The sequence below is a fragment of the Pelobates fuscus genome, chromosome 8 (genome assembly GCF_036172605.1).
Source record: "Pelobates fuscus isolate aPelFus1 chromosome 8, aPelFus1.pri, whole genome shotgun sequence".
Taxonomy (NCBI): Eukaryota; Metazoa; Chordata; class Amphibia; order Anura; family Pelobatidae; genus Pelobates; species Pelobates fuscus.
The window spans coordinates 167,595,631-167,667,719 of record NC_086324.1 but is presented as its reverse complement, the minus strand read 5'-3'; the positions used below and the strand labels follow the sequence as shown (position 1 = coordinate 167,667,719).

Here is a 72,089-nt window from a genome sequence, read left to right as displayed (position 1 = left end):
CCATTTTTTCCATTGAAACTGTGCAAGTCACATGCAGGGATGTGTGGCTAAGGCTGTATAAAAAATTATTTAACGCCTAATTGGAAGAGAATAAAGCAGTGAGCATTCAGGGGCATGACCTATACACAAAAAGCACATTAAAGTTGTTTTGGAACTTAAGTGTCCCTTTAAGTTATTGATTCTCAGGGTTATTCACTAAAAACCAAGTATTTTCGCAAATCAATTCAAACACTGCCATTGTTACAGATTTTGCCATTCAGAAATAAATTCAGAGTATACTGGATAATCCAGCAAGGAAACTGTTCTGGCAGTTGTTACATTCTATTCCAGTGTTCTTCACCCTGTTCCCCAGAATGTTAACCTAATGCTACCGTAGGGTTAGTATATTAATGAAATAGCAAGACTCAGTGGCCTATTGATAGCGAGAGGTTTGCAGAATTGTAGGTATCAAGCTTTCTAGCCCCTCCATGGTATTTTCAAGTCAGAAGAGGCCAGTATGCCAGGCTCCAGGACCTGCACAATACAGCGATAATAGGATCCAAGATAAACAAAATATACCAGTCTACATGCAAACTCCAAATATGTGGAATACTACCATGAGTAGAGACATTAGGATAATACCTATAAAACAGTGTAAACCGTTTAAAACCAGAAATAATACTGTTAGGACTACCACTCACATTTCCCAGAGCCGTACCATGCTCTGTATAGCAGGCTCAGGGGTGCCAATTCAGGCTAGCGGTCCCAGTTTCTGCAGTATATGAAGATAGAAAAGGACTTGGAATAGGTTAAATATAATTTATTGAATATAAATAAAGTAACTCTCAAAGTGCCATGGGGTGGAACCCAGCATTAGAAAACAAATATAAAAATATATTTTTATATTTGTTTTCTAATGCTGGGTTCCACCCCCATGGCACTTTGAGAGTTACTTTATTTTTTATTTATATTCAATAAATTATATTTAATCCTTTTACAAGCCCTTTTCTATCTTCATATACTGCAGAAACTGGGACCGCTAGCCTGAATTGGCACCCCTGAGCCTGCTATACAGAGCATGGTACGGCTCTGGGAAATGTGAGTGGTAGTCCTAACAGTATTATTTCTGTTTTTAAACGGTTCACACCATGTTGTGTTTTATAGGTATTATCCCACTATGTCTCTACTCATGGTAGTATTTTTTGTATTCCACATATTTGGAATTTGCATGTAGACTGGTATATTTTGTTTATATTTGATTTCTTATGTTTGGTGCCCCTGGGAAGCACTTTTATATCAGTCACATCATCCACCTACACTATTTTTGAAATTTTGATTGTGAAGCGCCACACACTATTTGATTGTATTTGATAATAGGATCAAAGTCATTGCAATGCATGACTGAAAGGGGAAGTGGGAGATGGTAGGCATTGGGCTTTATTAACAGAATTAAGGAGACACTAGTCGCTAAAACCTTTGGTTAAACAAACAGTTTTGGTGTATGGATCATGCCTCTGCAGTCTCACTGCTCAATTCTTTGCCATTTAGGAGTTACATCACTTGTCTCGGTTTATGCAGCTCTAGCCACACCTTCCCTGGCTGTGACTGACAGCCTGCAGGGAAACAAATGGTTTTGTTTTCAATCAGATGCCACTTACTTTAAAAAAAGTGTTTCTCCTGCTCTATAAATTGATCTTTAGATTACATTCAGGAGTCTCCTGCAGGGTCTGGCAAGCTATTAACAGAGCAGGAGATATGAAATTCTAAGTTAAACAGAGTTTACAGTAAAGGAAGTGTAAAAGATTAGATTACTCTCTACAGGAAGTGTTTAGGAATTAGGAAGGCTGTGCAAGTCACACGCAGGGAAGTGCAATTAGAGCTGCATAAACCAGGATTTAACTCAAATGGCAGAAAATTGAGCAGTGAGACTGCAGGGGCATGATCTATACACCAAAAGTGCTTCATTGAGTTAAGGTTGTTTTGGTGCCTATAGTGTCCCTTTAAGATGGCCAAATTATTATGCTTTCTTAATTTGGCAGTTTTAAAGATTTCAGTTTAGTGAATAATAACTAGTGATAAAAATTACTGCTAAATTGTGACCGCTTTAAAAGCTTTCAGAACTGCATTTAACCACTGTCTTCCCACCAATCCCCACACCTTGTAATAAATACAGACTCAGTTTTATTTCTCTACATTCATTTCAATTCAGAATAAAAAGTTAAAAAGCCACAATTCATAGCTTTGAAGGATAAACACAAAAATAATTGCGCCCCTCCTCCCACACTGAGGCCCAAACCCCTTTCAGTCCCAGCTGACCACATTCCCTTCTTATAGAGATGCAGAACCATACAGCAGGTAAAATAGTCTTCATGCCATCCATGGGGAACCCCATCCTTATCCAGCCACGCAGAGTCCAATTGGTCCCTCAACAAGCAAGGGATTCAGTGTCAATGTCTACAAAAATCATTTCATTGGTCGATTTACACAGTAGGCCCATTACAGTAGACAATGTATATCAAGCTCACATCCTTTTTAATAGGTCAACAAAAATTTTCACAAAAAAAAAAAGTACATGTGTAACTCACTACCACATATGGATGGCCTACGAATTAAAAATAATAAAATAAGAGGCAAACAGAGTAGTGGTTCAGGAAATTAATTAAAATTGGGTGGAAGCTTTGGAAAATTAAAGTGACATTCCGGCACATGGGAGATCTGCACATAAAGTATTGCGAGACAAAGAGGTAAGAAGCGGAACAAAGAACAAAACAAAAAACACCCTTCAGAGCTCTGATTGGTTCTTTCACACTGCCGCATAAACTGTATAACACCACGAGAATTTACAGCAGCAACGTGAGAAGCACCATAGTGGTTATGCACCTTTTAGCTACCTCTCCAAGGTTACACAGATGGTCCACAAGTATTAGGACAGCAGCGTATCCCATGCCAGTGCATGGCCTTCTAAAGTATTCGGAAGACATGCTCCTTTAGTTCCGATTCCCTTTTCATTACACAATTCCAAAAGTGAGGAGATTGGTCGCTGGTCCCATCTCATAACACCTAGATGGCAGTCAACATACAGTATTCTAGAATTAAACCCAACAAACACTGCAGCCAAAATGTAAGAAAAAAAATTGATTTAAAATAATAAAAATAAAAAGACATAGCATGCAGGTTTCCACATTTGAAAAGGACAGTCATGGGGAGGGGGAGGGATGGGAGAGAATTTTTATTTTTTTATAAATTGTGATCCAATTATTTAATCCCCCAAATTTGGCAACTTCCTCATTAAGGAAAGGGAACCACAAAATAAAATAAACTGGCTCCTTCCTTAGACCTTCAAGGGTTGTAAATTATAATGCTCAGCTCTTTATGATCGGCTGAGCATGATACCTGGAACCCACCAGTAATGTAGCCAAGCCCTACCACTCTCAAACAAACAGGCAATTTAGATACAGAAAAATAAGAGGATTATAGCCATAAGACATGTGTAGACTAATATGTCTGGAATGGATCACTGGGCAATGTTCAGGGGAGAAAAAAAAAATATATATATATATTCCAGCTGTCACAAAATGAAGACCCCTTGTTAGAGAGCTAGAGAAAGCCCAGGCATACTGAAATGCAGGTAGACAAGTTAACCATTTGCAGCTACTAGGCTACAAAGTGAGGATTTGATTGATTTTTTGCCATTGTCCAGAAATTTGCAAGACCTGTAAGGTGTAACCCTGAGATTTCATCTGATTTACCGGTATTCACTTGCATTAAGGCATTGCCATGAGAAACTAGTTATTTTTCTTCCGTGCCTGCAGCTTGCGAGGTTGTAGATGCAGCGATTCTTGCTGGCCGCTTCTAAGGATTAAGGCAGAAAATCAGCTCATTTCACAGGCGCCCTCCATCCTCCCCCTCATCCCAAAAGTCAGTGCGAGGTAAGTAGAATCTCTCAGCCTCCACCTCCCACTACCAAGGGAGAGAGGGAGAAAGTTCAGATGAAACGAGGCCGGAGGTCAGTGTGTGAGGTGGCGGGGAGTCGGGGAAGAGCTGGTAGGAGCCTCGACATGTCATTTCTTCTGTTTATTCTTGGCCGAATTTCTGGGTGGGGTAACGGGGCGGGTCTGGTTTACTCCGCCATAAGCGAACAGTTTCTTGTCAGCAGGTTTCAGGATCTGTATAAGAAAATAAATTTTTTTAAACGTCACATTTTAAAGAGCATCTGTGAAGCCATACTGTTTATATGGGGTTTCCTGAAGTTCTAAACCAAGTCCTTTGGCAAGTTAACCAAATAACCAATTACTTACCCTTTATATAAATTAGGGTATAACAGGAATATGCCCAAGTGCAAAATGTATATTTTTTGGCCAAAATAGTCTCTGCGATGTAGGAAGGGGGCACTATAGTAAACTTTTTTTTTTTTTTTTTAAATAGGTTTCCTTTTAAAGTCAACCAGTTCACCTACTTTGTCTCAAGGTTTGACTAAACATTTGCATATGGAGACTGGCCTTCACCCACAGAAAAAATAAATATATTTTTTATATAAAATTTAATTTGGAAATGTAAAGGTTATAACTGGGGTCTTTTCTGTCGTATCCTTTAGTTTATTTCAGGTTCTTACACATAACTGAGTTACAATGCAATTAAAATTTCATATAATATAAAGGGAGATTTATTCATTGTATAGTGTGAAGGTCACAAATGTTTAAAGGATGGCAATCATACCATATAATCTGGGTCAAAAAAATTATTGTGAGCAGGTCTTTGATCTAGATTACCCCACCAAGTTTAACAGGTATGTGTGCTATTTCTGAACCTAGAGCGTCATTTTACCGAAACGAACCTGGAAAGAACACATTAGTGATTCATCCACGCTCATCATTGAGCCAGCATTGTCAAACTCTCCACAGTAATTGGGAGCCGAGAACAAGGTCACCAGCTGTCTCTTAGCAAAGAACTCATAGCCATCTTCCACCACCTGTGAAGGAATAAGATAAGGACTTTAAATAAGGAAGGAACAAAAACAGGGAGAAAAACAACAAAACTTTTTTATTAAAATACAAATAAATCCCAATGAAAGGGGATCACCTGGTGGGCTCGGCAGATTAGATCCAGGTCATGCTTGTGAAGAAATTTGGCCACAACATCTGCTCCAAAGGTGAATGAAACTCCCCTGTCATTCTCACCCCAACCAAGGACATCTTTATCTGGGTCAGACCACAGCAGATCACATAGAAGTCCTTGGTCTGGTACATCTGTGGGGCGCAAGATCCTCCTCACTTGCTCCATAGACTGCAAGTCAGGGGAAAGTCCTGAAAACACAGAATTTGTTACGAGAAAGACTAATAAAGAGAGAAGAGACAAACAAATTTAGTCACTAAAGTGAGAATTAAGTGAATGTTAAATTTAAACCCATTAATCGCTGAATTAAAGGAATTTTCAGTTTTGGTCATTTTTACCTTAAATATTAAATTCTCACGTTAGTGAATAACTTGATAAAGATTTGGTCAGTCTGTCCAAGTGTATGGTCTTCACTATTAAATGGATTAAAATAACAAAACAATTCAATTTGCGGACAGAAAAAAATAAGTACTGCTGGTATTTATAGGATGACATGTCTGGGGAATATTTCATATTCATCTTACAATTGGCAAGTAAGGGATTTATTGCAGGTGGATTATAGCAAGAATAAGTTTCCCATGAAAATTAGTCACACCCAAGGACACCTAACCTCACCTCCATGACAGCAGAAGATCTTCTCATCCACAATTGCAGCCACTGGTAAACAATTAAAGCAGTCTGTGAAAGTCTTCCATAGTTTGATGTTATACCGCCTCTTACCTGTAAGAAGAGGGCGCTCCATGTTACAGAACGTAAAAGGGCAGATATGGTTTCAATATCTGAAAGCTAAAACAGGAGTCTAGGAGCATTTGTTTAGGGAAAGTGTTGCAAGACCATGTCTAAAATGTAATGTCAACACAATCATGTGTCTTGTTACGAGGTTACAGACGCCATCTGTAATGACTCTTTATAAGGATAACGAAGAGGGCATTGTGGACAATACACAAGAGAATTATTTTTAATGGTCTCAATATAAAATGTAATGGGTGTTTTAATTAATCCTTCGTTTTTATATTGTTTACATCTCTGCATTGGAAGCTGCAAACTAATTATTGCCAGCAGCTCTCAGTCTCAGACCATATGCCCACCTTGCAGTGATCTATTTACCTATTGCCGTGTACTTTACAGAGGAATTCAGAGGATTCCACTTCATATAGAACACTAGTACTCTAAGATAAATGGAATCGATTCCAGTTTCAGATGCCATTGTCCTTCCACTTGGAATGTGTTTTGCATGACCAGAGCGTGTGGCTGCAATTTAATAACCTTGTTTTACTTGAGACACTAGGCATGACCCCTGTACAGTGCCCAGCCCAAAGTCTGTTTAACCAGAATTTAAATATCAATGTCATCCTTTAAAAATGGAGAAGGATGTCAGAGCCAGCACTTCCCAGGCTGCCATGACCAAGAAAGCAGAGTAACGGAGATGAACTGCCAGGAGCTATACATCAGACGGTGACACTATTTAACACTTTAAAAAACAGAATTCAGTCAGTATCAATGGGAGTGAAACATCCTGCCCTAATCAGTTTGATTCCCAGAAATAAACAAGCCCCTTTATTTAAAATCCTCACATTCGTCATAGAAGCCATAGATGCGGTTGATGCTGGCGCACTCGTGGTTCCCACGCAGCAGGAAGAAGTTCTCTGGATATTTGATCTTGTAAGCGAGAAGCAGGCAGATGGTCTCCAGTGACTGCTTCCCACGATCCACATAGTCCCCAAGGAACAGATAGTTACTCTCTGGAGGAAACCCACCATATTCAAACAGTCTCAGGAGGTCATAGTACTGGCCATGTACATCACCTGTTAAGGGAGAAGAATGGAGGTTATTCACCTAGTGAATTAAACTGGACCCTGAGTCACCCCACCCATGACACCCAAACACGTGTGGTCAGAAATGTATACCTCAGCTGTTTTAGAGCTACCCAATATCCTTTGCCAGCTTTGGGTTGGCAAAGAATCACAGATCGAGAACAGCTTGATGCATGTTCAAGGTTGTCCAATTCTTTTCTAAACAAACACCCACACCCTGATGACTAAAGGGACCCACCACATTCTGGTTTAAAGCAGCATGGTCACAGTGTCGCTTTAAAATTAGAACTTCATTAGTAACCACTTGACATGCACTTTTTTTAAATAAACTACAAAGATGCTACACAGAAAAAAATAAAATAAACCACACAATACAGGAACTAACTTTATAAGAAGCATTTCTGTTGTCCAACAAAAGCTCAGTTACTACAGCAATGAGCTTCAGTTGGCAACACTGAGAATAGCAAAGCACGGTGAAGTCAAAATATGTGGGGATCTACCTCTTGGGTACCCCAGTTCTAAATACCTTCCAGTAACAGCCACCCATGTCTCATGAGATTTTTTTTCATAGAAATCACTAAAAGCAACACGGAATAAGCTTAAACTATTTAGTAGATATACCCTCCAAAGACGACGTGTCATTTGTTCTGACGGCATTAAAAAACAAACAAAAAAAAAAAACCCAGACCTCTAGCATCGCCAGCTACTGCAAGCACTCCTATTCTTCTGACAAAACACCAAAGGCCTTTCATGGAGACACCTTGCAGATCAGCCCCACGTGGGCATTTTGGTCCATACAGACTTCAGTGAGAAGTCTTTCAAAGGCAGGTGGATCAGTGTTCATAGTGCTAATTTCTATTGAAATTGTTATTTTAAATATGGACAGAAAAAACAAACAAAAAAACACAATAAAAATGTAACTACACAAAGCATTGAAAAGAAGAAATAAAGCGTATCAGAACACTATACATAGACTGTTCCCAGTACAAAAAAAACTGAAGAATTGCATTGCTGTGTGTTTTTAAAAACAAACATTGTAAAATGTATTTTATTTGGAACACAGATTCCATCAGCCATCTCTGCAAACAGGTTCTTGTTGTGCTTAATGACTCCTGCCAAGGCATCACTTGTCTATAATTTCAAGATCAGTCTGGTCTACTGAGAGAGTTGCCAAGACAAGATAAACAGATAAAAAGTTGACTGAAAAAAAACAAACAAAAAAACCACAAACAAAAGAAGTAAAGCTATAGCACGACAGACACTTTATCTGGAAACAATGAGGGGTAGAGGCTGCTGCACACAAATCATAACTGCTCTCTGCACTGGCTGTAAATAATACCAGTGAAATGCAGAATATCTAACTAGAAGAGTCTGTACTCACCGCAGATCTTGAGTGGGGCCTCCAACTCAAGCAGGATAGGTTGGCTCAGAAAGATTTCACGAGATTTCAGACACAATCCCCGGATCTCATTTTCCGTCAGTTGAACATTCTTCCCTGGGCGACATCCTTTGACTGTGGATGAGAAAGGAGTGTTGGTGCAGATACTTAAAAAGTCATTTGTGTAGTGTCAAACCTCTCCTAGACGAAATCTCTTCCCACTTTCCTGCCTTTCAAACGCAAGGGTCATAATAGGCGATTTCTCCCATCATCCAGCAGTTCTAAATCATAACTCCCATGATTCTTTGCCAGCCTTACAGGAACATTTTAGCCAATACAAATATGTATTCTCAAAGGGAAACTATAGTGCCAGGAAAACAGTGCCCTTCTGTCACTTACCTGATTCCAGCACAGATGCCCCTTGGCCTGATTTAGGCTCTGCCTATATAGTCTTCCCCTACAGAGGTCAGTAATATTTTCCAATGGTGTGTTGGGTGACACTGGATGTCTTCATGCAGAGCGTGAAGATTTCCAGAGTCAGTTAGGTGACCATTTGTCTAACCACTCAGAGCTAACCCTGCAAAGTAATTACCGGTATTGCTCAAAGTCAGCAATAATTACCATTGCAGGGTTAAGGGACCGGAACAGTGCACTCAGACACCTTCAATGAGCTGATATGGTCTGGGTGCCTAGAGTGTCCCTTTAATACTAAAGTGTCTCTGCCACCCCAGTTCATGAAAAGGGTAAAAGAAAAACCCTTTTCATTCACATACCCGATTCCAGCACCTAGGTCCCCCAGCGATGGGTACTTTGCCGACATCAGATAAGGGACAAAATGTGCATGTGCGGTGAGCACTGCATGCATTAAACCATCCTCACAGGAAGCATTGAATCAAGGCTTTCCTATAGGACTTTGACGCCCTCATGCAAAGTTCTTTGAAACTGCAGTTTTATATTGCAGGGCTAAGGAGGGACAGTGTACCCCGATTTTATTTAGGTTACGTGGTCTGGGTACCTATAGCATCCCTTTAAGTTTTTAGGCCTTCTCCTTTGAGTTTTAGCTCTACACAAGCTGAGATAGATTAAGCTTCTGTCCTTACCACATGCCAGGCATGTTATGACTTAAAGGACCACTATAGGCACCCAGATCACTTCAGCTCAATGAAGTGGTCTGGGTGCCACATCGAGGGTTAACCCTGCCGGCTGTAAACATAGCAGTTTCAGAGAAACTGCTAGGTTTACATATGGGCTAATCCAGCCTCTAGTGGCCGTCTCATTGACAGCCGCTAGAGGTGCTTCCGACTGATTTTCACTGTATGAAGATGCCAGCGTCTATAGGAAAGCATTGAGAATGCTTTCCTATGGACTAACTGAATGCGCTTGCGGCTCTTGCCGCGCATGCGCATTCAGCCGATGATGTCCGAAGGAGGAGGATAGTTCCCAGCGCTGGAGAAAGGTAAGTGATAAACCCCCGTCCTCCCACTTCAGCCCGGCGGGAGGGACCTATTAATACTATAGTGCCAGGAAAAAGTTTGTTTTCCTGGCACTATAGTGGCCCTTTAAAGGGACACTATAGGCACCAAAACAATTTTTAGTTTAATGAAGTAGGTTTGGTGTATATATCATTTCTCTGCAGTCTCAAGTTTCTGCCATTAAGGAGTTAACCCCTGCATGTGACTCACATAGCATTCCTAAACACTTCCTGTAAAAAGATCTAATGTTTATTGCACATTTTTAGTTTATGATTTCTTATCTCCTGCTCTGTTAATAGCCTTCAAGACCTTTCAGGAGCCTTCTGTTTGTGATTAAAAGGACCACTATAGGCACCCAGACCACTTCAGCTTAATTAAATGGTCTGGGTGCCAGGTCCAGCTAGGATTAACCTTTTTTCTATAAACATAGCAGTTTTAGAGAAACTGCTAGGTTTATAATAGGGTTAATCCAGCCTCTAGTGGCTGTCTCATTGACAGCCGCTAGAGGCGCTTCTCACTGAAAATCACAGTGAGAAGATGCCAGCGTCCACAGGAAAGCATTGTGAATGCTTTACTATGGACTGGCTGAATGCGCACGCAGCTCCTGCGCATTCAGCCGAGGAGGAGGAGAGTCCCCCACCCGGCGCTGGAGAAAAAGGCAAGTTTAACCCCTTCCACTCCCTAGAGCCCGCCGGGAGGGGGACCCTGAGGGTGGGGGCACCCACAGGGCACTATAGTGGTCCTTTAAGTTAAATTTACAGAGCAGGAGATAAAACTTCTAAAGCAAGTTAACATCTGACTAAAAACATAACTTTTTCCCCATAGAGGCTGTGAGTTACAGTGAGAGCTACATAAAATGGGAAAATAAATATGTTTTAACTCCTAGGCAGCAGAGAGACTGCAGGGGTATGATCTATACACCAAAACTGCTTCAATATGCTAGAAGGTTATTTTGAAATTTGCCAAAACCTGGGTTCATATGAACACCAACTACTTGCACTGCATATTTTAACATCAATAAATCCAATCTTCACATAGAATAGTTTTTCACAGAGTACATGGCACAAACATTAATCAAAGGAATTTAATTAGGTTCTCTGTGCAAGGCACTATTGATCGCCATTTTAATCAATACAACAGGTTTCCACAAATGAAGACAAGACAGCAGCCAGGCTCGGCTCAATTAGTTATACTGTAAGGATAAAAATATATAAAAGCAAATCTTTATTTCCAAAAGGGAACAAAGAAGGTGACTGCCCAGAAGAGATTCATTGCAAATTGCACTACAAAGACATTTAAAGACCAGAGAACAAATGGCCATTTTATATGACAGACTGCTTTGAAAAACCAGCGAGCCCCACCTATACCACATCCCCTTCCAACACCTACTTTCAGGCCTGCCCTAACTCGCAGGGCTGCTGCTAATAAGCTCTAGCTAGCAGTTAACGAGTATCGATGGACCTGGGAGTAAGCTCAGGTGTTTCCAACACAAACTCATTCAAACACTGACAAGGTAAGAATTGTTACACAGTCGTCAATGGACACTCCCAGCTCCACCATAACACTTCACATCTTCGTGCCATGGGCAGTACAAGAGTTAAACCATTTCATTACACAATAAGATCCTCTATGGAAAAGGATTTTGTTAATGTATTGCCTCCGAGCAGTGTATGAAAGCTACCCTGACATAACACTATGAAGGAAGGTTTCACTGCAGAACAAGCACGTGAGATAATTGCATATTTCAACAACACACGTTGGATACATTTTAAAATTGGCTTTTTAGTTTGTAACCGCTTTGATTTTTAATTTAAAGTGTACAGCCATCTGTCCTGTCACAGCCAGACCACACCATGTGTAATTAACGGTGCCGTGCACAGGACTATGGAATAAAAAAAAAAAAAAACCTGAAGGCATATTGACCAAGACAAGAAAATGCTGAAGAACTCTTAACACACACAGCCAACACCAGACAATGCTTTAACAGTATATTGATGCAAAGACGTGTCAGAGCAGGGATAGTTCTGCTTTAAGGTAAACCATTGAGGAGTGCACCCCTTTCAATATTAACCTGCCTGCTATACCGCCATTATCCATATTTATGGCAAGCCATCTTCTTCGACAAGCATATACAAGAGACAGAGATGGCAACTATAGACATAGCCAGCTGGTTCAAGATGTACTAATCTCCTTGGATTCTAGTGGGATGTTACCGGCCAAACATTAAAAACCAAACGGAAATAAACAGGTAATTACCATTTTGAGTTTAGGAGCCACATTGTTTAGGAAGTTGAGAGAGAAGACGAAGTCCATGTACTAAGGTACATCTATTAAACCAAGCACATGGCTCTGGCACAGCTTGAGCTGCACAGTACGTTAACAGAATCTGTAGACTAGGACGCAGAAGTGAGTTTTAATAAAAGACCACTCATTCTAAAGCGTAGCCTTTGGCAATAACAGATCTAGAAACAAAGGCCTCATTAGTGCCCTCCAATTAGCAGCAGGTTAAACCAAGCTAAATTTTCCACAAAGAAAAATCCCTAGTATGTTTAGTGGAATTCATCAGAAGAAATCATCATTATTCCTCTACAATATCAAGAAGTCAAGCAAGATGTCTCGCTAAACGCCAATGAGTTTGATGTGGGCTGGCACAGCTTAATTATACAATATATTGCACGTGTCCCACGTCATAAAAAGAGCATTATGTTCAAACTGTACCCAATGCCATTAAATAAATCATAAACACGTCTAGGGGTTTACATCAATAGAATATGAAATGGTATTTTATTCCTCTTCCCCAGGTAGATGGGGGCACAGATTTTAAAGTTTTTTTTAATCCACCACTGACAGTTTAAAGAATCAAGCAGGACTTTGTAGCTATATTGCTTTTCACAGAATGAAGATGGATAGTACCACTTACTGTATTATACAAATAACCACACAAACACACAAATGTAATCTACCATCAAAAGCAGCAGTACAGACTGCAACCTGAATAGCGTCCATGTCTATCTCTAACCTCTCTCCCTCCTCTTACAATACATCACCCACCCCACTCCCTCCGCTGTTTTATGCTCATTCGCACTTACTACAATGGAAGAGGTTCCCTTGATCCTATTCCCTCGAATCTAATCCGCACACTGCCTCCCTCTCACTAAAATGTTCGATCTCTCCCTTTCCTCCGGTACATTTCCTTCATCCTTCAAGCATTCAACACCAGGCGTAGCCAAGGTGCTGGTCCATGCCATTCTCTCGCCTTGACTACTGCAATCCCCTTCTCAGTGGTCTTTCGTGTTCCAAGATTGCACCGCTGCAATCTATAATGAATGTGGTGGCGAGGATTATGTTCCTGTCCGCCCGTACCTTAAACGCCTCCCCCCTATGTAGATATAGGGCTCAATTTAAGATTCTAGTGCTTTCTTACAAGTCCCTACATAATGCTGCTCCAACCTACCTATCATCTCTAATACACAAATATGTCCCGTCGAGGCCCCTGTGCTCTGCTGAAGACCTACGCTTATCCTCTGTCCGTACTCCCACATCTGATGCTCGCCTCCAAGACTTCTCCAGGGCTGCACCTTTTCTGTGGAACTCCTTTCCCTTCTCCATAAGACTTTCACAATGTCCTCCTCCAATCAGTGTGCATTAATACATTTATAGTTTAACAAGGAAATCTACATTCCATATGGTTTGCTAAAGCAACACCCCCTCCCCCCCCTGCAATATTGATCCTTGTCAAACTTTCTGCTTTAAAAGAATCCCAACTGAAATTTTAGTTTGTATTGTAAGTAATCATAAGGGCAAAGCATCCTTTCTTCAAAACACCAGCGTCTGAATACAAAAGACCAACCTTTTTTTGCTCCCAAACCTGCAATAGAGCAAACTACAACGATAGGGGCATCTAACAGATAATGAGAAATGTAAAAGCCATTCTTTACTTTATCATTAGGCCTCCACACACTCAAGAGTCCCAAAGCAATGAGCCCTAAGCACACAAGGGCTGTAAAGGTGCTAATTAACAAAAAAATCATTTCCTCTAAAAGCTTCTGATTATAGTTATTATAAAGCAAACCATTGAAGTCCCATGTTTGCTACTTTTGCAAGTTCCGGACTGCCGACTGAAATAATCCCTATATCAAAATCTGATATTTTCAAAAGGGAAAGAAAACCTGATCTATAAACAGTGAGCTATGGAGTACATTTCAAAAATGTAAGTTAAATCATACTCACGAAAAGAACTCAGACACTGGTCAAGTTTATTCACAACAAATTCATTGAACTTTCAATTTCAGTGTATAATTGTGGGAGAAAAAATAAAAACACCTTCAATTCAGCGGTTTATATATTAGACAAACATTCAAGGTCACAATAAATACCGTATACATACAGGATTTAGTAAACCCCACAGGCCGATACATCACGGTCTATTGTAAATCCACATTTACAAATATCACAATTAAACCAGGGGAAACCAAAACTGGGATTTATTTAGCGATCGGGTTTTGGTTGCTAAGCAATCCCCTTCACAATACAGGTGACGAAGAACTTGCATTATTTGATCAGTTTAACATAAGGGTAGATACATTAAACTGTTCAATTGATCCACGGAGTCAATTCATATAAAGAAAACGTGCAGCCAATTATTTTAATTTAATTACCCCTTCATATTACATTCACATTGAGGAAAGTTATAAGTGGGGGGAAAAAAAACAAAAACCATACAGATACAAATGCACTGCACGATTCCACATTCTAATTATTCAGTTAGAACCCCCTCCTATGGGAATATATCATTTTCTGCATAGCGCTTTGTAGCCCCATCTCCTATTTAACCCCTTAAGGACCAAACCTCTGGAATAAAAGGGAATCATGACGTGTCACACACGTCGTGTGTCCTTAAGGGGTTAAAGGCCCTCCATGTTTCACATTGTGCCATGTAGCCCAAGTCCCTACTCATGTTATACTATTCTATACCGAGCTACACAATATATAGCATTTTGTATACTGCTATGTATATCCAGTTCATATATAAACCTTCTCCCATGTAATACTATGTTATATAGGGACTGGTGCTACAAAGCACTACATATAGAATGCCCTGTGATACCATGTTCTACACAGTACTGTCCAGCCCCTATATCAGGGATAGGCAACCTGCGGCACTCCAGATGTAGTGAACTACATCCCCCATAATGCTGGCAAAGCATCATGGGATGTGTAGCCCAAAACATCTGGAGTGCCAAAGGTTGCCTATGCCTGCCCTATATAATGCCCCTTATTATATATCATATATAATGTTCTCTTTACAAAGCCTCCTCCTATATACCATGATCTATATTTTACCATTTAGGCCCAGCTCCTTTACAACGCCACCTCTTTTTTCATACCACGATCTATATGTTGCTACATAGCCTCACTCCCTATACAATGCCTTATCCTATATCACACCATGTTCTATATAGGACAACTTATCCAGTCTGTATTTAAAGCCTTCCCTGTATTACACCACATTCTATATAGCACCATGTATCCAGTCTGTATATAAAGACTCCCCTGTATTACACCATGTATCCCCAGTCTCTATATAAAGCCTCCCCCTGTATCACACCATGTTCTATATAACACTATGTATCCCCAGCCTGTACAAAAAGCTTCCCCTGTATCACACCATGTCCGATAAAGTACACTCCCTTAAAAAGCCCCTTTATGATATTAAACAGTATAATAATACATTATATATTACATCGGGCTCTCACTCTCTAGCAGTCTCTGTATAACATTACACAGTAAATTATAATATACGTGTTGCCTGGGCTCTCACCCTCCAGTAGTCTCTGTATGATGATATATTACACATTATAAACACACACACACGAGTCTCACCCTCGAGCAGTCTATATGAGGAGATAGAGAGATATATAGATATAGATATAGAGATATAGATATATATCTAACCTTCAAGCAGTTGCTGTATATTTATATTACCCTCGAGCAGTCTCTGTATGATATATTATTACACAGTATATAGATATATTTATATTATATGGGTCTCACCCTCTAGCAGTCTCTGTATGAGGGTATATATTATATTATTATTACCCTCTAGCAGCCTCTGTATGATTGTATATTATATTATTACACAGTATATTATATAATTATTATTACCCTCTAGCAGTCTCTGTATGATGGTATATATTATTACACAGTATATTATATAATTATTATTACCCTCTAGCAGACTCTGTATGATGGTATATTATATTATTACACAGTATATTATATATTATTATTACCCTCTAGCAGTCCCTGTATGATGGTATATATTATTATTACCCTCTAGCAGTCCCTGTATGATGGTATATATTATTATTACCCTCTAGCAGTCCCTGTATGATGGTATATATTATTATTACCCTCTAGCAGTCTCTGTATGATGGTATATTATTATTCGGTAGATTATATTTATATTATTATAACCCTCTAGCAGTCTCTGTATGATGGTATATTATTATTCGGTAGATTATATTTATATTATTATAACCCTCTAGCAGTCTCTGTATGATGGTATATATTATTACCCTCTAGCAGTCCCTGTATGATGGTATATATTATTATTACCCTCTAGCAGTCTCTGTATGATGGTATATTTTATTATTACCCTCTAGCAGTCTCTGTATGATGGTATATTATTATTATTCGGTAGATTATATTTATATTATTATAACCCTCTAGCAGTCTCTGTATGATGGTATGTTATTATTAGGTAAATTATATTTATATTATTATAACCCTCTAGCAGTCCCTGTATGATGGTATGTTATTATTCGGTAGATTATATTTATATTATTATAACCCTCTAGCAGTCCCTGTATGATGGTATATATTATTATTACCCTCTAGCAGTCCCTGTATGATGGTATATATTATTATTATTACCCTCTAGCAGTCCCTGTATGATGGTATATATTAGTATTATTACCCTCTAGCAGTCCCTGTATGATGGTATATATTAGTATTATTACCCTCTAGCAGTCCCTGTATGATGGTATATATTAGTATTATTACCCTCTAGCAGTCCCTGTATGATGGTATAAATTATTATTACCATCTAGCAGTCTCTGTATGATGGTATATATTATTATTACCCTCTAGCAGTCCCTGTATGATGGTATATATTATTATTACCCTCTAGCAGTCCCTGTATGATGGTATATATTATTATTACCATCTAGCAGTCTCTGTATGATGGTATATTATTATTCGGTAGATTATATTATTATAACCCTCTAGCAGTCTCTGTATGATGGTATATATATTATTATTACCCTCTAGCAGTCCCTGTATGATGGTATAAATTATTATTACCCTCTAGCAGTCTCTGTATGATGGTATATTATTATTAGGTAGATTATATTTATATTATATTATTATTATTACCCTCTAGCAGTCTCTGTATGATGGAGTCGATGTTGAGTTTCTCTCCGTCGCCCATGGCTGACTGGCTGCCTCCCTGGCTGTGATCGGGGTGAGGTCACGTGTCCGCCGGTGCCCGGGTCTCGCTCTGGTCTCCTCCGCCGGCTAGTGATGTCACCGCGCGCACGAGGCCCTGCTTCCGCTCCCCCTCCTAACCGCCCGCCTTGTGAATGGGAGAGCGCCCGGCGCGCGCGTGCGTCACTGCCAGCGGCGGCCGCTGATTGGTCGCTGCCGACGGAAGGAATGTGACCACGCCCATCCCACCTTTTTCCGTTGCGTACTAGGCCCGATGGGTGGAGGGGGAGGGGAGATGAACTGAGAGGCAGGCACAGCTGCTTCTGATTGGCTGGAGGGTGAGAGCAGCGTTCTGAGAAGCTGATTGGTGGAAACGCGCAGCAGGTAAAAATAGCGGGATTCCTGAGCGCGTGTCAGAGAGGGAAAAATAGAGTGATAGAGAGTGAGGCACAGCTAGAGAGAGCTGGGTACATCCTTCTAGACAGACAGACAGACAGACAAAGAGAGCTAGAGATAGAGTGAGACACAGCTAGACAGAGAGTCAGAGAGGGAATAATAGAGTGACAGAGAGTGAGGCACAGCTAGAGAGAGAGTGTGGCACTGTATCTCTAGACATACAGATAGAGATAGAGTGACAGAAAGTGAGGCACAGCTAGAGAGAGAGAGAGTGACAGAAAGTGAGGCACAGCTAGAGAGAGAGAGAGAGTGACAGAAAGTGAGGCACAGCTAGAGAGAGAGAGTGACAGAAAGTGAGGCACAGCTAGAGGGAGAGATAGAGTGACAGAAAGTGAGGCACAGCTAGAGAGAGAGATAGAGTGACAGAAAGTGAGACACAGCTAGACAGAGAGCTGGGTACAGCTAGACTGAAAGAGAGAGGCACAGCTAGACGTAAGAGAGAGAGACATGGGTACAGCTAGACTGAGAGAGAGAGGCACAACTAGACATACAGAGAGAGAGACATGGGTACAGCTAGACTGAGAGAGAGAGGCACAACTAGACATACAGAGAGAGAGACATGGGTACAGCTAGACTGAGAGAGAGAGTCACAGCTAGACATACAGAGAGAGAGACATGGGCACAGCTAGACAGAGAGCTGGGTACAGCTAGACATACAGAGAGAGAGAGAGAGACATGGGTACAGCTAGACATACAGAGAGAGAGACATGGGCACAGCTAGACAGAGAGCTGGGTACAGCTAGACATACAGAGAGAGAGAGAGAGGCACAGCTAGACATACAGAGATAGAGAGATGGGCACAGCTAGACAGAGAGCTGGGTACATCTAGACTGAGAGAGAGAGAGGCACAGCTAGACATACAAAGAGAGAGAGACATGGGCACAGCTAGACAGAGAGAGAGCTGGGCATAGCTAGATAGAGAGGAAGAGACATGGGCACAGCTAGATATAGAGAGAATGATGCACACCTAGACATAGAGAGACATGGGCACAGCCAGACATAGAGAGCTGGGAAAAACTAGACATAGAGAGAGAGAGAGCTGGGCACACCCAGAAATAGAAAGAGTGCTGGGCACACCCAGACATAGAGAGAGCTAGGCACAGCTAGACATAGAGAGAGAGCTGGGAAAAACTAGAGAGAGATAGAGCTGGGCACACCCAGACATAGAGAGAGAGAGCTGGGCACACCCAGACATAGAGAGAGAGAGCTGGGCACACCCAGACATAGAGAGAGAGAGCTGGACACACCCAGACATAGAGAGAACTGGACACACCCAGACATAGAGAGAGATGGGCACACCTTGACACGAGGAGAACTGGGCACACAATAATAACTATAGTATGATCTAAAAACCGGGATGGGGTGTTAGTTAATGAAGACCAGGAAAAGGCAGAAATTTTAAATAACTTTCTCCTCAGTATATATTAAGGAAGAACCTCTGGCTCTAGATATGTATATGATTGCTGCAAAACACTTGCATAAAAATTGTAATTAGATGACTCAAGACAAGGTGCTGCAGCAACAAAGAAAGTTATTATAAACAAAGCTCCAAGGCCTGATGGTATTCATCCACTAGTACTTAAGGAGCTAAGTGGGGAAATAAGCAAACCTCTGTGTTTAATATTTCAAGATTCTTTTCTTTCAGGAATCGTACTGGAGGATTGGAGGAATGCAGATGTGGTTCCTATATTAAAAAAGGGTAGTGGGGAAATAAGCGAACCTCTGTGTTTAATATTTCAAGATTCTTTTCTTTCAGGAATTGTACTGGAGGATTGGAGGAATGCAGATGTGGTTCCTATATTAAAAAGGGTTTGAAAGCCTTGCCTGGAAATTATACAACCGTGAGCTTAACTTATGTGGCTGTGAAGGTATTTGAAAGGCTATTAAGGGATAAAACTCTTGTATGATTTTATGAAGCATAGGTCATCTCAAACTAACTTGATTGCATTCTACGAAGAAGTAAGTAGAAGTATAGATCAGGGTGTTGCTGTGGATGTGATCTATTTGGATTTTGCCAATGCATTTGATACAGTTCCTCACATTAGATCAGTGTTAACACTCAAAGAAATTGGTCTAGACTCTAGATGAAAATTCTTGTTCTTGGGTAGAACATTGGCTTAAAAATAGAGTACAGAGAGTTGTCATTAATGGTAACATTTCGATCTAGGTAGAGGTGGTAAGTGGTGTCAATAAGGGTTCTGCTCTGGAATCCTTTCTATTTAACATACAGTTGCAAGAAAAAGTATGTGAACCCTTTGGAATGATATAGATTTCTGCACAAATTGGTCATAAAATGTGATCTGATCATCATCTAAGTCACAACAATAGACAATCACAATCTGCTTAAACTAATAACACAAAGAATGAAATGTTGCCATATTTTTATTGAACACACCATGTAAACATTCACAGTGCAGGCGGAAAAAGTATGTTAACATTATACAAATATATCTGGGGTAGTGATGTCCCGGACGGTTCACTGGCGAATAGTTCCTGGCGAACATAGCTTGTTCGCGTTCGCCACGGATGGCGAACATATGCGATGTTCGGTCCGCCCCCTATTCGTCATCATTGAGGAAACTTTGACCCTGTACCACACAGTCAGCAGACACATTCCAGCCAATCAGCAGCAGACCCTCCCTCCCAGACCATCCCACCTCCTGGACAGCATCCATTTTAGATTCATTCTTTGCCTTTAAAAAGAAAAAAAGTTTATTACTGTAAGCTAATAGCAGTCAGTGTCCTTCAAGCGGGTGTGTCAGGCCTTCAGCGTGTACTCTGCCAACCTCTGCAAGTGCACATTGCCACTCATATCTGGTGTCACTATAGCGTGCATTTAAAACCCAAAAACTTTTTCCACTGTTATAGATTGAATAGCAGTTAGAGTTTCACGTACCCTGAACTTGAAAAGTTCTGAGGACATAGTTGACTGGCTAACACAGGACACCCAATCTTCTACAGCTTCCGCTCGGAATCTTGACGCACCATCCTCCTCCAGCTTAGCTTCGGCACCTCTCAAGATACCACTCACCCGCCTGCTGCCACCACTAACACTAGCACCACAGCCGCTTCACTTTGTATGTCAGAGGAGTTATTTACACATCCGTTTGAAGAAATGAGTGATGCGCAACCATTATTGCCAGAGGATGTAGATAACAGGGATATGTCTCAGTCAGGCAGCATTACACACATGGACATACGGTGTGATGATGATGATGTTGTACACGCTGCTGCTTCCTTTGCTGAGTTGTCAGATACAAGTGAAGCGGTTGATGATGACGATGCGTCTATGGATGTCACGTGGGTGCCCGCTAGAAGAGAAGAAGAACAGGGCGAAAGTTCAGATGGGGAGACAGGAGGAGGAGGAGACGAGTTGGAAGCAGGGGGAGGTCGTCGCAAGGAGCTAGTGGCACAGTCAGACAGCATGCATCGGCACCCGGGGACAGCACGCCAATCAACGCATGCTGTGTCCACCACCAGAATGCCGTCATTGCAGAGCTCAGCAGTGTGGCATTTTTTTTGTGTGTCTGCCTCTGACAACAGCGATGCCATTTGCAACCTGTGCCAAAAGAAACTGAGTCGTGGGAAGTCCAACACCCACCTAGGTACAACTGCTTTGCGTAGGCACATGATCGCACATCACAAACGCCTATGGGATCAACACATGAGTACAAGCAGCACACAAACTCAAAGCCGCCATCCTCCTCCTGGTCCAGCATCTTCAGCCACGTCAACCACTGCTGTCCTCCTTGCCCCCTCTCAACCATCCGCCACTCCGTCTCTCGCCTTGAGCAGTTCCCGCTCATCTGCCCACAGTCAGGTGTCTGTCAAGGACATGTTTGCGCGTAAGAAGCCAATGTCAGAAAGTCACCCCCTTGCCCAGCGTCTGACAGCTGGCTTGTCTGAACTATTAGCCCGCCAGCTTTTACCATACAAGCTGGTGGAGTCTGAGGCGTTCAAAAAATTTGTGGCTATTGGGATACCGCAGTGGAAGGTACCCGGACGAAATTTCTTTGCACAAAAGGCAATCCCCAACCTGTACTCGATTGTGCAAAAGAAAGTAATGGCATGTCTGGCACGCAATGTTGGGGCAAGGGTCCATCTGACCACTGATACCTGGACTGCAAAGCATGGTCAGGGCAGGTATATCACCTACACTGCGCATTGGGTAAACCTGCTGACGGCTGCCAAGCATGGAATGCGTGGCTCTGCAGAGGAGTTGGTGACACCGCCACGACTTGCAGGCAGGCCTGCTGCCACCTCCTCTACTCCTCCTACTCCATCCTCTTCCATAACCTCCTCGGCTGAGTCCTCTTCTGCTGCTGCGTCTTGCTCCACATCAACGGCACCCCCCCCAGCTCCCCAGGTACTATTCCACATCCCAGATACGGCAGTGTCAGACTGTCTTGGGTTTGACTTGCTTGAAAGCAGAGTCACACCGGACAAGAACCCCTGAACGCACAGGTGGAAAAGTGGCTGACTCCGCAGCAACTGGATATCAGCAAAGTGGTTTGTGACAACGGAAGAAATTTGTTGGCGGCATGGAATTTGGGCAAGTTGACACATGTGCCGTGCATGGCACATGTGTGTAATCTGATCGTACAACGCTTTGTGCTTAAGTACCCAGGCTTACAGGACGTCCTGAAGCAGGCCAGGAAGGTGTGTGGCCATTTCAGGCGTTCCTACGAGGCCATGGCGCACTTTGCAGATATCCAGCGGCGAAACAACATGCCAGTGAGGCGCTTGATTTGCGACAGCCCGACACGTTGGAATTCAACACTCCTAATGTTCGACCGCCTGCTCCAACAAGAAAAAGCCGTCAATGAATATTTGTATGACCCGGGTGCTAGGACAGCCTCTGGGGAGCTGGGAATTTTTTTACCACGTTACTGGACGCTCATGCGCAATGCCTGTAGGCTCATGCGTCCTTTTGAGGAGGAGACAAACCTAGTCAGTCGCACCGAAGGCACCATCAGCGACATCATACCATTTGTTTTCTTCCTGGAGCGTGCCCTGCGAAGAGTGCTGGATCAGGCCGTAGATGGGTGTGAAGAGGAAGAGGAAGAGTTGTGGTCACCATCACCACCAGAAACAGCCTTATCAGCATTGCTTGCTGGACCTGCGGCAACGCTGGAAGAGGATTGTGAGGAAGAGGAGTCAGAGGAGGAATGTGGCTTTGAGGAGGAAGAGGAAGACCAACCACAACAGGCATCCCAGGGTGCTCGTTGTCACCTATCTGGTACCCGTGGTGTTGTACGTGGCTGGGGGGAAGAACATACCTTCAGTGAGATCACTGAGGACAAGGAACGGGACATGAGTAGCTCGGCATCCAACCTTGTGCAAATGGGGTCTTTCATGCTGTCGTGCCTGTTGAGGGACCCTCGTATAAAAAAGCTGAAGGAGAACGACCTGTACTGGGTGTCCACGCTACTAGACCCCCAGTACAAGCAGAAAGTGCCTGAAATGTTACCAAATTACCGCAAATAAGTCGGAAAGGATGCAGCAGTTTCAAAATCAATTTAAAAGTATGCTTTACACAGCGTATAAGGGTGATGTCACAGCACAACGGGAATCTAACAGGGGAAGAGGTGAAAGTCATCCTCCTCCTCCCACGACCATACCGGCAAGGACAGGACGCTTTAAAGACGTGTTGTTGATGGAGGACATGCAGAGCTTTTTAAGTCCTATGCATCGCCACAGCGCTTCGGGATCCACCCTCAGAGAACGACCCGACTGACAGGTAGCAGACTACCTCGCCTTAACTGCAGATATCGACACTCTGAGGAGCGATGAACCCCTTGACTACTGGGTGTGCAGGCTTGACCTGTGGCCTGAGCTATCCCAATTTGCGATAGAACTTCTGGCCTGCCCAGCTTCAAGTGTCCTGTCAGAAAGGACCTTCAGTGCAGCAGGAGGTATTGTCACTGAGAAGAGAAGTCGCCTAGGTCAAAAAAGTCTAGATTACCTCACCTTTATTAAAATGAATGAGGGATGGATCCCGAAGGGACTGACAATGGGTGATACATTCGACTAAACAAGGCCTGATGAGGGGGACTACTTAGCACACCACTCCTATCTGGTGGCACATTAGATTACACGTGCAGTGCCCCAAATTTGAAGTAGGAGGACCAACTGATAGGAATAGTACTACTTAACACACCTTATAATAACGCAGAGAGAGGCAACGCAGAGAGAGGAGTCTGAAGAAGAGGAGTCAGAGGAGGAAAGTGGCTTTGAGGAGGTGGAAGACCAAACGCAGCAGGCGACCCAAGGGGCCTGTTGTCACCTTTCGGGGACCCTTGGTGTTGTACGTGGCTGGGTGGAGGAAGAGACCTTCAATGACATCATTGAGGACAAGGAACGGGACATGGCTAGCTTGGTATCCAACCTTGTGCAAATGGGGTGTTTGCGGTTGTGCGAATGGACTGTTTGCGGTGCGTTAAATGGGGAGTTTGGTCTGTCACCTGATGTTTTAAAGCACGTTATTCCAAACAATTTAGGAATGCTAGGTGATTTATGCCCTTTATGGATTAAAACCAGACTCTGCATCAACTATGTAATTTTCCATGGGAGTTTTGCCATGGATCCCCCTCCGGCATGCCACAGTCCAGGTGTTAGTCCCCTTGAAACAACTTTTCCATCACTATTGTGGCCAGAAAGAGTCCCTGTGGGTTTTAAAATTCGCCTGCCCATTGAAGTCTAGGCGGTTCGCCCGTTCGCGAACATTTGCGGAAATATGTGTTCGTCGTTCGCGAACAGAATATTTTATGTTCTCGACATCACTAATCTGGGGCCAATAAAACCATTGTATGAAAATCTGTTCACAAACAGGATTTTACATAGGACACAAGGCCATGCGTTTAGACTGGAAGAATTAATATTTAGTCTAAGACAAAGGAAAGTTGTTGGGTTTTTTTGTACCGTAAGAATAGGATGTGGAATTCTCTGCCTGAAGAAGTGGTTTTATCAGAGTCTGTACAGATGTTTAACCCCTTAAGGACACATGGCATGTGTGACATGTCATGATTCCCTTTTATTCCAGACGTTTGGTCCTTAAGGGGTTAAACAACAACTAAATGCATAACTGCAAAAAAATATTTAATGATATAATTTTTCAACTGTAGGGTAATACCTCCTTGATCCAAGGATAAATCTGACTGCCATTCTGGGGTCAAAAAGGCATTTTGTTCCTAGTTTGTTGTAAAATTGGAAGTGCTTCAAACTGGGTTTTTTTTGCCTTCTTTTGGATCAACAGCAAAACACAGATGTAAGGAAGGCTGAACTTGATGGACACGTCTCTTTTCAGCCTATGTAACTATCCAATCAAACTATACCACAGCCTTAGTAACCATGTAATGGTATAACTATACCACAGACATACTAACTGTACCATGGTCTACTCTAACTATACCGAAGCTTTACCAACTGTACTGGGTCTAATCTAACTATACCACAGCAATATAAACTATGGTCCTGGTAACAATACCACAGTCATACTAACAATACTATGGTCTAGTAGTATAGATAGTATTGCTGTGGTATGGTTAGGTTAAATCATAGTATTGTTGTTGTTAGGACCATAGTACAATTAGTATGTCTGTGGTATAGTTAGATTAGACCATAGTATAGTTAGTATGTCTGTGTTGTAGTTAGATTAGACCATAGTATCGTTGGTATGTCTGTGGTATAGTTAGATTAGACCATAGTATCGTTAGTATGTCTGTGGTATCGTTAGATCAGACCATAGTATAGTTAGTATGGCTGTGGTATAGTTAGATTAGATCATAATATTGTTAGTATGACTGTGGTATAGTTAGATTAGACTCTAATCTAACTATACCACAGCCTTACTAACTTTACTATAAATCTAATTACAATACCACAGCCCAATTAACCATACAATTACCTTTTTAACTATATCACAACCTTACTAATCATTCCACTGTCTTAATAACCACACCATTGTTTTTTACTAACTACACCATGATCTTATTAACTATACCATTGTTTTACTAACCATACCACAGCCATACTAACTATACCATGGTCTTACTAACCATAGCACAGCCATGCTTAATTTACCATGGTCTTATTAACCACACCATGGTCTTACTAACAATACTAACCATACCACATACACATTAAAGGAACACCATAGGGTCAGGAACACAAACATGTATTCCTGACTCTATTATGTTAAAACTAACATCTAGCCCCCTGCATCCCTAAATATAGTAAATTATTACTTGTATTAAAGTCTGCAGCTGCTGGCTCTGCCTCTGTCTGCTGACATCATCAGAAGTGGTGGTCTGAGCTAATCACAATGCTTCCCCATAGGATTGGCTGGGACTGCCAAGAAGGCAGATCAGGGGCAAAGCCAGCACAAGTCAAGTATAGCCCTGGCGAATCAGAATCTACTCGTAGAGATACATTGAATCAATACATCTCTATGAGGAAAGTTCAGTTTCTGCATGCAGAGGGTGGAGACACTGAATGGCAGTGCTGCTTACTCTGCAGTACTGCCCCAGGAAGCACCCCTAGCAGCCATCTAAGGAGTGGCCTGTGGAGTTATCACTAGGCTGAAAAGACAGTGTTTACAGCAAAAAGCCTGAAGGGAATGATTCTACTCACTAGAACAAATACAATAAGCTGTAGTTGTTATTGTGACTATAGTGTCCCTTTAACCATACATGAGGTGAGTTGGGCACCATACCATATGAAAATGACGTGGGTTTGGGGGCTTGGCTCTGAAGGAAGATGACCGCCTAAACCTTTCCTGCTCTACTGCCTTGTGTACATTTGTGTGCTAATCCCACCTAATCCACCTCCCAGAAGGCTACTGAACCCAAAAAGGGGTCTCTTATCCCGTCACTGCGCAACTACCTCTTGTCACCTGCGGACCTGACATCTCAAGCCTCTGATGACCAGGGTGATGTTTCCCCTCGATTTTCTTCAGAGGACCTGTTGCCAAGGCCGGAAGAGAGGGACTGGACATCCCTCTTACGTGCCCTGCCGACCCGCACTGATTTTGTGGCCGCTAACAGTGCACTCCAAGCCTCGATCAAAGCTGACATCTAGGTGCTCAGGGATGACCTACAGGGCCCGAATGACCAGGTGGACCAGGCACTTACCTCTAAACTAAAACTAAAAACGGAATACTTACAGGGCCTTGCTCTCCACGTGGAAGACCTGGACAACCAGGGGCGGTGCAACAACTTGAGGCTGCGAGATCACCCTGACTCCCACACTCAACTGTGCACGACCTTGGAGAAAATCTTTAATGGGTTGCTTGCCAGGGACCCAACCACTAAAACAGCATTTATCAGAGCACACTGTGCCCCAGAGGCCCACTAGACGCTCCACCACGGAACGTGATTTGCTGCCTCGAATCCTTTGCCAAGCGAGAAGCTATCTTACGAGCAGCTAGGGGGGCTGGCATGATCCGCTACCTTGAACACGAACTGCAACTCTTCCCAGACCTCTCTTTGGACACGCTTCACTACCAGAGGATGCTGAGGTCTCTTACACAAGCCTTGCAATCATCTGGGGTTAGATACCGATGGCTCTTTCCCACTGGACTATATGTAACCAGCCCTGATGGCCCTATGCTGCTCCGATCTCACGCAGAACTAGTCCATCTGGGGACCCTGATCTCCCTCCCACCGCTGAACATTAAGTGGCCTGATATGACCGAATTTTACTTTCCGACAGATGGGCGGATACTTACCTTTCCACAGAGGGACCGCAGACCACATCAGACGACCGCTAGGACCCCGGCTTAGCCAAACGACTCTTCTGAGGACAAGTGACCAAGGCACCTCTTGGAACCCCCCACCAATGTTGTTAGTGATTAACAAGCAGATTTCGAAGTCCAACATCACCCAGGTGTTGAACCATCGAGGACGAGTACAACGGTTGCCCGATGCCATCACCACGGTGGCCTGCTCATATTATGAAAATCTTTACTTGACGGAGACGGCAGGGAACCACCCCCGTCCAAACCGAAAGACAGAAGCCACCCACGCTTACCTGGAAGCTTATATCCACACGACACTGACGGAAGACGCCAAAAGGACCCTGGAAGCACCTTTGACCCTAGAGGAACTGACACCAAACCTGGCAAAAGCCCTGGCCCTGACAGTCTGCCCATTCGCTACTACAGACAATTTGCAGATGTCTTATACCCACAACTCCTGAGGACGTTCAACTCCCTCACAGAAGGACAGAGGCTTCCCCCACAAACCTTGGCAGCTAATGTAGTGCTAATTCCCAAAGATGGCAAAGACTTGGAACTATGTACCAGCTACCGGCCCATCTTGTTTTTAAACTGGGATTATTCACAAAGATCCTGGCCACTAGACTGAGCCCATACTTACTTGACCTCGTGAAATCTGACCAGGTGGGCGTCACACCCCATTGGGAAGCGAGAGATGACACCACACGGGTGGATGACCTGATGTTGCCTCCCCTGAGGCCACGCTTTCAACCATCATGCATGAAATTGATCTTTACGGGGAACTCTACAATTTCAAAATCACTTATGCCAAATTGACTCTGTTTAACATCTCCATGCCCATTGCTAAGACCGCTGGAGTGTGCAAATTCCAATTAATTCCAATGGTTGGAGTGGGCAGTGAAATGCCTGGGTGTCTGGATCCCGAGAGACCTCTCCCACCTATATGCAACAAACTTTACGCCCTTACTGTCTACGATCCGGAAGAACCTGGCGGACTGGACATTGCCACATATCTCCTGGCTGGGACGTATCGCTGTGGTGAAAATGAACATCTTGCCATGAGTCCTCTACCTGTTTCAGACGCTTCCTATCCGGATCCCAACCGGATCGCTCCGATAATTAATAACTTACATCAACGACCCCGACTGCGATATCAAACACTGACTAAACCGAAGACGGAAGCAGGGTTGGCAGTTCCAGACTTTTTCTTATACTACCACGCTACTCACCTGCAGAGGAGAATGGAGTGGGCTAAGGACGGGGTGGGCAAGTTAAGTGAAGATGTAGAGCTGGCCCAAATGGGCAGATCCTTGCCGGCACTAATATGGATGATCCCCAAGGCTAGTAGACTGAAGTCAGGCTAGCAGCCATGCGTTACGGCCACATTGGAGATATGGCACAGGATAGCATCCAAACTGGGCCTCTCACCGTTCCCTTCCACCCTATACGCTATCACCAACAATCCCGACTTCCACCCAGGATTGGAGGGTAGACCATACACTTGCTTCTTCCCGCATGGCCAGGTCCAAGCTCTTCATATGTTCACAGGACATGAGCTCAAGACACTGAGATTTACTGGGGGACATCAGGGGGACCTTCTTACATACACTCAAGTACGAGCAGTTGAGCAAGTTCCTCAGACAGATCCCCCAACGACCTGACATAACTAGGACACTCACCTCCTTTGAGCGACAATGTGTCAATCCCGACCCACAGCCATATGCCACAGGGTCAGTGGAGGGGGGACACTGACCCTGTGGTTCGACAAAATAGAAGACCAAAAATGGCTAGAAGAACTGACATTCATAGCTCAAGGAGGCACCCAATCTTACGCAGTAATCTGGACTCACTGGCTGATGGTCGCATATAACGCTAACTTTCGGGCCTTGCTGGCATATGGAGCGACTAGCCTGGTGGGGTGAGGGGTCTCAGGCTGCGGGCCGTGCGCACTCCCCGCTTGAGAGTAAGAGGAGGAGATCTTCTTGACACTCACCTTTGAGGGACACCCAAACATGGGGAGCAGTAAGGGACACTCCTGGTACTTGGTGATACAATGAAAGCTTGACATTTAGGCTTCATGGATTATGAATATAAAGGCGAGCTCTGCACTAGGAGACACTAACATGAGGGAAGCATGGCTCCACAGTGTACTAGTATAAGGGGAGCTCTGTATTAGGGGGCACTAACATGAGGAAGGCTTGGTTCCACAGAGTACTAATATAAAGGGGAGCTCTGCATTGGGGGACACTAACATGAGGGAAGCTTGGCTCCACGGAGTACTAATCTAAGGGAAGCTCTGTATTAGGGGGCACTAACATGAGGGAAGCTTGGCTCCACGGAGTACTAATATAAAGGGGAGCTCTGTATTAGGGGGCCCTAACATGAGGGAAGCTTGGCTCCACGGAGTACTAATATAAAGGGGAGCTCTGCATTGGGGGACACTAACATGAGGGAAGCTTGGCTCCACGGCCTATGAACATAAAGGGGAGCTCTGCATTGGGGGACACTAACATGAGGGAAGCTTGGCTCCACGGCCTATGAACATAAAGGGGAGCTCTGCATTGGGGGACACTAACACGAGGGAAGCTTGGCTCCACGGAGTACTAATATAAAGGGGAGCTCTGCATTGGGGGACACTAATGTGGCGAAACCAACCTCGCCACTGGGCCCTGGAGAAGCCTGTTTGCTAGCCTCCTACCTACTGACTATGGCCCCTGGGTTATTTGGGGCATATTGTACTGTATATTGCTGCTACTGGCCCTTTTAACAGCATCTATGGACATATTGGGACTTTTGGGACTACTGTCCCTTTAAGACTGTGCTACATATTCTAGTGTACTGCCTGTAATATTATATGTGTATTTGTGTGTTAAGTTTAACCTGGGATATGTATGCAGCATTCATCTGATTGTTCGGTAGAATCACTCCATTTATTATATTGAGTGAAACTACCGAACAACCAGACCACCCAGGAATAAGTGTGCCTCCAATTACAGTTTGCAACAATGTTGCAAACGGGTAATTGGCAATCAGTGTAATGTATGCTTTGTCCTCTGGGTGGCCGCCATTCGGGAAACAAACACGTGGCGGCGGCCATCTTAAACTACCGAACAGCGGTGTTTTGCCGTCGAGTGTCTGGAACTAAAATCGGACACTTGACTAGGCAAACACCGCTGAGACCTCCATACTTCCAGAAATTCGTATGGAAACTACCGAATGACCCGCCGTTCGGTAGAAAGAACCCCTCAAACAAGGGAATTCATTCAAACCCTCTCCAGGCTCTATAACACAGGCAATTCGCCTGTTTTCATTCCCTTGTTTGTGACCGACCGCAGGGCCAAAATGCATGGAACTGTTTTCGGATACTTTACCCATGCGGTCGGTCAAATCTTTGGAACCCCATATCTCACGAACCATTCATCCGAATTACTTGAATTTTGGATATGTTGTCCCCCTGAATAAGGGCTATCCAGCGATGCTGGATTTAAAGGTGTACCCCCGGGTTTTGGGGTACATCCAGAACTTGGCTGAAAAAGTGTACCGGATAATTGAGTTTAATGTTATCTGAGGGGAGGGGATGTGTGGGCTGAACCATGTATGTGATTGGTTCTTTTATGCCTCCCCCTGGGTGTGGCCTGTATGTGAATTAGTGTAATAAAAGCCAGGCTGGATGAGCCAGTCCAGAGTTCCTGTTTTAACCTCAAAGTGATGTGTCGTCTCATTATTGGGGGAAGGATTTATTGTATGCTGTTCCAGTTGACTGCTAGGGGTACAAGCCTATTTGTATGGTTCCTATTCAATGGTCTACAGCATTCATACGCTTGGGAGAATTTAAAGGTTTCTTGGATTCGGTGATTATGGTGTCTGCCAGAGTGCTTGGAGCCCTCAGGAAGCACTAGGAGCATCCATTAACGGAGGTACTCAGTCGGGGTGCCAGGCGATCCGTTACATTGGTGGCAAGCGGTGGGATGGCGTCCTAGTGCGAGGTAAAGCAGCTCGGAGACACAGTACGTTTGGATTTACAAATTGAGGGCAACGCTAGCAGTCGTGCAGCGCCCCTGGGAGCAGACTAGTATGGAAGGTTCTGGCTCTGGAGATGATTGGCTGGCCGAGGTGAGGCAGCGAGTGGCCGAGTATGGGGATGATATACCCATGGAGACACGCCGGGTGATCTGGAACCAGGTCATGGCCGAGCGAAACACAAGGCTGGACCGAGAATTCCGGTTGGCGAAAGAGAGGAAGTATGCTCAGCAGCAGGAGCGTTACAGCAGCCGAGTAGAGGCTGCATCCGAGGAGGTTAGCCGTCTTTCCCTGAGGCGGCGGGAGGAACCCGAAGTGGGGGTCCTCATAGACTGGTCCTGTGAGGAACCACAACAGGCAGGTAGAGATGGGACCAAGGTCTCTCCACCGGGCCCACCGGGATGCTGGGCAGCCGGCCCAGATCCCCAGCAGCAGCCAGAGTTGCCAGGTGGGGAAGCAGGTGGCCCTTACTCACAAATGTTGAGGGGCCTCACGGATTGGTCCTGGGAAGACCCACAGATGGCAGGTGGAGATGGGACTGCGGTCTCTCTACCGGCCCTACAGGGATGCTGGGCAGTCGGCCCAGATCCCCAGCGGCAGTGTGCGTTACAGGGAGCTGAAGGTGCCGTTCTTGCTCCCCAGCGGCAGTCTACGGTGCAGGGAGAGGAGCCTGTTATCCCCTCTCCCCAGTGGCTGAAGGTGTGTAAGGGAGAGGAGTTTGTTATTCCCTCTCCCCAGCGGCAGCGCAGCTCACCAAGGGGAGACAGTAAGCCCCTCACCAGCGCAGATGGGACCGGGGTCTCTGCGCCCTGCCTACAGGGAGTACAGAGGGTCAGCCCTGCTCCCCAGCTGCTGAAAGTGTGTAAGGGAGAGGAGTTTGTTACCCCCTCTCCCCAGCGGCAGCTTAGCACACCAAGGGGAGACAGTAAGCCCCACACCAGTGCAGATGGGACCGTGGTCTCTGCGCCCGAGTTACAGGGGGCAGAGGTAGTGGGTCCAACCCCCCAGCAGCAGCGTGATTTATTGGGAATTGGGAGCCCAGTCTCCACTCCTCAGCGGCAGTGTGATTTGTTGGGAATTGGGAGCCCAGTCTCCATTCCCCAGCGGCAGTGTGAATTGCAGGGAATTGGGAGCCCAGTCCCCATTCCCCAGCGGCAGGCTGAGTTACAGGGGGCAGAGGTAGTTGGTCCTACCCCCCAGCAGCAGAGTGATATGCCGGGAAGGCAGTGTGAAGTGCAGGGAGAGGAGAGCAGCGTCCTCCCTCCCCAGCGGAAGGCTGAGTTACAGGGGGCAGAGGTAGTTGGTCCTACCCCCCAGCAGCAGCGTGATTTTTTGGGAATAGAGAGCCCAGTCTCTATTCCCCAGCAGCAGGACACTGAATTGGGAGGAGAGACAGTCGGTCTCCCTCCACAAAGACTGAAAGTAGGCATGGGAGAGGAGATTGTTACCACCTCTCCCCAGCGGCGGATCATCAATGGGCAGAGTGTTCTAATGGGAGAGGAGCTGGTTACCACCTCTCCCCAGCGGCAGCTTAATGTACCAGGGGGAGACTGTAGGCCCCACACCTGTGCAGATGGGACAGTGGTCTCTGCACTTCCAGCACAGGGGGTAGGGACGGTCGGTCCTGCCCCCCCACGACAGGGCTGTTTAGCCAAAGGGGAGACAGTCAGTCTCCAGCAGCAGAGCTGTGTAACTAAAGGGGAGACAGTCGGTCTCCAGCAGCAGAGCTGTGTAACTCAAGGGGAGACAGTCGGTCTCCAGCAGCAGAGCTGTGTAACTCAAGGGGAGACAGTCGGTCTCCAGGAGCAGAGCGGTGTATTTAAAGGGGAGACAGTCGGTCTCCAACAACTAAGCTTCAACCCGACTACTCCCGGGGTAGTGCTGGCACCAGGGCAGAGTACCGCTGGTCTCTGCCCACTCAGCAACCCACCAAAACAGCCTACCAGTCCCCCACACAGCCGTGGTGAGGCACCTGGACCTGGACAAGTTTTTCCCTTACTCAGGTGTAGTAACCATTTTATGTGGGTGGGCTGTACTGCTGTTTCTGTTTTGTGGGTGGGCTGCTGGACTAACAAGGGCACTGACCGGCAAGAGGTCAGGTACCCTGTTAGTCTGTTTGGAAAAGGGGAGAAATGTGGCGAAACCAACCTCGCCACTGGGCCCTGGAGAAGCCTGTTTGCTAGCCTCCTACCTACTGACTATGGCCCCTGGGTTATTTGGGGCATATTGTACTGTATATTGCTGCTACTGGCCCTTTTAACAGCATCTATGGACATATTGGGACTTTTGGGACTACTGTCCCTTTAAGACTGTGCTACATATTCTAGTGTACTGCCTGTAATATTATATGTGTATTTGTGTGTTAAGTTTAACCTGGGATATGTATGCAGCATTCATCTGATTGTTCGGTAGAATCACTCCATTTATTATATTGAGTGAAACTACCGAACAACCAGACCACCCAGGAATAAGTGTGCCTCCAATTACAGTTTGCAACAATGTTGCAAACGGGTAATTGGCAATCAGTGTAATGTATGCTTTGTCCTCTGGGTGGCCGCCATTCGGGAAACAAACACGTGGCGGCGGCCATCTTAAACTACCGAACAGCGGTGTTTTGCCGTCGAGTGTCTGGAACTAAAATCGGACACTTGACTAGGCAAACACCGCTGAGACCTCCATACTTCCAGAAATTCGTATGGAAACTACCGAATGACCCGCCGTTCGGTAGAAAGAACCCCTCAAACAAGGGAATTCATTCAAACCCTCTCCAGGCTCTATAACACAGGCAATTCGCCTGTTTTCATTCCCTTGTTTGTGACCGACCGCAGGGCCAAAATGCATGGAACTGTTTTCGGATACTTTACCCATGCGGTCGGTCAAATCTTTGGAACCCCATATCTCCCGAACCATTCATCCGAATTACTTGAATTTTGGATATGTTGTCCCCCTGAATAAGGGCTATCCAGCGATGCTGGATTTAAAGGTGTACCCCCGGGTTTTGGGGTACATCCAGAACTTGGCTGAAAAAGTGTACCGGATAATTGAGTTTAATGTTATCTGAGGGGAGGGGATGTGTGGGCTGAACCATGTATGTGATTGGTTCTTTTATGCCTCCCCCTGGGTGTGGCCTGTATGTGAATTAGTGTAATAAAAGCCAGGCTGGATGAGCCAGTCCAGAGTTCCTGTTTTAACCTCAAAGTGATGTGTCGTCTCATTATTGGGGGAAGGATTTATTGTATGCTGTTCCAGTTGACTGCTAGGGGTACAAGCCTATTTGTATGGTTCCTATTCAATGGTCTACAGCATTCATACGCTTGGGAGAATTTAAAGGTTTCTTGGATTCGGTGATTATGGTGTCTGCCAGAGTGCTTGGAGCCCTCAGGAAGCACTAGGAGCATCCATTAACGGAGGTACTCAGTCGGGGTGCCAGGCGATCCGTTACAACTAACATGAGGGAAGCTTGGCTCCACGGAGTACTAATATAAAGGGGAGCTCTGCATTGGGGGACACTAACATGAGGGAAGCTTGGCTCCACGGATTATTAATATAAAGGGGAGCTCTGCATTGGGGGACACTAACATGAGGAAAGCTTGGCTCCACGGCCTATGAACATAAAGGGGAGCTCTGCATTGGGGAACACTAACATGAGGAAAGCTTGGCTCCACGGCCTATGAACATAAAAGGGAGCTCTGCATTGGGGGACACTAACACGAGGGAAGCTTGGCTACACGGAGTGCTAATATAAAGGGGAGCTCTATATTAGGAGACACTAACATGAGGGATGCTGAGTACCATTTCAGCGAACCTCAGTATGAGCTGCATAGATGGGAACTTATTATTGGTCCTGCAAGCCTCCTCAATTTGAGTGATGGAAAAGACTATGTCTGTGAGGGAATGTTGCTTCTGACCCTCCACCATTAAAAGAACTTGTTTTGGAGCCCAACTCTACTTGCCCTCCCCAAACAGGGCGAACCTCCTCCATAACGCCAGCTTTATTGCCAGCATGCAGATGTCTGAACACTCCATTACTACACTCCCTGAGCAGTGCCAGCTCAGAGGTTACCATAGCAATCAGAGATCATGCGCTGTGTGTGCTATGGGTGGAGAGCAGGACCTCCTGCGGGAGATCCCTTCAGCTTGCCCTGCCAATCAATTCTTCAGCATTGTCAATTCCAAAGAGTTTTTTAACAGGTGTGACAGACGTGCATCCATTGGCATGCATAACACATCACTTTAGGGTGTGCACCTTGAGATAATTGCAATCTAAACTTTAGTTATAGAGACACTTCAGGCACCATAACAACTTAATTGTAATGAAGTTCTTATGGTGTGAGGAAGTTTCAGATGTCGGCTTACTTCAAGGGGTTAAACCATGAACAGTGGGTTTACCCCAAAGTGTTAAATAAGCCATCCATTTGCTGTTACCATGAACATCCGCTGCAGTCCTAAGTTTCAATCAGGAAGCTCCCGACTGGCAGCCGCTGATAGGCTAAGAGCATCAGCTGACACGCTTAGCTTATCAGTAACTCCCCATTCACAAACCAGAGTGACAAACGTAGATATTTTAACCACTCCGTTTTTTGAATGGGGAGCTACTGATAAGCTGAGAGTGTCATCTACTGTTTGTGGTAATAGTTACCGCTTTCAACACTTTGCAGTTTAACTGTTCATGAATGGTTCAACCCCTTGAGGTAAGGCAGGATCTCCTTGAACCATAATAACTTAATTCCAATGAAGTTGGTATGGTGCCTGGAGTGTCCCTTTAAAAAATACTAATTTAACAAATCAGGTTTAAAGTAACACATATTTTGCTGTAACAATAAGATGATGAATAGAGGTTTTCTTTAAAAACATAAGCTAATCCAAACTCACACAAATTGCCCATCGAGACCTAAACAAGACCCAGGGAGGGAGGATGCATTAGAGTGTGCCTAGGCATACCCCCTGCACCTACGTGTATCATTGGACTTAGATTGGGTTTCTACTGGCTTTATAGACATTTAATTTCTAAATGTGTCTAGTTGAGAAATATTAAGAGGTAATAAACACAAAATGCTCTAAAACCGAATTATCCACTAAAGTGAAAATTCCCAGTGATTTTCAAATAGTTGAACTTGAATATTTCTCTGTCAGTAATGTTTTCAGTATGGCTAATCTCACTTCACTTTGAATTCTCATTTTGGCAAATTACCATGTTTGTTTCTGCTTTTGCAGAGAAGGCATTGGAGTGAACAGGAGGACCAGCGAAATAAGGCTGAACCAGCAGAACATAATATGAATTTAGAAATCCAAGCTTGCCCACATATTTGCCTGCTAGGGGTAAATCGGTTTTGGAGTTATTCAATAAACTGTTGAGTTTTGGAGAATGTAAATGACTATACAGCCAAAATCCTCTAATGCAGCCATTTATCAGCTTAGCTGCATTAGCGTACACTTTGTAATAACCATTGCAACAATTCATGGCTTAATGAAATAATCTGTACATGTCTAAAGAAATTATTTACTGCATTCTTTTGAAAAATGTGAGCTGGGGTACTGGACACTTTGGGATGTTTTGGAGACTGGACTTTGGAAGGTATACAAAATTTGTTGCTCTGGTGTTAAAAGATTATTCTTAGATAAAATACAATACCCTTTTATGCTGTTGTTTTATCACCTGTCCAGGTTACTTAGGTTACAGAATATACAGCATCCATGCCTCATTAAAGGCTTGTATTAAAATTGTTTACATGAGAACCTACTTATAGCAGTGTATTCATTGGACTTTCTAACCTACAATTCTGTGCCATTGAAAAGGTGTCTACACATTGGAGAGGTGGTGATATTGATTTTAATCTTAATAAAAAGGAAATGGAATGGATTTTTAATCTTAATACCATCACTCCTAGAGGATTGAATGTTGAGTTTGATATTAATCAATTTATATAGATACCATTAACATAATAATTATATATTTTTATTAAAAAAAATCTTTTAAAAAAATAGTTTGGTAAACTTAAATATTTTTTATATATTTTTTGTATTTTACATATTCTTATCACTTAAAAAAAACAAAAAACGCTTCCATCTACACCCTCCAGGTGTATTCATCCGTAAAATAGATATTTTATTAAGATTAAGATATTTCATATCCGTTTGATTTCCTTCCTTTTTCAAATTTGAGATATTATACTGTAAAAGTGTTTTTCTTTTATTGTCCATGTTGACTTATCTAATTATACTAATATTGTTATGTATATATAAATATGCCTTCGTTGATAGTAATTACAGACTTTTCTGTATTTTCCTCCAGCTATTAAAACGATTTTGAACTTTCCTACCCTTTACCAGTACTAAAGATGGACTTTATACATCTCAGAGGACTCTTAACAACGTCATGACGTGATGACGTCAGAAGTAACGCCATTACACCGACCGTTGGAATATGGAAAATAGAAATGACGTCATATGACCTAATGAACCCAGAATGAATTCAAAATACAAGCGTGAAAAAGCTGAATCCGGATATAAAAAGAAGACACAAATAAACCCGGGAATATGCACTTGATAAAGACTCATCTAAGAGTCGAAACACGTTGTGCTATTTATTTTATCTTGCGGTTTTATTTTTTGCACTGTGTGCCCAATAAATAGTTTTTTTTACACTTATTCAAGTTTGGAAGTTACGTTCTTGGGAGTAAGCAACAATCTGGAGATTACATATATTGAAGAGCCTTGAAAGTCTGAGCCTGCAAGTCATAGGCTCAGCAACATATGAGTTTGATCAATTGGTACTTTCAAATGCTGTATTCTGTAACATATTACGCTATGATTTGTACTATATGTTTTATTGCAGATATTTAACAGCTATTGTTTATCATTCAAGATCCTGCAGTGGTAGTATTTTACCATTTTATGTGCTTGCTCTTACCTTCTCACTTTATTTCCTTATTATTTATTATTGTTGTTGGGGGACTTAACACTGGTGATTGTAGCAACACTGTTTTATTTATTCGATTACTGTATTTTATTTCTTTGTGTATTTCTAACCATGTTGTATGCTTTTAACAAAACAAATCAATTTCCTTTTTGTTTTTGCAATAGACTTTTTGGCTTCATGTCTAAATGTAAAAGGAAGGAACATGTTCTACTTTGGTAGCCCCTGATTAGAGGATCTGGGCAAGTACTTTTTATTAAAGTCCTCTAGAACAGGGAAAACACGGCATGTCTACCTGTTTTATTAACTTAAGTGCTACATATGTGGTCTGTGCTATGGCTTATCGATACTTTCTTGATTGCAGTCCAATAGTTCCCAGTTTTAAAATGATAGAGAAAACAAGACATTGCAAGGTATTGCACTAATTAGCCCAGCGTCACGCCATGTGCTTGTAACAGACAGTTATTGGGGAGCATTGTCCGTGGGTTGCTTTGCTTTCTAAATAAAGGTTCATTTTTGGTTGCATGTTGTAAATTCCTCTGCCCCTCTCATCGTGTTGGGAACACGGACTGCATTTTTCACATATCGTAGAAGATTCACAATTGCTGCTGGTGTCACGCCAGGTATACGTGCAGCTGCACCTATCTGTTAAGGTAAAAATCAGCTAAGAGATTCATTTATATACATTCAGAAATATTAAATATATATATTCACTGCATAATTAGGGGTGCATACATTGTATATATTAAATTATTAGAGCTAATATTAATAGCATTTTTATACATTTTATTGGATACGTGGTATATTTTTAAGTACCGTATATACTCGAGTATAAGCAGAGTTTTTCAGCCCATTTTTTGGGCTGAAAAACCCCAACTCGGCTTATACTCGAGTCAAGGTCTGTATTATGGCAATTTGCATTGCCATAATACAGACTGGGGGGAGAGGGGGGCTGGCAGAGCTGTACTTACCTGTTCTGCAGCTCCTGTCAGCTCTCTCCTCCTCTGCGCCGTCCGGTCAGCACCTCGGTCAGCTCCCAGTGTAAATCTCGCGAGAGCCGCAGCTCTCGCGAGACTTACAGTGTAAGCTGACAGAAGAGCAGAACGGACGGCGCAGAGGAGGAAAGAGCTGACAGGAGCTGCAGAACAGGTAAGTACAGCTCTGCCAGCCCCCCTCTCCCCCCCACTGAACTGCCACTGGACCACCAGGGAAGGAGAGCCCCCCTCCCTGCCATATATCAAGCAGGGAGGGGGGACGAAAAAAAAAAAATATAAATAAAATAAGAAATAATAATAAAAAAATAATAATAATAATAAAAAAAAAATTAATAATAACAAAAAAAGGGGTATAAGGACCACTATGGGAGGGGGGGGGGGGGGTATAAGGACCACTATGGGAGGGAGGGGGGTATAAGGACCGCTATGGGAGGGAGGGGGGGGGTATAAGGACCACTATGGGAGGGAGGGGGGGGGTATAAGGACCACTATGGGAGGGAGGGGGGGGGATAAGGACCACTATGGGAGGGAGGGGGGGGATAAGGACCACTATGAGAGGGAGGGGGTGGGATAAGGACCACTATGAGAGGGAGGGGGTGGGATAAGGACCACTAGGGGAGGGGAGGGTAAGGACCACTAGGGGAGGGGTGAGTCAGGACCACTGGGGGGGGGGGGGTGAAGGAACACGGGGGTGGGGAGGTAAGGACCACTGAGGGGGGAGGAGGGGAAGTCAGGACATATGGGGGGGGGGAGGGGGCGGCAAAATGTTTTTTTGCCTACGGCGGCAAATATCCTTGCACCGGCCCTGCACACACTGCATTCACACACTGCATTCATACACACACACACTGCACTCATACACACACTGCACTCATACACACACGCTTCACTCATACACACACACTGCACTCATACACACACACATACGCACACACTGCACTCATTATACACACACTGTAAATAAATATTCAATTAATATATTTTTTTTAGGATCTAATTTTATTTAGAAATTTACCAGTAGCTGCTGCATTTCCCACCCTAGTCTTATACTCGAGTCAATAAGTTTTCCCAGTTTTTTGGGATAAAATTAGGGGCCTCGGCTTATATTCGGGTCGGCTTATACTCGAGTATATACGGTACTTTTAGAGTAACATCAAAAACAAAAAACATGGTGTTATCAAAAATATAGTTGAAAATAAATTGGACACTAAAGAACAGAGATAAAAACAAAAGTGTCAGGCAAGTAAGTTTAGTTTCTTTTACATTTAGGCAGAAACACATATTTCAAACTAATAAAGTTTTTTTTAAAGTTTTTAATTTTTCTCCCTCATAATTAACTTCTTACCGTTTGCGGTCGGCTTTGTGACAGCTTCTCTCGAACTTCAAGTGACAGCATAGAGTTAAGGTTCAAGTAGTCAATATCGTCCGGCAATACCAAAGCCTCGTCTTTCTGAACTTCGGCAATCTCTTTCTGCTGCTGTTTTACATGCAACTCGTACATGGCTACACAGATACAAGAACGCTGCTCTGTTAATGCACTTCATTAGCACACGGGGCTTCCAAAAGGTGAAGTATAGTTTTAATACTAGAACAATAGCAATCTCAATAATATGATTCCCCAAGATATTACAATATTGCTCTCAGTAAGGGCCAGACCTGCCATGTTATAAAATATTATTGATACTGTATTTTTCGAAAACCTCAGTAATTGCAAACATCTCCATGTTTTCAGAACAGTTAATGCACGGAGGTTCATTCTCGTTAAAGTAAAACTCAAACATCAAAAATATACAATATATGGTTTTAACGTTTGGTGTGTTCCTTTATGCCTTGGTTGCCAGTCACAGAGGTCCCCCTTCCTTCTCCTGTCGAAAATAGGGCATTTGCAGCAATTGTTCCAAATGTGCCAATCAAATGTGGCAATTGCCCAATAGAAGACTTCTCTGAGGAAAGCATTAAACAAGTGTATCCCTATGGAAGTTGTCATTTCTGCTTGAACGATCATACAAAAAATTCCAGTACAATCACATAACATATTATAAAATGGGATTTTTCTGGAAACAAATGTGGAGGGGAAAAAAAGGCAGCTTCCTCGTCTTACATTCCCCCATCAATCATCGTTCACAACAGCTGATGGGAACGGATATATTCTCAACATGTAAAACTGATCCCATATGGCATCTGCACATAGTGAAACATCTGCGGATTGTGCTCTTGTATTAGCGATAGCTCCTCTAGACTTAATTTGCCACAAACTTAACTGGAAGATGGTAGCAACGAAGAGGGACAGCTTTGGTTAAGTAAAATTACCTCTCCTTACTAGTACCACCATGCAAGCACACAGGTCACCAATGCAAAATCCCCAACACACGGCAAAACAGCTATAACACATTCACTTATCTGACTATTTTTTTCAAAGAACATATCTCCAAGAATGTATGACTTTAGCTCTTCATTCTGATGCCCAATCATTTTACTGTAATGAAGGAGGATACAATTGTGCTATAGCTTTAATACAATCATTGTCAGGCCTAGTAGACTAAGAATAATAATAATAACGTTAAGTTAAATGTTACATCCTGTAGGATCTAGGTTATTCTACAGCCACCTGGCATAGGAAAAAAGGGCTGTGTGAGAAATCAAAGAAGAAACAAAGAAGGGAAGCGAACACAAAATACAAAAATTATCCATTTTTAATTTCTAATGAAGGATATTTCAGTTTTTTTCCAATGCTGCAAAACGTTTGAGGAAACAACGGATACTATAATATGTGCAATGGGTACAGGGTAACAATGCAGGTGAATCAAAAAAATTTAAATAGACAAGAGTACACAAAGCTGACAAACACGCTCAAAGTATAATTATGCAATCATCAGTGCAGAGCGTAACAATGTAAATATCCTGACACATAGGCTTGTACAGGTATAACTGAAAGGAAATTGACATGTACAGTTCAGAGGATTGCCTCCTGAATACAATATCATTATATCTAAACCTGATCCTAAAATGATCCTAAAATGCAACAAAAAAGTTTTTATAGTAAAGTGTCAAATAAAGGTCCTCTGGGAGATCCTTTCAGAAGATGTCAAGACATTTGGAAACTTAGCCTCTTTGTAGAGTCTTGAAGAAAATAAAATAAAAAGAAATATAAAAAAAACAAATATGCAAAAACAGGGGGCTATTATAATACTATAACAAAGTACAATATCGGCTACTTTCCAAGGTCTACAGAAATATAAGGACAAACTAAAAGAAAAATAGGGTTGATCTCACCCAATGCAAAGCAGTAAGTTTGTGGACTCCTCTGGTAGAGTTGTGTGTGGAGGGCAGGGGTATTCCGTGATTTAGAGCAAAGTTAGTTTGTTGTAAGGGGACGTTGAAACGCCAAATACGAGTAGGCAGCAGGCATGCAGAAACATGGCTTACTGGTAGCAAGTGGAAAGAACACCCAAGAGACTAAGGTGCAGAACCCTCTGGTCCTCCAAAGGCCTTCGGTCATTCGAAATACCCCTGTCCTCCACACAGGATTTGACCAGGGGATTCCACAAATATACTGCTGTGCATTGGGTGAGATCTGCTCTAATCTTCCTCTTTTTTTGTTGTTGCTTATATGGCTATAGGCCTTGGAATGTAGCCAAAAGTGGCCTTTGTTATAGTATTATCTTACACCCCCCTCTTCCTTTTATTTTTGGCAGATTTGTTTCCTTGTTTAATTTTGTTTTTTATTTTTTCTTGAAATGGCTACTTGTTACACTTTTCCTGATTTTTTTAAATTTTTTGAAAGGATCTCCCAGAGGACCTTTTTAACACTTTACCATTTTGAAGCATTTTAGGGTCAGGTTTAGATATTATGATATTGTTGTAATCAGGAGGCTATCCTCTGTACAACACTAGTGTAATGGAGTAACACTTCCGGGTTCGGCACTCAGCGGTGAGGAGCCGGACCCCGCCCCCCTCTGACACAGCTCTGACGGTATTTAGGGAGACTGGGCCAGAGAGAGGGGGCTTGGTGATTGATTGTGTGAGCTAACGTGTGAGCTGTCTCCGCGAGACCGCAGGCTCCACAGGCTCAGCTACTGGGAGCTACTTCCACCAGACTTACCTCTCCACAAGCTCAGACAAGCCGTTCCAGCCTTTGAGCAAATGCAAGGATTGCTGCATGCCATAAAGGATTACTGGAGAACGGATACTTTGCTACTTTACAAGTGAACAATATGTCTGGACTATTGGAGGACTACCCATATTAACCTTAAGTATATCTTTCAGCTATTTGTCTGCAATATCATTTATTAATGAACTAATGCTTGCTTACTCAAATCTTCATTGCTGCAAGTTACTAATCTCATGAAGGACAACTCCCATCATGCTTAATCACTATGAACTGTTCTTGCTTTGCAAATATTCTCAGCTACTTGATTATTGTTCCTATTGAAGATTATTCTCGTGAACGAATGTTACTTAATGCATCTCTGAAGAAATACTTAATAATAAACTTTATGGTGCTGATTACTTGCACTTCTTCTTATTGGATTATTGCCTAAATGCAATTCATTTAAGTTTAACACTTATTAAAACTTCGGTTGAATCAAGTTACCAGTGATTCTCTCTTTTCTTAAAGCTACAGTATTGATAGATAAGGATTCTCCATTTCTTCACTATTGTAATTAGGGAGATTACAAGCTGCAGTTGAGTTCCAATCCAAATCACCCCTAGTAGCGTAACAACTAGCAGTCAACAGTACATGTCAATTTCTTTCCACTTACACTCGTATATCCCATGTGTCAGGATATTTACATTGTTACGCTCTGCACTGTTTGTATGATTATACTTTGAGCTTGTTTGTCAGCTATGTGTACGCTCATCTTTTTTTTTTTTTTTTTACTATTTTATTTGCCTGCATTGTTACCCTTTGCCCATTACACATATTATAGAATCCTTTTTTCTCTAAATGTTTTACAGCAATAAAACATTTCTGTATTCTGTGTGCGGATTCCTTCTTTATTACTTATTTACTATTGCAGGGTGGGTTTTCTTGGATCCTGCACCTATTGCTCAGCTTACAGGGGAGTACAGATTAGTATATTTTGTTTTGCTTTTTTTTGTGTGAAAACTCAGCATTCGGTTAGTAACTGAATATTAAAATGCCGGATTAATAGATCAGGTAATGCAGTTGGGTTCAAGTTGTATGCATAACCCAGATCACATGGAAAGTCTCTTCATCTTATTGACAAGGTTTGGATTCAGCCGCTGCAGCCCTGAAAATTAACCTTTTTTTTTTATTTTAAAGAAATTGCACTACTTACATTTTGCAATTTTCACTCCTACTAGTCACTGTCAGACAGACAGCAGCTAGAGGCTTAAATAGATCCAATTACTGAATCTGACATCTAGTATCATCAGTTCCAAATTATACTCTATTTTACCTTTTATGTATTATTATTATTATTTTAAATGGATTTTAGGTGTGACTTTTCAATACATTCCTAGTTTAGGGCTAAATGGTTTTGAATTTGTGAAAGAAAAAAAAGAAAACAACTGAAAATATGAAAAATGTAAACAAGGTTTAAAAAAACAAAACACCTGATTGTAAACATGGATGTAAAAATTCTAGCTAATCTTGCTTCTTTAAAAAAACAAAACACTTTTTGCAATTCGATTACAGTATCCATTGTACAAATGCTTACCTTCAATCTTTAAGCGCTGAGCAATCTCTCGCCTTTCAGCAAATTTCTTTAAGGCTTCAGGGAAAACCTTGCATATCATTTCCAAGTTCAACGCCTGATATCGTAACACATCTGCCGCACTGCAGGAGCGAGAAAATGACAGGATATCTATTAAGGAACTAAACATTTTCCTCATATTCAACGACACCAGGGAGGGGATATTTAGAGTCCACCTGTGCTTATATAAAATACATTTATGTAATTTTCTTTGTGATAGCCACCACCGGCAAATGTAGAGTTTAAAAGTAATCATTTGCTATTTATGGAAAGGGAGTGGAATATCTGAGCATAGTTGCCGTGTCCGGTCTAGCAATGTTTTTATTAATATAGGTTTTAATCTATACCTGTCATGGCATACATTCAAATTATACTTACCGATAGTGATAGTATTTGTGGACAACAAGTTCAATTTAAAAGATAGCACAGGTTACTGTGGTGGTGAAAAGATTACCTGAGAATGGATCCTTTTGAATAGCTGATGGGGGATCCGGGAATGAGATGATGCCATTTATAGGAAGAAAGCTGCAGAGAGCAGAGTGTAGAAAGACCCTCACTCAGAATCTTTTGGGTGGTCCAAGCACGATTATAACGGTCCTGAGATATGCACCCTGCTTCTTCATAAGCTGATGTGGGGGTTAAGACAGCTTGTTAGAAAATACTGAATTTAAATTGAGCCAACGTATTCTGCAGATCTGCACAAGAGACAGGACACAATACAAACATAACTAATGAACTAATGAAAGTATTTAGAAAACTGGGCAGACTAGATGGGCCGAATGGTTCTTATCTGCCGTCACATTCTATGTTTCTATAATAGGTAATGTTTTCAAAACAAAGTAAAAAAAAAAAGATAACAGGAAAATTGATAAGTGAACCATCAAAAAAATGACATTTAAAATAAGTGCAGAGCAGCATCCAGGAGAATTCACAGTTACATTTTCCACCTCCTTACCTCTTAAGGTAAGCCTGGCGTCGGCATTGTCAGGCCGGAGAGACATCCGGAACTCTGCACGGCTTGTGAACATACGATATGGTTCTCGGGTGCCTTGAGTAGTGAGATCATCAATCAGAACGCCAATATAACCTTCCGTGCGGCTTACAGAGAAAGGAGGGCGACCTTTTACCTTTAACGCAGCATTAATTCCAGCAATCACTCCCTGTAATAGAGAAAATTGTTATGGCATCTCGGTGGTAACTTGATTCTCCATCCCCTAAACTGCTGTTATTTTACACCACATCTAAAAGAAGAGGGAAACAGAATCTACCAGTGAGGGAGACAACAGAACTATCAACACATGTTGATATGTCAGACAGATATAAACACCACTTAATAACCTAATAACCTACATTCTTTGTGTTCCTGTTCATCTGAGAGATTCAATGAGTGTTACTGGCGAGTTTGTTCAAAATGGCCAAGAATATTGCATATTTGTTTTGAAGTTGTTGTTTTTTTCTTCTTCCATGATTAAGTTCTTTGAGGGATATTGCAGGCACGACAAACTTACAGAAAAGTGTAATATAACAGGATCCTGTAAACTGCATGACATCACCACAATTCACATACCTTACTGTTTTAAACCATTTCAAAATGATTTGATAAAACCAAGGCTCTTCTCAAAGATCAGGGACCGTGCTTAGACAGATTAATATTGTGGGACACCTTCCACATTATCTATGTCAGTTTTTACAACCTGGATAACACTGATTGGCTGAGATTATTGGGGAAGACTTAGCCCACAGCTTTCAGCCGATGTCCAGGTGTGACTAAACAGAATGATAATGCAGACGTGTCAATTCCACATTATCAATGCCTCAAAGTTACAGGTAATCCCTGGGTGCCAAGAAGTGCTGTGTCCTATATAAAACTTTTCCTAAACAGTTTGATAATAAACCAGAGGATAGCGTTAAAGCACTGTAGAGGAGATAACCACTTTTGTGGTTATATTGCTTAGAGTGTCCCTTTAAACAAACACATGCAATGTACCTGAGCAGCTGCCTCCTCATATCCAGTTGTGCCATTGATCTGTCCAGCCAAGAACAGACCTTGGACCATGAAAGTTTCCAACGACGTTCGGAGCTGACGAGGGTCTAGAAAATCGTACTGTACCCCATAACCTGATCAGGAAGGACGACAGTTAATAGTTAAACTGTCACAAAAAAACACTTTATTCTTCAAAAGACAGCAACATAAGTAGACCGATTTGTAATTAGTTCAGTAGAAAGAAGACTTTGTCAAGCCTTCTATTGGGCCTATTTAGAGATGAAATAATTAATGGACTACAAAACCAGCCAGGTTGCCGAAGTTAGATTAAGAGGTTATTACCTAAAGGTTAGGTTACCTACCCCGGATATTAGTCCTATGGTCTCTCTAGTGAGACTTTATAACCTTTGGGAATAAGTACCTGGCCTCAGCATCTGTACGTTTTGTAGCCCTGGGATCTCCCGCAAGAGTCTCTCTTGAGCTTCAGCCGGTATGGTCACCGACAGCCCCTGAGGGTAAATCACATCCGAATCAAGCCCCTCTGGCTCCAGCCAGACCTGGTGAAACCTGCCTGGGAACCGTAAAATCTTGGATTCGATGGAGGGGCAATACCTACAGAAACAGCAAATTAGCACAAAACATGCAAGACTAAGCAATCCGATGGCAGGCATGAGCTGGCATCCATCACCTGGGTCCAGCAGTGGTCTCCTTGACATGGTTGCTCAGATGAAGGTTTTCCCGGATTATCTGCTCCACGCCAGCTGTTGTGCGAGTCATATGACATGGAAGCTGCTGGTCAGGCTGTGAGTACACAATGTGAAACAGCACCTTTATATACATACTTAAAGGGATAAGGGAGATTGGTGTCGAATAAAATGGCAATAAAGGGACACTCCAAAGAAGAGAAAACACAGACAGACAGAGAGTAAGCATACCACTACATGTCTGTCTGCTGATTGAATGAAGTAGCTTCACAGAATACTACACGTGAGCACGGGATAGCAGCCACATGGGCTAAACATTGTACACTGCAAGAATTAACTGTTTACTGCCATTTATAATGTTTCAAACCCAGGTAGCCATCACCTACCCAGTATCTGAAGATATTTATTGATCCTCTGTCCACACAATCTCACCTTTCCTTATTCAAATCTCTGCAATTGCGTGCATCATATATTATGGTAAAGCGCTACAGAATCTGTTGGCGCTATATAAATGGCAATAATAATAATCATGCCTCTCATTCACATAACTGTCAGCTCAATCTAACCAGGGCGTGATAACTTCCTCACTAGCCGAACAATTTAACTCGTGATGGTTGCCCTTTATCTCCATCCCCAAAAATATTTTCTGCTACCCTGATTATCCCACTACCCTCATGATTTCTATTCTCTCTTTTCATTCTAAGGATTTAATAACAGTAACCAATTACCCTGAACATTCTCAAACTGCATGCTGCAACAATATATTAATATGAAATATTCACTATACCTTGATCCAGACATTCTCATTCATAAAGCTGAATGGTACTGGTGGGTTATCAGCATCATGCCTTTCTAAAACACTAAAATCCACAGAGTCTTTAGCAATGCGAGGTGGGGTTCCAGTCTTCAGCCTGCCAACTGTGAACCCCAAACGTTCCAATGTCTGTGCCAGGCCAACTGAGGGCTTCTCCCCCCAACGCCCCGCAGGCAGTGTCTCCGTGCCTATTTTAACTGTCCCACGAAGGAATGTGCCATTTGTGAGCACCACGCTGCTCGCCAATACCTGACTGTCATCATCTATGATAAAAAAAAAAAAAGAAAATAATATGACTTGTGATTCCTAGACAGAAGGTTACAGAATACAGAATGGGAACGTGGCACCACTTTTATAAGGAAAAATAAGACATACCAAGTAGGACTCCATTAACCTGGCATTTGCCTGGTAAATTCGGATCTGGAGGTTTCAATAAAAGATCTTCCACTGATCCCTCTCTCACAGTTAAACCTGGCGTATTCAGAATTTCTTCCTGGACCAATGAGGAAAAAAAAAAATCTAAATTCCCATTGTCATATTGTACTAAATATTTACAAGATTCAGATATAAACTCCCACTTACAAGATTTTCCCGTAGGACTGTCTCAAAATGCATTAATAGGTTATTCCAACCATCATCACTTCTACAGATCGCTGCAGTGGTTGTGATGGTAGGAGTACTCTGGCGCTGTTCCTCAGTAAGTGAGCAAAATGTTTTGCAATGGTTTGCCTTCTTACCCATATCCCGTCAGGTTCCGGGTCTTCTCTGTAGGCAGGTTTACAAGGTCCAGATTCTGCAGAACTGCAGAAACTGGATGCCAATTATTCACTGGCTGAGAGAGTTAGCTGATCGCGATCAGTCAATGAATGCAAAATTGATATTGCCCAGCCTAGAGCTCTAGCTCCGGCCTGCTTAGTGATGCCCCAATGACACTGCCGGAGATTAAGTTACACATACTACAGCAAAGGGGTTAAACTCAGTACGTGCAGCTTTTTATTGTGAAATGCTGCACATACAGTCTCCAGGCACCATGACCACTTTGAAACACTGAAGTGATCATGATGTTTGAAATAACGTGTATATTATTATATGTGTTTTACAGCCTTCATCCCTCCCTGGAATGAATAGAAACCAGAAGAAGCGTAACATTTTTGCCCTCTGTGTTCGCCTGAAAACGTACACATTATCTTCGTACAATGCAGGGCTCAAAACTTCTACTTGTCCACCAACTACTGGGGAGTGAAAATCCAGCACCGTTAGTGTGCCAGGGACCCTACAGATTAGCAATGAAGAGTAGTTTTTCCTGGCATGGCCAGTAGTATAGGACTTAACAGTTTTCAGTCCTGGTGAAATTTTTAGTGGAAATAAAATGATTTTGAAGCATACACTTAGGTTTGGACACTGTACAAGTAACGTATTTTTGATTGGTTTTTGTTTGTACATACAGACATCTGAGGGAGATGGGAGTTTGTCTACTAATACGTAGAGAGCATAACAGTTGTATCATTATATTATGAGTTCTGTCCTTTCATCAAGACTGTGGGGAAACCATGAATGCAAAGGTCATAGAAATTATAACCATCATGTATTTCCATAACATGGACTCATAGAGCTTACATTAGATCTGCTTAGGTCTCAAATTTCAGATTACTCACCTGCATTTTTTGACTGTACATCGTCCTATCAATCTGAGCCCGCAGCCCCCATACTGCAGGTCCCTTACACCTGTTTAAGACCTTGTAGTGAATTCCAGAAAGGTCACAAATTCTTCCACAAACACCATCCAGAGCATCCACCTCCCTTATGAGGTGTCCCTTCCCAATGCCCCCAAAAGATGGATTACAGGACATCTGACCTGAGTGAACACAAACAGGTACATAAAGGAAAAGGTAAAACGCTAATAGGAGGGCACTTGCATAAAAGGTCAGCTTATAAAGAAATAGAGATGGTCAAAGGTGGTATGATGGCACATGTCAGAAACGGCTGTATTTTGGCTCTTTAGCTTAGTGGACTATAGATGTACTGGCTGCTAAATGAAGTGATGAAGGATATACGTTTAGAATGTAACAGTAACACCGAATTACCTATTGTTTCAATCTTGTGTGTGACTAGTAATGTTTTGGCACCGGTCCGCGCTGCTGCGGCTGCAGCCTCCGTACCAGCATGCCCTCCTCCAACCACCACAACATTGTAGCGTGGAGCTTCCTCATTGCTGGGTACAGTAGAGAAGCAGCGTCTGCAAGATTGCACTCGGGAAAAGGAACAGCGGATACCATGATGTAGGATTCTCTACAAAGACAAAAACAAAACAGACTTGCAAATTATTATGATTGAAATGCAGATCCACTGTATTGCATGTGTTGATGTAGATCTACGGTATAATTCATTGAAAAGCTACATTAAACCATTAATGATCATTTGTGATCAGTTGTGTCTGTTTATTGATGATTGAAATATATAGACACTAGTGTTCCCTTTGAGAGTTTCTAGGTTATTCCCTAAGCTGGAACATTTGGGGAATTTCTTCACACAAAGCGTGTAAGAAAAAACAAAAAAGAGCTTTCAGCTGGGACTTTGTATTTATTTTCACCATTAAATAATCAGCAGTTTCATACTGGGGTACTGTACTGGCAACCCTCATCATTTTATTTTATTTTTTTCACATGTTCCCTTTGAATACCCGGTTGGTCTTGTTTGCTTATGGTGCCTGTAGTGCCCTCCAGGGGGGTCTGAACACTCCAATACTTTTGAAATATGACAGAAGCTCCTTAGCAATACTTTATGTTGGCTCTCCTGAGTTAAGCCCTGTCTGAGAATTTTGAATCATAACTAAATATGGCTGGGCTGTAGAAGTTGCAGCTTTAGATAACTTGTCTAATTTGCCTATTCTGGAATTCCTTGGAAAGCATACAGCCCGCTAGCTGTGACCTACTACTCCCATCATTCTCAGCCGGAACAGCACAGACAGCCAGTATGGGTTTTTCATGTCTGGGAGAGTTTAATTAACCATCTTGTGTAACGGATCCAGAAAGCTTGTAAAGAGGGAACGTGTTCACAAGCTTGCTTTGTAGCTGTCCTGAACTGGGTTGATCTCATTTGGCTGTCACTGTGTCTTTTATAATCAGTTAGCAGAGATTCGCTGTCATAGGAGCATGTCTCCCATTAAAAGACACAAGAAATGAAGTCCAGTCCTCCTATCACTGTGTTATTAGCCGTCTGGCCAGGCTACCTCAGATATAATGTTATACAGCCTGTCTCCCACTAAGGGACACAAGGAGTGAAATCCAGTCCTCCCATCACTGTGTTATTAGCTGTCTGGCCAGGCTACCTCAGATATAATGTTATACAGCCTGTCTCCCACTAAGGGACACAAGGAGTGAAATCCAGTCCTCCCATCACTGTGTTATTAGCTGTCTGGCCAGACTACCTCAGATATGTTATACAGCCTGTCTCCCACTAAGGGACACAAGGAATGAAATCCAGTCCTCCCATCACTGTGTTATTAGCTGTCTGGCCAGGCTACCTCAGATATAATGTTATACAGCCTGTCTCCCACTAAGGGACACAAGGAATGAAATCCAGTCCTCCCATCACTGTGTTATTAGCTGTCTGGCCAGACTACCTCAGATATAATGTTATACAGCCTGTCTCCCACTAAGGGACACAAGGAGTGAAATCCAGTCCTCCCATCACTGTGTTATTAGCTGTCTGGCCAGACTACCTCAGATATGTTATACAGCCTGTCTCCCACTAAGGGACACAAGGAGTGAAATCCAGTCCTCCCATCACTGTGTTATTAGCTGTCTGGCCAGACTACCTCAGATATGTTATACAGCCTGTCTCCCACTAAGGGACACAAGGAATGAAATCCAGTCCTCCCATCACTGTGTTATTAGCTGTCTGGCCAGGCTACCTCAGATATAATGTTATACAGCCTGTCTCCCACTAAGGGACACAAGGAGTGAAATCCAGTCCTCCCATCACTGTGTTATTAGCTGTCTGGCCAGACTACCTCAGATATAATGTTATACAGTCTGTCTCCCACTAAGGGACACAAGGAGTGAAATCCAGTCCTCCACCATCACTGTGATATTAGCTGTCTGGCCAGGCTACCTCAGATATAATGTTATACAGTCTGTCTCCCACTAACGGACACAAGGAATGAAATCCAGTCCTCCCATCACTGTGTTATTAGCTGTCTGGCCAGGCTACCTCAGATATAATGTTATACAGCCTGTCTCCCACTAAGGGACACAAGGAGTGAAATCCAGTCCTCCCATCACTGTGTTATTAGCTGTCTGGCCAGGCTACCTCAGATATGTTATACAGCCTGTCTCCCACTAAGGGACACAAGGAGTGAAATCCAGTCCTCCCATCACTGTGTTATTAGCTGTCTGGCCAGGCTACCTCAGATATAATGTTATACAGCCTGTCTCCCACTAAGGGACACAAGGAATTAAATCCAGTCCTCCCATCACTGTGTTATTAGCTGTCTGGCCAGGCTACCTCAGATATAATGTTATACAGCCTGTCTCCCACTAAGGGACACAAGGAGTGAAATCCAGTCCTCCCATCACTGTGTTATTAGCTGTCTGGCCAGACTACCTCAGATATAATGTTATACAGCCTGTCTCCCACTAAGGGACACAAGGAGTGAAATCCAGTCCTCCCATCACTGTGTTATTAGCTGTCTGGCCAGGCTACCTCAGATATAATGTTATACAGCCTGTCTCCCACTAAGGGACACAAGGAATGAAATCCAGTCCTCCCATCACTGTGTTATTAGCTGTCTGGCCAGGCTACCTCAGATATAATGTTATACAGTCTGTCTCCCACTAACGGACACAAGGAATGAAATCCAGTCCTCCCATCACTGTGTTATTAGCTGTCTGGCCAGGCTACCTCAGATATAATGTTATACAGCCTGTCTCCCACTAAGGGACACAAGGAGTGAAATCCAGTCCTCCCATCACTGTGTTATTAGCTGTCTGGCCAGGCTACCTCAGATATAATGTTATACAGCCTGTCTCCCACTAAGGGACACAAGGAGTGAAATCCAGTCCTCCCATCACTGTGTTATTAGCTGTCTGGCCAGACTACCTCAGATATAATGTTATACAGCCTGTCTCCCACTAAGGGACACAAGGAATGAAATCCAGTCCTCCACCATCACTGTGTTATTAGCTGTCTGGCCAGACTACCTCAGATATAATGTTATACAGCCTGTCTCCCACTAAGGGACACAAGGATTGAAATCCAGTCCTCCCATCACTGTGTTATTAGCTGTCTGGCCAGGCTACCTCAGATATAATGTTATACAGCCTGTCTCCCACTAAGGGACACAAGGAATGAAATCCAGTCCTCCCATCACTGTGTTATTAGCTGTCTGGCCAGACTACCTCAGATATAATGTTATACAGCCTGTCTCCCACTAAGGGACACAAGGAGTGAAATCCAGTCCTCCACCATCACTGTGTTATTAGCTGTCTGGCCAGACTACCTCAGATATAATGTTATACAGCCTGTCTCCCACTAAGGGACACAAGGAATGAAATCCAGTCCTCCCATCACTGTGTTATTAGCTGTCTGGCCAGGCTACCTCAGATATAATGTTATACAGCCTGTCTCCCACTAAGGGACACAAGGAATGAAATCCAGTCCTCCACCATCACTGTGTTATTAGCTGTCTGGCCAGACTACCTCAGATATAATGTTATACAGCCTGTCTCCCACTAAGGGACACAAGGAATGAAATCCAGTCCTCCCATCACTGTGTTATTAGCTGTCTGGCCAGGCTACCTCAGATATAATGTTATACAGCCTGTCTCCCACTAAGGGACACAAGGAATGAAATCCAGTCCTCCCATCACTGTGTTATTAGCTGTCTGGCCAGGCTACCTCAGATATAATGTTATACAGCCTGTCTCGGTAGGTGTGTGTGTTTATACTTACCTTGCCCCCGTGTTCAGCTATGGGCGCCGCCATCTTTGTGACCACGTGATCAATCCCTGTGTTCTCAGACTGTGCTGAGAGGAGGCGCTCTAGACCCCAGAGAGCTTTCTCTTCTGCTCTGGAGGACTGAGTCTGGGGGTGCTCATAATGGGAGGTTCTATTTACCCCACAGTACCACCAGATTAACCTCTACCCACCACACCCAGACAGTGGCTGTGGCTCAGCATGGTGGGAGTTGTTGTTAGAAGTATGTGTTTGAGGCTTTATGTTCTTCCCAACAGTTCCCATTATGGTAAATAAATGTTTATTCTATGTCTTTTTGTCTTTTATATTCTCCCTCACTGCCAGGTGAGAGCATTGCAAATGGGCAGTCTGCACTCACTAACCACTATGGTGCACTGTACTGGTTATGGTGCCCGCAGTCCCCTAGGCGCCTTTGGTTTGACTCAGTAAGGTGTCAAACCAAAAGCGGCTTCTCTTCTTACCATTTGATGGAGCCCTGGGACTCCTGGCACAATAACTACTGCAGCAGCAGAGTGCCAGATTAACGGATCACTCCACTACAGTCGTTATGGTGCCGGGATTGCCCTTGTGCCCTCCCAGAGTAAATAATCAAGCTGTTTGCATAGGGTTTTGTCTACCACCAGGCATAGGCCACCTCCTCCAGGAGAGCTGGTAGTTTTCTGCTTGAAGCGGGCCTAGCGGCGCTGTGCTTCGCTCATGGGCTGAGATAGATCGGGTGGTGCACTCGGCCAATGAGCTGGCCCTCCAGTGCAGGGTTTAGCTCAGGCTAGCTAATGGAAGTTCCACATGGGAGGTTCCAGCACTCCTTGAGGTGAGGCTAAAGGCAGTGAGAGTGCTATAGTAGTTATGGTGTGTGGCGTGTTCCATGCATTACAGTTGCAATCCAAGCACATTAGATGCAGTGTAATGTTACAGTTGGTTACACTATGCGTAATCTAAAATTTCCAGGACACTCTCGGTCCCTGAACTACCAAATAGAGCGCTCTTTGGAGGGGAGGTGGGGAAGCAACAAATAATACCATGGACTTGAAGCTCTATGTACAAACGGAAAGCACCATCGTTAATAGTGACTTTTCACCCAGCATCCTGGAACTCTGCACCAGATAGGAAGATTCTAGCAGCCTGGTCAAAAAACTTAACATCCAGACAATTTAGGCCAGACGTCTCCGATCCGAGCACGGTTTTAAGACCGAATGGACGCTCTAGGAGAGCTGTCTGGGCAGGCCACAAGTTTGGGCACGGGAGCCCCAATTTTATTGTGAAATTGTTGTTAGGCGCCAGGGTGTCTGGTCGCTTATTAAATTACCTGGTCAGGTACAGACACCTAGATTGCAAGTATGTCCCAATGTTCATTGTTCTCCTGTGGACCCTGGTATAAAAGTGTGTAATTCACTCAATACAATCAGTTCTACTTCACCTTACATAAAATACTAGCACTATCTAAAGCACAATAGTCACGTTGGAAGGGGAATAATATATATATATATATATATATATATATATATATATATATATTTTATTCCCCTTCCAACGTGACTATTGTGCTTTAGATAGTGCTAGTATTTTATGTAAGGTGAAGTAGAACTGATTGTATATCCTTCTGCAATATTTAGTATTGCAGAAGGATATACAATCAGATATTGATATCCTTCTGCAATATTTAGTAGGAGGGAAAAAAAATAATGCTTTATAAGTATGACATAAAGCCCTAATCACAGGCCATGGTGTAAATACCCTGGAGATTGCCATAGATATGCAGACAATGTGTACAACATTGCTCCTAAACTGCCTTAGTAACCCACTTAAACTCCTCATGAGCTTTGATAAATAAAAAGAGTTTGAGTAGAACTTTAATGGATGACTGATAGAATTTAGGAAAAGAAGAGAATAGAGTATTTTGGAGAAGGAAGAGGATGTCCTAAAAAAACTCTGTATACAAGTATTTAACATGTGTCCTGTAGAAAGGGTTGCATGTTTGTAATCGTCATACAATGTTTCACAGATTCTGAAATATAACTAAATAAGTCCATATATTTATATATACACACACATAGACCCCTAGGAATAAGGAGATACACACGCCACAGATTTAGTTAAGTGTTTTTTAATCTTGTTAAACATTACATTTTTTGTATTTCACAGAAAGAATTGATGGTTCTTTCTCCTGCTTTTTTTTTTTTTTGGTTACTTTTTTTTTAACATTTTTTTTTTTATCTAAAACCGATCCAACAATTTTGTATAATAAATAATTTAAAGATATATTTTAGGCAAATAGATTTTAAAAGGTAAATACGGTTTTACAAATGCAAAATAAACAAACAGAAGATCTTAGATAAAATAAAAACAGCGCAGGAAAATAAAAATAAAATGTACCTATTCTCACAATTCCACAGTAAAAAATAAATTAAAAAAAAATAATAATAATAATGGGGGATTCCATAATTGGGGGGGGGGGGGAAGTGTTTCATGTAATTATGCATTTATTGAGTGGGTATGTACATATATACCAGAGCAAAACTCTGTTAAAAGCAGACCACACCCTTTTTTTTTTAAATGTAGAAGCTTAGATATATATTTTAATTAAGCATCCAATTGAAATGGCAGTCTAAAGAGGTTTGTTTTGTATCTGTGCATTATGTTTAACATGTATCTAACGACAGAGGCTGCGACTAAGTGTAGTCTGCGGATTTGATCTTAATAACCCACACGCCCCCTCTCTCAATGATTCTCATTCGGCAGTAGTCAAATTCTAGGGATTAGACATGCCCACTTGAAAGAAACCTTAATGGTCTCTTTCTGATAATGGCATGTTTCTAAATTGGGTAATCTACAGGACCGCTATAAAATGTAATATATTTTGTGTGTGTGTTATATATATTTAAGTACACACACACAGTTTGTATTTTCATTTCAATACATCTATAAATTATACAAACCTCTCACACTCATGTTTAAAGGGAGTTAATAATGAAACTGTCCTGCTTTGAGTACCTTTAAATTCAAAAGGATGATGATGTGGTGGTGGTGGTGGTTCCAGTGTTGTAGAAAAATAAAAATAGCAAGTTTGTTCATCTTTTTATCAAATAAACTCTCATCTAGAATTTGGTTACTTCACTGTTCTACCGAACTCCGTCAAACCTATGGTGATTTTTGCACAATAAGCCTACTTGGAAATTCATCGCCTTTTTTTTTTTCTTTTCAAATATGAGAATTGTAACAACATACATCTATTATTTAGCAGCATAATAAAATAGGCAAAGGAAAAAAAAAAAAAAAAAAAAATAAAGAGTGGAGGCTGGAGAGATTAGAGTTGCATTATCAGCCATAATGTTAACTTGAGTTTACAAATACAAGGTCAAAAAAAAAAAAAAGACTAGCATTCAAACTGGTACCTTTACGAAAAAAACATTACACTATGTTACTAATGTACAGAGCTCTCACAATAAATTCCCTTTAAACATGAATATATACACACATATTTATGATAGGTAGAGAATATATATCTTATACACTCCTTGGTACATAACCACGTGACCAAAGAATTCCATTAGGATGTATATACAATTCGTACAGGTAAATATAAGCAAACAAGAACAATATATGTATTCTTTTTTGTGAATGTACGTGTGTACGCACTCACGCTTAAGTTGTTGAAACGAACATCACAAGTTACAGTTATCTCTACATGTTAAGAGTGTAGTCAGCTTTTACAGGTTGTAGATCAAAGCATGGCTGCTCTGAACGGTTTACGGAGTTACAGTGACCTATTGGTCAGAGCAGCCACTGCAGAATTATTTTAAAAATAAATCGTGCCCTTTGGTGAAAGGAAGCTGCAGAGTTATACAGCCTGGAATACTTTTAGTCCTAATCAATCGTTCTACATTTACTTTACCCTTTGAGTGGCAGAAGCATGACCAACGCATTTTGCGTTACATTTTTTATTTTTTTTAATTCTGACTCAAAGAATTAGATAGATTTGTATGAAAAGCAAAAATTAAATATCCAAATTGTAGTGAGAAGCAGGAAGCTAGTGTTTTATTACCTCTAAAAAGAGGGTTCTTTTACACCCCTCCATACCATCCTATTTACTAGTCTTCGGGTCGTACCTTGAACTCTAACCCATAAACTTGACAGCTGTCATAAGGGCTGAAGTGCTTTTTCAGCAAAAACTGTGGATTGAATAATTTACCAATTCATTCTCCCTCTCAGAGATTAAGTGAATCCATCCTTGTGGCTGCCCCATCATGCAAACACTGTACCTTTAAATACAATAACTATTTGCTATAATTGCAGAAACATTAAATAGATTGAATAGTTTTCAAACTCAAGTCGTAAAAACACAAAACTGAGGTTCGGCTATAAATGCTCACTATTTGATCTTTGAAGAACATTGTTGGTCCTCTGATACGTTACTAACACCCACAACGTTTCGCTTCCCTTTGAGAAACTCAAACTGAAGATCCACTCTGTTGTCAATTTCCTTCCATTTAAATCTTCGTACCTTTAAAACACATTCATTGGCGCCTAACTGAACCCAATAAGAATGTATCTGTGAATGTACCGTCAAGTGGATTTACTCCAAGCCAATCAATGTGCTAGCCCTTCACACCTCATAACTTGTCCTGCATAAATGATCCTCTTCCTCTTAACAAGGTGTAGAGGAGAACATGTGGACAACAGGGCTGGCTCTGAGCACTGTATCGGTGTGCATGTGTAAGCAAGGTGCACTAGGAGACGAGTCATGAAGGGATGTGTACACAATGAAATAAAATTGCCAGGTGTGTGTGTGAAGCAGAAATGGGTACAAAAAGATGTCTTAAGTGCCTGGGAATAAATGATAGATCCATACATACTGTAATGGAGAACATGCAGTAGTAATACACATACCCAAACTGTGGGAGCATCACAGAAAGGGAAGGACTATGTGCTGGCATGGAGCACGGATTATACAATAACAAACCGTACCAGCTGAAAAGTGGGCAATAAGATCGGCTTGCAAGCTCTGCTTATTCTTTTCTTGGGCTATATATTCTTTGGGCTTGTAGTGTATTGGAGAGGACTGGCATTGCAGCAGTGTTATGTTGGAATATGGTTGTCATGATGTGTATTGGATCAGAGGCATGGGCCAAGGTAAAACATTATCTTGGCATGTAGTGTATTATGATGTATCCAGGTGCTGTGCTGGGTCTTGGCATGTAGTGTATCAGGAGGTACCCAGACTCTGTGCTGGGTCTTGGCATGTAGTGTATCAGGATGTACCCAGACTCTGTGCTGGGTCTTGGCATGTTAGTGTGTCTGTACCCGTACAAAAACTGTTCAGGTAAAACAGGTGAATATAAGAGCAAGCACTGGATGAGGAGGGTTGAAACGCATAACGCCAGTGTCAGCTAGGCAAACCTCTGCCACCGTCTGGTCACACAAAGGAATATTGGTTGTTCACTGCTCTTGCGCGTGAGGCTGCACTGTTGGCATCATTGGTATCCTCTGCACCCGTGCCTCCTGGTTGGAGCTGTTGGAGGAGAACTGCAGCCTCTTCTTGCTCTTCCACAGAAACTTCCCCCTCCTCATGCTGAGCAACAGGAGGCTCCAGAGGGGGGCGGCTAATTGGGGGTTCGTCTGGCGGGGAGGCGCTGAGCGGGAACCAAGGGTGCTGTAGGGTTCCCTCTGAACTCTGGTGCCGAGATAAAGGATGTGGGGGCAAAGGAGGAGGATTACGGGTGCTGGCTGCCTCTGAAACAGAAAGACATATTTGGTTTGGACAGAATAACAAGACATAACAATATACCCGCAGTACATGAATCGTATTTAACAATTATACGCCCCACAGCGTGATGGAATGTGGTGTTTATCTGAATAATGATTTTACAATTTATTGGGGTAAATCCCATCTTGCTTGAGATTGCGTGTCTCATCCCGATTCAAAATACTGAAAATAAAATCTACTTTTGTGAATTGTCTACAAATCTATGGATATATTATCCAATTGAATAGTGACATTCTTGGTATCACAGCTATATCAAGCATATTCCAAGTCTATTAAACACTTTGTTGGTTAAAAGAGGGTCCATAGCCATACGATGCTCAGTGACCCATATAGCGACATATACAAAAAGGATTTGGAAGAAAAGCCCAACTGTTGCTATGATTGAGAGACTATATATTCCATCAACAGGTATATGTTCCAGGAGGGCAGCCAGAAAAAAAAATAAAAACAATTATTTCGTAATTGTGGGATTTACTGAGATGGATAACGTAAAATTTAGTGACAGCAGATCTACAAAAGATGTAATCAATATTTCCATAACCAGCAACTGTGCCTAGCAGTTCTCACCTTCCTGGGAAGACACTTCCAGCAGGAAGGAACATGGTAGGGAGTGCGTATGGGGCATGAGTGGTTAGAGGCAGCACTTACATACAGTCATTCGCTCCAATGGAGATGGGGTTTGATGGTGAGTCTGGGATGCGATGGGGAACCTCACACACGGTCGTTCTACTGTCAGCCCTGTCTCGGCCTGCAAAGAACAGACGGGGCCAATCAGAAGAGGATGGAGCGAAAGGATGTGACAAATTAGGGGCAAATTGACGCATGTGAAAGCCAATAAGCAGCAAGACAAGTGTGGGTTGAGTCTGTAAGGGTAACCCCATTAGCAAATCAAAAATTTTCATCTCTTGGACCATTGAAATCACAGTCAGTTAACGACAAATGTTTAACACATACATTTTATGTAAACCATTAGGAAATGGGGGAGGAGGGGAATGAAATTACTTTTACAAGAATCATTACTTATTCTGTGCATTACAGTAGCTCTGTCATCTGAAAAAATCCTCACATAAATCAGTTCTAAAGAATATCTTAAAGAAAACATCAATTACAAGTAAGAACCATTGTTAATTTAGTACTTAGAAATGCATCACCATTTTAATTTCCCAAGTGACTGTTGCCGACAATAAATACAATTTATAGAACATATGATGTCAGCTGCCAAACATGATCAGGTTTTTCAACAGTTGAACTGATGAGTTCCCAGAATCCTAGACACTGCAGAGAGATGCTCAACCCCTACATTTCCACTGTACACAAAGAAACCTCAAGTTAGCCAAATATGTTATTTATAAATAATAATAAAAAATAAAAAAAAAAAACAAGTTAATGTCTGAAGAGATTTTAGAATGATCAAAACATGTTATAAGTTACATGATGATGAAATTCTGATGACAAAGCCACATTAAACCTGTACAAAAGGTAAACAATACTCCACTATGAACAGAAAACACTATAGCTACTAATCAGTTACTCGTGTAACATTCCAAACACATTGACAGGGACTCAAAACATTTTACTCTTGGTTGTTAGCAGAACACAGAGATATTATAGGTTCCTCCCTCCAGCTGGCCAAGATACAGCGATTCAAATGACTTATTCTCTGCCAAACTGCTGGACATTTTATCCATGTATTCCTTAAAGGAGCACTATAGTGCCAGGAAAACAAACTTGTTTTCCTGGCACTATAGGGTCATTAGGCCCCCCCCCACCCACAGGGCCCCACTCCGCTGGGCTGAATGGGTTACAACCTGTTCACCACTTACCTTTCTCCAGCGCCGGGCAACTCTACAACCCCTGCCTACATCAGATTCGAATGCGCAGCATTTAAACAGCCCATATTAAAGCAATACAATGCTTTTCTATGGACTTCCAGCGTCTTCTCACTGTGATTTTCACAGTGAGAATTGCAATAAGCACTTCTAGCTGCTGTCAGTGAGACAGCCACTAGAGGCTGGATTAACCCTCAGTGAAACAAGTTTTCAGCTTCAGGGTTAAAACTAGAGGGACCTTGCACCCAGACCACTTCATTAAGCTGAAGCTTGGTGCCTATAGTGGTCCTTTAATAACTTACATTATTAATTTTTCCTATGCTAAATTTGTCATGGTAACCCTTTTACCTAGCCTATTAAAACCTAGAACGGTTTAAAGCAATGCAAGATTACAAATATATGGAAAATTAAACATATAGTACTGAAAGGAGGAAGTCTGACTATGCACATATTGGCATTTGCAATTGCAGCCAAGGAAAACAGACAGGATGTTTAATGCTGTAATACCCAGGTGTTCCCTCAAGCCTTGACTTGTGGCAACACATCTTTTTTTTTTTTTTAATCTTTTGTTAATATAATACTCTGGAAAGCAAAAGGTTACAGGAGAAACTTTCACTATCCTTATCAAAAGGGATAAATGTGTTTGTGAGGTCTGGTTTTTTTTTTCCTGTAAATTGTTTATTTAAGAAATGAGTAAATCAAACAAGACACGTCAGTGCGCAAGTGCATTACAACCTCCTCATATTAACTTTAAATTGTAAGCATAGTGGAGGTCTGAAATGTCAATCTAAATTGCTGTATTTACCCCCATTCTGGAGCAGACCGCCTTCATCTTGCCTCCCTGTTAATCTGTATTCCAAGTTCTACTCTTTGTGGACGAGGAGAAGAAGAAACAATGCTGGTTTATTTTCCTCTTCTCTGAATGTCAAAATTATTTTTGTTGATTTATATATCTTGGGGTCAATTTCGGCCGGGATAATTTCTAGCTATTGATGTGTATATAACGGATGTGAATTTGTAGCTTGTGATGTGTACATAAGGGATGTGAACTGGATTGTGATATTAAATGCTAAATCTACACATGGCTCAAAATTTCCACTCACCACAAGTCACAGTCAAGTGGAAATGCAGTCCTGACACGTAGAAATTCACCCCTATGGGTATGGCATGGACTCTCCATGATTGCAGTGGGAAGTAACTATTAAGGGCTGTCTAGCAGTGTAGGACTTGACATCGGAAAATTGTGAGAGAGGGGGTTAAAACAAGTTAGAAGTGATTTTTAATGTTTAATTCAATAGTGTAAATACCAGAGAAGTGATTGTCCTTCTTTAAATAAATTTAGAGTATTTTGAATTTCTCCTCCATAAATGCTGGTACCCAGATTATCTTGATGACTGAAATACTACATAAACTACAGGTCAGCATTTACCCTGAAGATAAGTTCTCACCATGTAACCGCTGAGAAGACACCACATAACTGATAAGAGTGACATCACTTGAGCCCCCAGATTCCAGGGGGATGGGGTGCACTCGGAAGTGTTCGAGCATGTCAAAGATGGTCTGAAACCAGAGATGTTGGACTCGGCACTGTCCATCCTCGTTGAGGGACAAACGAAGGTGCTAGAGTGAGAGCAAGACAGTGAGGAGGGATGGGTAAGGAAACGTTTGCGAGAAGGTGAAATTAGTTAGGAGAGAGGCAGAACATGTATACAAACAAACGAACAGCTCATGAGGGTTACAGAAGACAGAGGTAGTAATAGAACATAGACTGCTAAGTGATAGCAATATTAAACTCACCTTGGCTTTGCCCTGGAAATTAAAGGTCAGCACGTACTCTCCCCGCCGGGTCTCACTTTGCCGCACTAAGAAAACTCCATGGCTGCTGGTGCCTCCTGCCAACACAAGCTGTGCTGCCTTCAGTCGGGAGAGTGTGCCATGAAACCACTGATACTCTGATAGAGGATGCTCACCATCTCCCGGGTCTGGTTCTCCATGGAAAATGAACGAAGCTTTGAAAAGATATAAACCACAAAGTTAATTTGAATCACATGGTACATTGAATTACACATCAGTTTCAAAAGAACCAATTGTACACATGATAAATTCCACAGAGGCAAAAGACTGGACCCCACACAGGGTAAAAAGGATCATTCCCTGCCTATGCTGGACTCCTTGTCCGTGATCCTACAGATGTGTCAGGAGGCATATTCCTGCCAGCCAACAATTAAAATGCACAGGAAGGAGGGGGCAGTAATCTGGTGACAAGGATTCCCACTGATTTGTTAAAGAAATAGGGTGCAGTACAAAAACCATGGTTATTCTGCACTTTTCCTCTTTTGGAATAAGAAATCCAAATGTATGCACCCACTGGGATCCTACCTGCCGTATCAGGTGTGTCAGGAAAGGGGACACCCATGGGATTTTGAGGTCTCTCGCCTTCGTCAATGGGCGCTCGAGGTGGCAACTCTGGTGGGAGAAGCTCCATGGAATCGAAGTGTGAGGGTGTCATGGAGACAGAGCTGGGGGAGATTGAGGCAGAGGGGCGCTCAGACAACCCTCCATAAGCCCCTGCAGAAACATAGGTAGAGGAGACGTTCTATGAAGATACCAACACGTGAAACTCATTTATTCAAGTGCAAGTAAAAATATGGATGGTAACGTTTTACCAAATACATGCCAAGCCACCCACATTTTCCAGCAAATAGGACATTATTCTCAGAGTAATGCTTCAACATTACAAAAGAAAGTTAGACAATATTTAATTTGACCTCCAATTATAAATAACAGAACACAATGATAGTCATGTATACAGATAGATTATCAAGAATTATTCTAGGAGTTGAGCTCCAATTTTAGAACACGTCCCCAAAATTATTTTTGAACACAACCCCCAAAGTGTGCAACCCATGAAAGCACATTTCTATTTAATGGTTATCCCAAGTAAAACTGATGAAATATCAGAAATCAGTTAAACTTCCAAAATTAAACCAATTAACTCTGAAATAAGAGACTGTGAAAATTGACAAGAGAATAAAACAAATTTTATATATAAGAGTGGAACTTATGTAAATTAAAGGACCACTGGAGTCACTTCATTGAGATGAAGTAGCCTTGGTGTAGTGGTCCAGTCAATGTATCCATTCAAGGTAAAACACACCTCCAAAGGCTGTTACACCGACAGCCACAGGAGGCAGTTCTGCTGCACTGAATGAGAAGAACTCTGCCAAATGACCCTGTGGCCCCATAGGAAAGGATGCACATCAGCTCCCCAATGCTACTCTATAAAGGAGCATTGAATTGGACCACTACAGAGGAGACAATGCCACATCCATGAAAAGTAAGCAATGCCAAAAAGAGCCATGGTAATGGAAAAGAGCACGTAAAAACCTTTTATCTTTGTTAATCTTATGGGACACTGGGGGCTGGGTTAGAACTAGGAACACTAAAGTGTCATGAATACAGGTGTGCATTCCTTTAGCACCATCAAACACTATTTAGTTAGATCCTAACTACAAGTATACATTTTTTTTTTAATCATGTCTGCAAAATTCCTTAATGATACACGCACACTTTCCATATATTTGTGAATCAGTTTGAATGACCGCCCTTAAAACAAATTCTTCAGGTTCAATAAAATTTCCTTATTTCCCTAGTTACACCTCAGTTTAATGAATCAACCATGCTTTGTGTAGTATTTTTGTGCCATTTTGTATTAGGTATAATACTGATATCATTTGCATTTCCTATGGACAGAATTAACTCTGATTGACGTAACATATTGTAAGTAGAAGTAGCAATGTGCAGAGAAGATATATGTAGAAAATTAAATTGCGAATTCTTAACAAGTCGTTAATTAGGATTAGTCACTGTAGTGCAATCAGGGGGCTGTGTACCTTGGCAGAGCTGCTCACTGCTCTCTGTGGGTAAAAGAGGTAGATCCCGGCTAGGCATGCTTTCTGAATGGTTTATATGAGGAAGGTCTGTGGCATCAACTGCATCCCTGCTGAACAAAATTACAATGGTCAGGAACAGGTCAAAAAGACTATGGTCAGTAAAAAGAATGGCTTGTTTGGAACCAATGCCTACAGCTGATGAACAAACTAACTAGCAAGTAAAACCAATACTTACCACTCTAGTCCCCTGACAGGAAAACAAAACAAAAAAAGCCCACATTCCCCACCATCACCACTAATTGTACATCACAGGGGCAAACTCACTGCATAGGAATTAGAGCAAATGAGGAACATCATAAGGGAACCATCACTCCCTAGGAATCTGATTATGTTTTGTATTCCCTATGATTAACAAATGCGTTTAAAAAAAATGAAATTCAAATGAAATAAATAAAACCACACTGTACTGTACTTACCTCTATCCTGGAGCTCAGCATGGATCCCTGCCAGGTATTGTTATAAAAAAAAAAAAAATTAAGTCCAGGCACTCAGGATTGCTGCAGGAAGGCAGGTTTATTGAAACAAAAACTGCAAAGTTTCGGCCTACACAGAGGCCTTTATTAAGCCGATAAAGGTAAAGGTATTGTTATAAGCTCTGCCCTTTGCATCTGTCAGTCAAACATTGTTTCTGTTTTTCCTCGTCCAATGTTATGTGTGCCCTGACTGTGCCTGGACTGAACCGGATTGTGAAGTCAAACACACATTTAAAAGAAAACCCAGTGTCACATGAGAAAACTGTTAACACAAGCTACAAGTGATTTTCTGTGATTTATTCAATGGTGTCAATTCCAGTTAAGTGACGGTTCTCTTTAAAAAGTTGCAAACCCCTGTGATGTCTGAATAAAGAAAACACTGACGGTCAATGCATATTCAATACTTATGCCATGCTGGGCAACTGCAATCTACCTGCACTAACAGGAGCCTTTGCAGCTTACCGTGGAGAATCTAGAGTTATAGCTAAATGGAGAGGTCAACAAGCTGATAGAGGGTACTCTCAGACCGAGCAGCAATTTTATTCAATTTACCAGACAAATGGCATTGCTACCAAGCACTGAACTACATATTCCATGAAGCTCTGCTGAGCAAATATTTAAGGGATAATCACTAATCTTTCACAGAAGTTAATGCAAACTCTAGAATTGGCTGTGATCTGCAGCAACTTCAGAATTATCGTTTTTTCAATTTCAGCCTGGAGAATTTCTAGCCATTGATGTGTACATAAGGGATGTCTGTTAAGTTAATAAAATAACATGGCTATACTTAAACATAGGAGTGTATCATGTTAAAGATACTGTCCAGAATGTACAGAGCACACAGTCAGACAAGTAGTTCCGCTAGGCTGTAAATTCTTTCCACCTTTCTTTAGTGTAACTCGACAGAGGAGGCCAAGGAAGACATGAAGCTGCTCACCTAGAGGTCATGCAGTCCTGTATGTCAGACAGCCAAGATTTCATCTGCAGAGGGTCTACCGACTCCAGGATATACTCTGAGGAATTCTCCGTCTGTTTCATCCAAAGACAAAGGACATTTTGTATGACAGATAAACGAGACTATCAATCCCTAATTTCAGTCTAGTTACTCACAACCTGCTCAGAGACTATCTGCGCACTGGAGGGCACTACAGCACCATGCCAAGCTGCATTCATGTTATTTTTATCTCCTTACAATATGTCAATGTTTCCCTGTGTTTGACACCCAGCAGACAATATGGTTAATGTGTGTTCTCACTCTGCATGGGAAGAAGCACTCTTTAGATGCTGGAGTTGAGAAATGACCGTCTTATGACATCCAAAAGGATTACAGAAATATAAGCATGAATCAGTCACTAAGGCTTCAAATTCTCTCCGTACATTGTCTAAGACAGTGATCTCAAATCTTCAGTACTCCAGCTATTTTAAAGTTCATATCTCACAACATTCAGTCTTTTTACGCTCCCAGAAGCTATTTGCTGCTGGTTTAGAAAGAATACCCTATTACCTTTAACACAAATGTGTTTTCCTTGTCTGGCATCTCCAAGGGGGTCGTGGTCCGAACGTCCACAAGGGACGAACAAGGAAAGATGACCCGTGGCTTTGTGGCCTGCAATATTAAAAAAATTTAAAATGAGAAGGAATAACAAAAAAAGAAAGAAATATTTTATAAAAAAATATATATAATCAGATTGTTGGTGCAGACTTAACTCTCAATTGGAAATGGATTCTCCCATTATACTACCGTTAACATTTAAAAAAAATTATTTCAATGTAAGTGCTTTAAAAATGGGTAAGAAGAAATCTGCTTGGTCCTTTAAATACAATTAAGTAGAGATTTGACTGCTTAATTCACAAATTGAAAAGTTGCAGTATTCGCAAGTAAAATAAAGATCAGAGGATGTTTATCAACATGTGACAATGTCACAAGTGCTTGTTTGACACGCATAGAGAAAAAGAGAATCATGGAGAGAAGACATATGTAAAATTAAGAGGATATTATTTTGCGATAAATGTTATACAGTAAAAACTAAATAAAAATCGTATATATTGTGTGTATATATCAGATTTACAATAAAATTGATTTTTTTCCTTGACACATGAAGCAACATTGCCACACAATTTTATTTAATAACACAGCACATTTTCTTCCTTTAAATGGGGGTTTGTGGCATCTGACACTGTTCACACTACTGTTTGGGGAGTCAATTATGCCTTTTAGAGTGAGGGGTGTACCACATTGCCAAGGAATATATTCCATATCTTACCAGGCACTGAAAAATAATAAAGAATACATAAGTGGGACGTTGAAAAAAAAAAAAACAGCTGTCTATTAAATTCCAGCAGTGGGACTGATGTGACTTTGACACAATAAGCTACAATCATAAAAATATGAGTGTGGAACAATATCACTCCATAATAAAGTTAATGAATTTGTGTTTCTACGTTCTGTAATGAGGCTACTTCTAGGATAAAAAAAAAATTACAAAAATAAATTAGATACAAACAGAACTTCTCTACACATTTTCATACCTTAGGAGGAATGTAAAACTCCATGAGGTATCCTTCACCTTCATCACTCCCAGCCTTTCGCAGGAGAAGACGGCACTTCTGCCACCGGGCCCTGCTGCTACTGTTGACCTCTTCTGCTACCACGTAGTTCAGAACCCCTTCCCGTTTCACATCCTTCGGTTCTGCTCTGGGGGCAGGAGGCCGGCTCAGCCGTAATTTCTCAAACCTATGAGTCCACCTTTCTCCTCCACCCCTGCTGGATGAAGAATTACAGTTGCTATTGGCCCCCGTTGTCTCTTCGGTCGGAGACTCTGCTGAGCTCTTCCACTGTAGCATACCCCGAACACTACCCCGCACGCTCCGACTCACATTACGTAGAGAGAAACGTTTTTTCAGACGTGGCTTCGCTGTGGCTGAAGATGTGGACACATCTTCTGAACTGTGGGACTGGCTACTGGATAGGCCAGAGGTAATACCAGAAGAGTCCTGCCTAGGCTGTGTTTCCACAGGAGAGGCCAGTGATGAGTCACTGCATGTTTCAGAGAGATCTCGATTTGAAACCTGTGCACCTGTGAAAGGGACAATACTGCAGCGGGTGGGAGAAGGGCCATCAGGAGCTTGGGTCTTGTTCACCTCTGTTTCAAAGTGCTCTACAAAATGCTCAGCAAAGCGCCGTGAAAAGCTGGTCTCAGCCCCTGGTGTGGCATACTGTGGATTCTCGCTCAGAAAGGCCCGAAATCTACGAGCAAAGTCCAAGGCAGCAGCATGAGCGTGGATCTCACAGAACTCCTTCCAATTGGGAGACGGGGAGGATGAAACCTCCGGGAAAAAGCTACCATTCATCATGGGGGTGCCGGCTGGATCAGCTGCTGGAAGATAGGAAGTCAAAGATAAATACCATACAACTAAGTAATTATGGTAAATACAGTTCATAGACCTCCACCATATACAAAAACATACATACTAAAAGTGTCAAAGCCTCTGTGTTCATTTGTATAATTCGAATGGAATTGAGTGACCGCAAATGTATGCTTGAGTGTGTACACAAAGAGGAAAAAAAAAAAAAACCCATAGAGAACACCATAGCAATGTGAACTCTTGGGAGAGCTTTTTTTTATAGATATACACCCAGTAAATAGAATACCATATGTCTAGTGAGATCATTTGTGTTATCTTTGCCCCAAGAGCGATTTATGCTTTGGGAGAATATATAGAAAACGCACCCCTTTTAAAATACTGATCCGGATTTTTAGAGATCATTGTGCACGAAGGTCTAGAATGTGCCTTTCCAATCCTCCCCAATACATAAGCAATTACGTGTGCAGCTTACTGTTTTGATTGTTCTACCTATTCCAAACATGTATACCATAAAGCAGGGGGTGTTTTTGGCATTTGAGCTCAAGCTCCTATCTTATCATGGAAGGCGGAGTCCTTCGTGTGAGTCACCAGATAATCTTACACTCACTGATGTCAATTCCTGTTATAGTGGGTTTACTAATTATCTACTGTTTCTCTACAGCTGCTTCACTTTCTGTAAACCTTCTTCTGCAAAGCCCAGGAACTTTGTCAGCAACCACTCCTGGGATTTAGGACCTCAAAATACTACAATATTCTCAATCTGAAATCCCACTCCCTATTGAGTCATGAATAGCTTGTCTCCTCATATACTAAGAATATAGAGTATGCCCATCAAAGCAAAGTGTTAATGTGCAAAAAAATTGAAGTTTTCCCTTCAGTACAAATTTATTTTTATGAGCCTGTTTTGTGAAATTCAAGTTTATCCCCCCCCCCCCCCTTTTTGTAAGAGAGCTTGAATTGCTTAGTACAAAATGTACACTTTATTAAATATACACAAGATAAAATAGTAAATCTATATATGTAAATATAATTTTCAGAAGGTATACTTTCAAGCAAGTCAACTCAACAATAGGGATGTTCATCACCTCTTCGTATAAACGACAGATTTATCAGATTTATAAAGAACTGAGTGAAATCACATTTTCTAGGCAATTAGCTGAAGCGCTGCAACCTAAATTTAAAGAAGAAAAAAACCCTTAATGTTTACAAGCCTGTAGACATAAATCTGTTATACTATTAGGCTCTGCATGTAGCCATGAATAATAACACATCCATATACACACGTATCATTCTTTATAATACGCTTAGGTGATATATATTTACCTCTCTGGATCCCCTTTGCCTCTCCCCATCCTGTCCCGGGTAATCTATGCACAGGGCCCCCAGGATGTGGCCCCTGGCTGTGCGTAATCCTTCTGGGTTGTGGCCCCAGCCTTTCTATGGGAGCCTTCACCTTTTACACTTTTATGTTCCTTTTTTGGTAGAACATATAAGACAGTGGACCAGATGAGGTCCTGATGTACAGAGATTACCCCTGATCTCTGAGCTGTGGGGCGTGCTTCCTTAAATAATGGAACACTTGGCCCTGGTTTACACAGAGAGATAGCCCCTGGTGTCTGAGCTGTAGACCCTGCTTTCCAGGCAGACTGAGCTGGGATGGAGAGATCTGACTGTGGGGCCCCTGAGGGTGGTGTTGTGGTGTTATGCAGTGGCTCCCTAGGTGGCCCCTATGCCTGCCCCTAATACTGGCCTCCTCCTGCCTTGCAGGGACTCTCTGTTGTTGTTGTGGTGGCCCTGTGACTGCCCCTAATACTGGCCTCCTCCTGCCTTGCAGGGACTCCCTGTTGTTGTTATGGTGGCCCCTGTGACTGCCTCCTCCTGCCTTGCAGGGACTCCCTGTTGTTGTTATGGTGGCCCCTATTTGTGGTATCTTTGCCCCTGTTGTTGTTATGGTGGCCCCTGTGACTGCCTCCTCCTGCCTTGCAGGGACTCCCTGTTGTTGTTATGGTGGCCCCTATTTGTGGTATCTTTGCCCCTGTTGTTGCTATGGTGGCCCCTGTGACTGCCTCCTCCTGCCTTGCAGGGACTCCCTGTTGTTGTTATGGTGGCCCCTGTGACTGGACTCCTCCTGCCTCCCTGT

General features: G+C 42.4%; 3 protein-coding genes across 6 annotated transcripts; all 3 read right to left on the bottom strand.

Moving 5' to 3' along the window:
- Positions 1-2,494: 2,494 nt before the first annotated feature.
- On the bottom strand, positions 2,495-17,460 carry LOC134571992 (serine/threonine-protein phosphatase alpha-2 isoform-like). Its single transcript, XM_063430736.1, has 7 exons — positions 17,193-17,460; positions 8,287-8,418; positions 6,666-6,896; positions 5,707-5,811; positions 5,059-5,282; positions 4,814-4,948; positions 2,495-4,145 (listed from the first exon to the last, which is right to left on the bottom strand). Exons 1-7 carry the CDS (start codon positions 17,245-17,247, stop codon positions 4,041-4,043), a joined length of 987 nt encoding a protein of 328 aa, XP_063286806.1. The 5' UTR covers positions 17,248-17,460; the 3' UTR covers positions 2,495-4,040.
- Positions 17,461-38,615: 21,155 nt separating this feature from the next.
- MTO1 (mitochondrial tRNA translation optimization 1) lies at positions 38,616-54,626 on the bottom strand. Its single transcript, XM_063430735.1, has 13 exons — positions 54,541-54,626; positions 50,673-50,877; positions 50,244-50,443; positions 48,964-49,081; positions 48,562-48,851; positions 47,759-47,871; positions 47,492-47,682; positions 47,074-47,204; positions 46,042-46,246; positions 45,541-45,712; positions 45,051-45,169; positions 40,712-40,869; positions 38,616-39,016 (listed from the first exon to the last, which is right to left on the bottom strand). The coding sequence occupies exons 1-13, from the start codon at positions 54,571-54,573 to the stop codon at positions 38,882-38,884; spliced, it is 2,070 nt and encodes a 689-aa protein (XP_063286805.1). The 5' UTR covers positions 54,574-54,626; the 3' UTR covers positions 38,616-38,881.
- Positions 54,627-56,998: 2,372 nt separating this feature from the next.
- Positions 56,999-71,884, bottom strand: SH2B1 (SH2B adaptor protein 1). Of its 4 annotated transcripts, XM_063430734.1 has the most exons (10): positions 71,273-71,884; positions 69,113-69,960; positions 68,088-68,189; positions 67,521-67,612; positions 66,051-66,160; positions 64,537-64,725; positions 63,955-64,166; positions 63,606-63,777; positions 60,977-61,076; positions 60,193-60,294 (listed from the first exon to the last, which is right to left on the bottom strand). In XM_063430734.1, the coding sequence occupies exons 2-10, from the start codon at positions 69,935-69,937 to the stop codon at positions 60,276-60,278; spliced, it is 1,821 nt and encodes a 606-aa protein (XP_063286804.1). In that variant the 5' UTR covers positions 69,938-69,960; positions 71,273-71,884; the 3' UTR covers positions 60,193-60,275. The 4 variants fall into 4 exon arrangements, with proteins under 4 accessions (XP_063286801.1, XP_063286803.1, XP_063286802.1 ...); XM_063430731.1 differs by lacking the exon at positions 60,977-61,076 and having other exon boundaries at positions 56,999-60,294; XM_063430733.1 differs by lacking the exon at positions 60,977-61,076 and having other exon boundaries at positions 56,999-60,294; positions 66,051-66,157.
- Positions 71,885-72,089: the final 205 nt, after the last annotated feature.

What these genes read in the sequence shown, in the direction of transcription:
- MTO1 (XM_063430735.1), bottom strand. Translation starts at nt 54,573, where the DNA reads ATGGCGGCGCCCATAGCTGAACACGGGGGCAAG. An exon ending in TGTACAGTCAAAAAATGCAG is followed by an intron (nt 49,082 to 50,243) that starts GTGAGTAATCTG and finishes TCATTGGTCCAG; the next exon opens with GAAGAAATTCTGAATACGCC. An exon ending in TCAAAAGGATCCATTCTCAG is followed by an intron (nt 45,170 to 45,540) that starts GTAATCTTTTCA and finishes TCGCTCCTGCAG; the next exon opens with TGCGGCAGATGTGTTACGAT.
- SH2B1 (XM_063430731.1), bottom strand. Translation starts at nt 69,937, where the DNA reads ATGATGAATGGTAGCTTTTTCCCGGAGGTTTCATCCTCCCCGTCTCCC. An exon ending in AAAACACATTTGTGTTAAAG is followed by an intron (nt 67,613 to 68,087) that starts GTAATAGGGTAT and finishes TGGATGAAACAG; the next exon opens with ACGGAGAATTCCTCAGAGTA. An exon ending in ATTTCCAGGGCAAAGCCAAG is followed by an intron (nt 63,778 to 63,954) that starts GTGAGTTTAATA and finishes CTCTCACTCTAG; the next exon opens with CACCTTCGTTTGTCCCTCAA.
- LOC134571992 (XM_063430736.1), bottom strand. Translation starts at nt 17,247, where the DNA reads ATGGGCGACGGAGAGAAACTCAACATCGACTCCATCATACAGAGACTG. An exon ending in TAATCTGCCGAGCCCACCAG is followed by an intron (nt 4,949 to 5,058) that starts GTGATCCCCTTT and finishes ATTCCTTCACAG; the next exon opens with GTGGTGGAAGATGGCTATGA. An exon ending in CACTAATGTGTTCTTTCCAG is followed by an intron (nt 4,146 to 4,813) that starts GTTCGTTTCGGT and finishes TTTCTTATACAG; the next exon opens with ATCCTGAAACCTGCTGACAA.